A 72,089-nucleotide genomic window follows, 5' to 3' on the forward strand; every position below is an offset into this window, starting at 1 on the left:
ATTTGACATTAATAACTCGCTCGAGGGCTAATTTAACCAAATTCTTCAAGCTGAGTTCACAAAAAGTGCAGTTTCAAGAAAGGATCTTCTGTCAATGATGTGAAAGCTACTCCAGGCATAGATTTTTTTTTTTTCCAGGCATAGACATTTGAAGCATAGTCTGTACTTTTTTTCTGCTTGGGAAGAAGCTGGGACAGGAGCAAATGTCAGTGAAAAATGCCATTTCCACTTGAAATGTACCTTAGTTTTATTTTTTGAGAAAACAGAATTTCGTCAATGCCTCTGTTATACTTTGGATATGTGGTATCTCCCAAAATTTCCTGTGTTAATGCAGGAATATTCAGAGGTGAAGTGACTGGATTATGAGAGCTGTGACCTAACCAGTCCCTCCCAGCTGGAATGGACTCCTTGGATAGCATCTCTAGACATGTGGGGTGAGGCTGGATAAGGTTGGTCCTGGGGGCGTGCCTTGGAAGGGTGCATCTTCCCTGTGACCCTTTCTTCCCCCTCTGAAGAAAGGTGTGAGAGACTGATGTCAGGGCCACCTGGGGATGTAGATGAGGAACAATGGGCAGATAGCAGGGCTCTCCCACTCTTGTTCACCTAGAGCAGCTCCACTCTATTTACATATCAAACTTCCCTGTTGGGCTTATTTTCAATAAATGTTTGGGCAGCTCAATGTATATTTCAGCCCACTTACGTACACACATGCCCAATGGGAAACAACTGAGTAATGAGAGATATGTATTCTTAAGTTTTCCTAACTGGATGTAGTTTGTCTTCTGAAATTCCTTTCCACACTGCTATTAAGGAGAAGCACTTAAATAAAGCCATGTGCCACGTTCTCCAGAGCTGGAAGCAGTAATCCATATATTACCCAGAGTTCCAAAGACACACCAAACTGAGGGTATAAGTAGATGAAGAAGAACAGCATGAAGGCATGAGACTACGGGCAGGCTGAGGAGCAAAGGTGTCCTACCAGAAGCACCGAGTGCCGCCCTTCCACAGTTGATTGAACACACCTTGTGTGATCCCAAGTCTCAATGGAGAATGATCTAATTCTGGGGAGACACCTCCTTTTCTCTGGTGGGCTCCAGAGACTGAATAGGCCTGTGCACATTGCATGGGGCACTCATGGGCCATACCACCTCTCCTGCACCAGCCAGGCAGCAGGCACCTGAAGCCAGCAGTCTGGTGGACTGAGTTTCTCAAAATGAGAACACACACAAAATTTTTTTTTTTGTTTTCTGGATTTAAAACCCAATTATGAGGTCCAGAGCTTCAACATGTCGGCTTAGGACCAGACTTTCTCAACAGGACTCCCATAGCACAAGAAATAAAAGCAAGAATCAATAACTGGGATAGATTCAAACTAAAAAGCTTTCTCTCAGCAAAGGAAACTATCAGCAATGCGAAGAAAGAGCCTACAGAGTGAGAGAAAATCTTTGCCAATCATACTTCAGATAGAGCACTAATCTCCAGAATCTATAAAGAACTCAAAAAACTCTACACCAAGAATGCAAATAATTCAATCGACAAATGGGCTAAGGAAACGAATAGACACTTCACAGAAGAAGATCTACAAGCAATCAACAAACATATAGAAAAATGTTCAACATCTCTAGTAATAAGAGAAATGCAAATCAAAACCACCCTAAGATTCCATCTCACCCCAATTAGAATGGCGATTATCAAGAATACAAGCAACAACAGGTGTTGGCGAGGATGTGGGGAGAAAGGTACACTCATACATTGCTGGTGGGGTTGCAAATTAGTGCAGCCACTCTGGAAAGCACTATGGAGACTCCTTAGAAAACTTGGAATGGAACCACCATTTGACCCAGCTATCCCACTCCTTGGCCTATACCCAAAGGACTTAAAATCAGCATATTACAGAGATACAGCCACATCAATGTTCATAGCTGCTCAGTTCACAATAGCCAGATTGTGGAACCAACCTAGATGTCCTTCAATTGATGAATGGATAAAGAAAATGTGGTATATATATATACAATGGAATATTACTCTGCCATAAAGAATGATAAAATTATGGCATTTGCAGGCCAAATGGATGAAACTGGAGATATCATGCTAAGTGAGATAAGCCAATCTCAAAAAACCAAAGGAAGAATGATATCGCTAATAAGTGGATGATGACATATAATGGGGGGTGGGAGGGGTTAGTGTTAGGGTTAGAGTTAGGTTTAGGGAAGGGGGCAAGAATGGAGGAAGGAAGGGCTGTATAGAGGGAAAAGAGGGGTGGGAGGGGTGGGGGGGGAAGGGAAAAAAATAACAGAATGAATCAAACATTACCCTATGTAAATTTATGATTACACAAATGGTATGCCTTTACGCCATGTACAAACAGAGAAACAACATGTATCCCGTTTGTTTACAATAAAAAAAAATTCTCGTTTGATAACAATGCAAAACTTTTACCTAAAAAAAATAAAATAAAAAATAAAACCCAATTATGCCTCTCTATGAATTGTTGGTTTTAAAAATGATAAGACAGTAGCTGAACAAACTTCATAAAAATTTACAGCCCAGCAGAGGGCAATGCACAATAGAGTTGTTTGGTATAATGAGATAAGGCCTGCTTTAAAATTAATGTTTGCAGTGACTAGAAGATGTCTATAAGCCCTTCTCTAAGACTCAGTGATGTCTGAATTGCTTCAGACAATCCTGGAATTGTGAAAAGAAAATCATAAGGAATAAAATCATTTATCATATATAAAAAGAGGTCTGCAGTTTTAATTAGTAGAAAATAAGTTTCTAGACTTTTTTTAACTAAATAAGTGTGAAATATATATTCAAAGACTGTTTAAAATATGCAAAATTATTATTCTTCTAGGAGCACCTTCATGTCATGGTGACTTCAGGGAATCATCATACTTCAGACCCTCGGCTGTGGGAAGGATGAGACCGTGGAGCCTGGAGAACCAAGCAGGACCAGATCAGGAGGGGCCCTGTAACCAGGTTAAATCATTTGACCTCCACTTTGAGGCCAGAATCCAGGTTAAGTGACCATCATAGCTTCTGCCAGATTTGAGATTCTCCTGTTTTAGAAATGTAGTATTTATACAAAAATAAAATCAAAGACTCACTCAAAGGTCACATTGTACACCATAAAGAAAATTCCATCTTCAATCCACATTTAAAAGACAGATTAAAAAAAAAAAACTTTTAGTTACACTTTTAGTTAAATTTTATTTGAAAATCTATAAATTGTTGAACTTTAGTTCTAGTCAGAATCTTTGAACTCCATTGTTCTGTAAATATTTTCTACCAGCGATACATGCAAATTCCATTTATTAGTATTTACCCTATAGCACAAGCAAATAAACTTTGCACTTAAAGCAACATATTGCCCACATCTTAAATTTCTATTCCCAAAAATGTACTTTGTTTGCTTTAATTTGACCCATCTTTGACAACTGAATCATTTCACAGATTTCCTTTTGAGACAATTGGCCTTAGATATTCAGACAATAGTGGCAGATTTCTGCCATTTCAATATTTGTAAGAGACACCTTTAGTGAAATTAGTAGTCAAATTTTCTTTCATGTTGGTAAATACAGTCTTATTAATTCAATGCAAAGAATGTCAATGTGACCATAAATATCCAATTTATAGAAATATGTTTAGACAGTTGTTTTATTTAAAAGAGTACCTATTGTATTCTAAAGTGGAAATGAGTAATAATAAATGTTAAATTTAAAATGTCTTATTAATACAAAACATAAAAACAAAAATATTAAAGAAATTTTTAAAAACTATATTTACTATGCTCCATTTTTATAGGTAGTTTTAATATTTTTTGAGGTCTTATTTTAAAATTATTAAAATCCCTACTGAGACATGAGTTTCTAACATACAGATATTCTATTTCTCAGTGTATACTGAATTCCAGTGAGCAGTGCATATGAACTGAGGTATTGGAGGATATGTGTTCCCTTCTAGCCACTGAAGTGTTTGGTTGGTACTTAGAGAATGAAGGCAGCATCCAGAGCATGACATGCTGGTTGCCGGTCACAAACTTTTCTCTGCCTCATGCTCAGCTCTTTCTCTAGACTGGGAAGGACAAGGAGCCAGTCCTTGGATCCTCTTTGCAGATGTAGTTTATCCTTAAACTGTTTCCAGCACCAAGGATGGACCCACCAAAGGTTTTCTCTAAAAGAGACAACCTTGTGAGCCTTGACTCATTCAGACGCCTTCTAAGACCATCTGAGTTTAAAACTGAATCCAGGTAAGTCTTCTTCAGTATCAGAAACAAGTGCGATTGACCAGAGACATGCAGAAAGATGATAAGCCCAGAGAAAATTCCCTGTTGTAGAGAAGAAAAGGAGAAGGCAATGTGGCTTCCTGGTTTTTTAGCACTGAGCCATTCTTCATAGTGCCAACTCCTAAATTAGAATTCTTTTATTTGTATTGTGAAAAGTAAGCTCCCTATGCACACTGATGTGGCTGCATCACTGTAGTATGCTGATTTTAAGTCCTTTGGGTAGAGGTCAAGGAGTGGGATAGCTGGGTCAAATGGTGGGTCCATTCCAAGTTTTCTGAGGAATCTCCATACTGCTTTCCAGAGTGGCTGCACCAATTTGCAATCCCACCAGCAATGTGAGTATACCTTTTTCCCCACATCCTTGCCAACACCTGTTGTTGTTTCAAAAAACCAAAAGCTGAATGTTTTCTCTGATAAGTGGATGATATATATAACAGAACAGGGAGGGGGTTAGGGAAGAATGAAGGAAGGATGAATAGTATAGAGGGAAATGAGGGGTGGGAGGGGGCGGGGGAAGGAAAGAATGGAATGAGACAAACATCATTACCCCATGTACATGTATGATTACACAGTGAGACTCTACTTCATGTACAACCAGAGAAATGAAAGTTGTACCTCATTTGTGTACAATGAACCAAAAAATAATAATACAAAGAAAAAAAAGTAAGTTTCCCCCTGGGTTGGGTGTAAATTGCTCTAAAATACCTCCTATCCTTGTTCCTAGGCATGAAAGGGTGTTTTTGTTCTAATTTTAGTTTTCTTAGAGATACCTCTTTCAGAATTAATAATTAACCAGAAAAATAATTTATCCAGCTCTTTAAACACAATTTATTTAAAAGGAAAGTAACTTCAAACAGGTTGAGTCTATGGTTTTGTACCACCTGTAGCCATGAACCTTTTGGAAATACTTTGTTTTTTAATTTTTCTGGAGACAAGTTGGGGACAGGAACAAATGTGAGTAAAACAAATCATCTTCATTTTATAATGGATCTTAGTGGTGATGAGTGGAAAAGCAAATTCAACAGATTGTGTTGATTTGAAAACAACTTTCTTCTGAGAGCACCAAATGGATAGTCTCAGTTCTGAATGGAACTAAGTCAAGGAAGCATTTGATTTGATGAGTGACTAACAAAGTGACAGTTTTGTGAAATTGTTATTTATAAAAATTTACATAAGTGATTACTCAGATTCTACTTCAAAAAGGGAACAAAGTCAACTCACGATAATAACTTATTTGTCATTTCTTGCTTATTTGTATTTAGTGCTTAATTTGCGTTTTTCATGGACTATACAGAGTTACTTGGGGGTCATCTCTCATCCTGTGATTTGAAATTTTATTGTTGTAATTAATTATGTCTACATTTCTGAGCTGATTCTTCGCAAGACTTTTAGTGATATTGAAATTCTGTGCATTTTTAATTTTGTCCTACAAACAATGGTTTCAGATCTAGAAACAATATTTGAGTACTGAAAAGTAACTGGGTATAATCAAATGGAACCAACTCATTTCATGCATGAGGGTAAGTCCAGATAGGGCAAGTGATTGGCCAAAGGTCACACCACTAGAGAGAGACAGAGGCAGGATTTCATTCATGTCTTCTCCTTATCACTTCAGTTTTTTCCATTGTCAAAAATGTGCATATAGGGCTGGAGTTGTAGCTCAGTGGTAGAGCACTTGCCCAGCAAGTGTGAGGCACTGGGTTTGCTCCTCAGCAAAATAAATGAATAAAATAAAGGTATTATGTCCATCTATAACTAAAAAAATGTGTATATAAACATGTTAAGTGTATTGTAAATATAAATATATACTTAGGATATCATAAATTCATAGTATTTTCTCATCTCTAGTCTTGAGATTTTGTCACATGGTCACAATGACACCATTACCTTAAGTAGTTTTTATTTTCTCTTGAAAGACAAGGAATTGAAGCTCAGAGGAATTTGTATTAATTGACTTCACATTAGTGGTAAAACTGGGGCTAAAACCTGGAATCCTAAGATTCTTGTCCAAGGACATTCTGAATTCTTCCCTTCTCCATTGCATTGACCCTTACTAGGAAGCACCTCCTCACCCACTCTGAAGAAGTGAGAGTGTGCCATTTACAACATGGTAATCAGTTACTTAGAATGGTTGACTGAGCAGATATTTATTGAGCACCTACCATGTGATAGCACTGAGGGTATGGCAGATGACAAAAGACATCTTTCACAGAAGCAAATGAAGAATGAATGAACCAATGAAAGAAGGAATAAATGAGGATAGGCAGCTATTAGTATTATGAAGTGAAAAATCCAAAGAGAAAAAGTTGAGGGGCTGGGGTTGTGGCTCAGTGGTGTAATGCTCGCCTGGAACACGTGAGGCACAGGGTTTGATCCTCAGCTCCACATAAAAATAAAATAAAGGTATTGTGTCCACCAACAACTTAAAACTATATATTAAAGAAAAAGTTGATGGAGCACTATTTAAAAGTGTGGACGGGAGGGATCCCTTGAGGTGACACTTGAGCAGATATTGAAGTAAGATAGGAAGCCATGTGATCATCTGGGGAAAACATTCTAGGTAGAGGCCAAAGAAGCATTCTCACCTCTGCAAGCTCAGCAGTTGATCCTCTGCAGCTGTTGAAAGAAAATGAAAATATGAAATTCATCATATGGATAGATCATAATATCAGTACATCAATAAGGATTCCAGAGTCAATTTAAAGAACTACTAAACACTGAATAGGATGTGTGTCACTTCTACCACCACATAAACAACTTGAAACCATACTGAACTAAAAAATACAAAGTTTTTAAAAATATTAAAATTAAAATAGCCTTTAATTCCTAGATTTTTCTTTTTTCCATATTTTATTGGTACATTATAATTATACATAAGGTTGGTGTTTGATGTTATATATTCCTACATGTACACAATATAACAAAATAATTTGGTCAAGATTTTTCCCAGTATTTACTCTTTCCAACCTCCTATCTCTCTCCTTGGTCCCTTTCCTCTACTGTACTGGTCTCTGATTTTTCATGAGGTTCTCCCTTGCTGTACACCTTTTGTGTCCATTTTCCTCTCTGGCTTCCACATATGAGAGAAAACATCTGACCCTTTACTTTCTGAGTTTGCCTTATTTCACTTAAGATAATGTTCTCAAGCTCTGTCCATTTTTCTGCAAATGACATGACTTCATTCTTCTTTATTGCTGAGTAAAACTTCATTGTGTATATATATCATATCTATTCATCCATTGATGGACGCCTAGGCTGGTTCCATAGATTGGCTATTGTGAATTGTGCTGCTATAAATGTGTACATATGTATCACTGTAATATAATTTTAATTCTCTAGGATAAATACAAAAAGTTGTATAGCTGAGTCTTGTGGTGGTTCCATTCCTAGTGTTTTGAGGAAACTGCACACTGATTTCTGTAGTAGTTATACTAATTTACAATACCATCAACAGTGTATATGTGTTCCTTTTTCTCCACATGCTCTGCAGTATTTATTATAGTTTGCATTCTTGATGGTTGCCATTCTAACTGGATTAAAATGATGTCTCAGTGTAATTTTGATTTACATTTCCCTGGTTGCTAAAGATATTTGAACATTTTTTCATATATTTATTGGCCACATATATTTTTTTCTTTTGAGGAATGTCTATTTAGTTTATTTGCCCATATATTAATAGGGATATTTGCTTTTTCATGTTAAGTTTATTGAATTCTTTATACATTGTAGATATGAATCCTCTGTCAGAAGAGTAACTAACAAAGATTTTCTTCTGTTCTATAGATTCACTTTTCACATTCTTAATTGTTTCCTCTACTGTGCAAAAACTTTCTCATTTGATGTCATCCCTTTATTAATTCTTGGTATTATTTTCTGAGTTTTAGGAGTCCTATTGAAGAAGTTGTTGCCTATATATTGACCCTATATTTTCTTCTAGGAGTTATATAGTTTCTGATCTATTTCCTAGGTCTTTGATTCATTTTGAGTTGATTTTTGTGCAGGGTGAGATATAAGGGTCTGGTCTCTCTCCTCTACTTATGAATGTCCAGTTTTCCCAGCACCATTTGTTTAAAAAGCTGTCTTTTCTCCAATGTGTTTTTAGCATCTTTATCAAGGCTCAGACAACTGTATCTCTGTGGGTTTGTCTCTGTTTCTTATATTCTGTACCATTGGTCTACGTACCTACTTTTATGCCAGTACCATGCATTGAACACCTTCAAGTCTTCCCTGGTTGCTATTATTACCTTTCTAAACATAAACCAAATCCCCAGCTCTATTTCCCAGATCTTGGAAACTATGTTGAAATTATCATAGATCACAAAATAAATTTTGATTTAAAAATATCATTTTAAGTTAAAATATGCTTATTTTAAGCTGAATCTCACAAATGAGAGGAAAAAAATACATAAAGTATAAGAACACATGTTATATAAATATACCCAGACTTTTTCTCTTTCAACAGCTATGTCATTTCAGCACCAAAAGTATTTCATGTTGGAGCATCTGAAAATATTGTAATTCAAGCTTATGGATACACCGAAGCATTTGAAGCAACAGTCTCTATCAAAAGTTATCCTGATAAAAAAATTATTTACTCTTTGGGTTATGTTATTTTATACCCAGAAAATAAATTCCAAAACTCTGCAGTCTTAATGGTATGTATTTATCCTTCATTTTCTTTATATATACAGAATGTTTCTGATAAAATATGTATAAAGCTTGAATATTGATAAACATAAGATTTGACCATTGGCACCCTGCTACCACTATGTAATTATTAGGTGGTTATCAGTCACTAATGATAATATGAGTGAAACAGAAATTCTAACCTGAAGAATTGTGTCTTCAATGCAAATGAATGTTCAGATTCTCTTTTTAAAAAAATATTTTTAGTTCTAGATGGACACAATTCCTTTATTTATTTATGTGGTGCTCAAAATCTAACCCAGTGCCTCACACGTGCTAAGCAAGTGCTCTACTACTGAGCCACAACCCCAGCCCCGTTCAGATTCTTATTGGAAAGTAACATGTGTGCATTTGCTTAAACTCAAATATTCTAAAATGATAGCTTCCAAGGGTAATAAAACTATTGACTGCTAAAGTGAATAGCTCTCATCAACATTCCACAGTAAAAAGAAATATCAACCTTGACCAAATAACTTTTTCCATTAAGATATTGCATAACAGACTAGAGAATGCTCACAAGTCATTTCTTATTTAAAATTCTGATATTTAAAAAGAATCAGAAACATTAAGGAACAAAAAAGTCAGAAGAGGCTCTGGGGCTCATTTACATTATTCTTTCTCTACAGTAAGTTGAATTAAACATTACAGTAAGTAAATTAAACATTAAAATTTTATAAAGAGCTTCAAATTAAAACTATGTTGCTTTTTAAATATTTTGAACTCATTTTTAAATCTGTTTTGATTTTTTAATTATGTAAAAATCATGGGCATAAGATTATACCTACTATGAAGTTTATATTTATTAAATCATGTTTATGTTACAAATAATCAAGTGTCAATGCTGAGACTCTTTTATATATTTTATCCTTTTAAAAAGTGGTGTATAGAATTAGGCGCACTGGTGCACATCTTAATACCAGTGACTTGGGAGGATGAGTAAGGAGGATCGCAAGTTCAAAGACAGACTTAGCAATTTAGTGAGCCCCTGTCTCAAAATAAAAATTGGGCAGGGGATGTTGCTCAGTGTAGGGTGCACTAGGTTCAATCCCCAGTTCAAAAGGTGGTGCATATATTACTCATGTTTAAGAAATATTGATCTTAATAAATTCTAGCCAACATAGGGATTCTTTATGAAACTTTAGATGGCAAATACAAATACTTTCAGATTTATTAAGAATTAAAATTTGTCCCCCACAGGTGTTGTTTTCAGTAGGCACTCTCTCATTTCATAAGATGCAAGGTTGCCACTAGCCACCTGTGATGTTCACCTTTAAATTTAAATCAATAGCTGTGCTATTGAACAGTCGTTGAAAAAGGAGATAAGGCGAGGGAATCCTAAAAATCAATGTTTCTGAAGCATTTAATTTTATCTTAACAGTCTAACATATCTTTCTTTGCCAATTGTTGGATTTTGTGCCACTATCTTTTAAGGACAAGTCTACTGACCTGAGTTCAAATCTTATTTATTACAGGTTACACCTTTAATGAATCATGTGTGTTCTACAGTGTTTCTTAAGAGTGGGGAAAGAAATTAAGATGTTTGCCAAATAATCTGAGTGCAGAATTCTACAGATTTTTACTATGTGTTCAAAATTGCTACAATAATCTCAAATATGTAATTCCATAGCTCTTGATTTTAGTATTAATTTTCACCCCAGGTTTTAATTCCTGATTTTCTGAGAAACACTTTTCTTCCTGTATTACATATTTTTGTGTAAAATTTGCACATCATTGAATGCAAAGGGGATCAGCATAAGTACTTGCTCAGATTGGGAAGCATGCACGGTGGCCCCTGGAGCAGCAGTGGGTGATGGGCACAGTGTGCCCAGCATGAGCCAGGCTGCCACAGAGGCAGTGGAGAGCAGGGCTCATGCGGGGGGCTGACCAAGCAGCTTCTCACGAGTTCTGTGGCAGGGCTACCTTAAGAGTGTGCCAAACTTAGCAAGCATGGAAGCCAGAAGACTGTCAGTTCTTAAAGTTGGCGATGATAGTTGACACTGAAGGACTTTGGGCAAATTTGATGGACTCCTCTGGCTCCTGTACCACTTCACAAATGGTGAGATGCGCACGCTCATTTTCAGTTTTAATGAGAGTGCTGTGGTGTTGAGAAAGTCAACACGTCTTAGAACCCTAGAATTACTTTTCTCTTCTGCATCAACGTTTTCTTTTACAGATACAACCCAAACAGCTGCCTGGAGGACTAGACTCTGTTTCACATGTGTATTTGGAAGTTGTTTCCAAGCATTTTTCAAAATCGAAAAAAATGCCGATAAGCTATGACAACGGCTATCTCTTCATTCATACAGACAAACCTGTGTACACTCCACACCAGTCAGGTAGAGTGCAAGATGCTTCCTTCTCTGGGAAAAATGATGCTATATTATAGAACTTTTTAACACCTGAAATTAAGTGGAGACAGGTTTTCAACCTGCTCAAGAGACTGAATTCCTAATGACTTTTATACTTTCCAATAGCATTTTAATTTAGGGAGAAATTGCTAAATAGATTATGGAATAAACAAATTATCTGGTCTATCACAGTTACTTTGCTTATTAAGCTTTATAAAATATTGAGCTTATTTATTAAATATAATACTTAATTGCAAATGTAATTTTAGCGATGGGAAAATGATTTATTACAGAACCACCTACATGAAAAATTTCACTTACTCTGGAGAGAATCCCCAAACAGGAAAACAAATCCAAGCTGAGATTAGATGTTTCAGCAGAGAATACACCAGATCACAGAAATGTGTGGATGTTAATTTTCAAAGAGTCTACCTGAGAAAAAGTCTGTTAAAGACTGCTCTTCTGGTAGAGGGGAAAGGCAGAAGAGCCAGTCAAACCCTGATGGAGGAGTGCCTGGATTTAGTCTCACTGGACCAAAAGTTCAACCAGAAAGGCACCACGCTGCCCACAGGGTCACGTGTGCAAAGCCTTCCCTTCCCCACCTCTCCTCCTCTCCATCCTGCCTTTGAGCACTTCAGAGACAGGGTCATGAGATGTCTGTGGAGAAGGGGAGCCTCTGACATTTTATTAATGATAGTTTGGGGAAAGGACAGAGTAAAAGGGGCAGAACCAGCAGGTTTCATTGAAAAGTTTGGCACACCGTGTGCACTTGCTAAATGCTGGTGGGCGTGGACGCAAACAGTGAGGTGGGGTGGCCACTACCTTTTCCGCAGGGGCACCTGTTACAATCCACTCGTGTTGGAAAGGCCCAGAGAGGGTGGGGAGATTGCCATCATCTTAGACAGAATGTCCTTGCAGGAACAGAACCTTCTCCTGCCCCTTGACAATGACTTGGTCAGCAAGGCAACAGTCTCTGCCCACAAAGGTCCTTTTAAGCGGGATCACACTTAGAAAGGAGCACAACCTCGCCCTTTCTCCTTCCTGTGTCAATGATGCTCCTGACTGGGTGCTGTTCACGGCCTACCTCTTAGGGTCAGGAGTCACGTCCAGTAAGAACTTAGTCTAACGTCCAATGTCTAGGACCTTCCATGGCCACCAGTGCCTTCCTGAAGAGCTCCTCATTACTCACTTCTCTACCAGGGCTTTAACGTAAGAAGGCGAAGGAGCCTGTGTATTGTAGTCACGGAGAAAATGAGAGCACTTCCTCTAAACAGCGCCCCATTCGTGAGAGGAGCGTGTGTAGGGGTAGAAGCAGACTCTGGAGCCAGATTTCCTGGGCTCAAATCCCAGCTTGGGCTGTTATTGCCTGTATGACTGTGTGAAGAGACTCTCAGATCCCCACTTTCCTCATCTGTAAAATAAAATTAATAATACAATGTACTTCTTAGAGTTGTGGAACTAAGTGAATTCATAGGTGTAAAGCACAGTAGACACTAGTGCTTACCATTATTATCTAATCTGTGGAACAGCCCAAAGTCTTATTTGCACAGAAGAAAAAGAATTACTTTGCACATTTTTTTTTCAAATTGATTGATTTTTGTGGTTTTTTTTTTTTTTTTTTTTTTTTCGTTTTTGTTGTTGTTGTCGTTGTTCTCTTTTGTGTCAGTGCTGGGGATTGAACCACGGCCTCAGGCATTCTAGTCCAGGACTATACCACTGAGTTATATCCTCAAACTTTTTAGAAAACTTTTTATGCTGAGACAGGATATCACTAAGTTGTCCAGGCTGGCCTTGAACTTGTAATCCTCCCACCAAGTTGCTGAGATTTACAGGTGTGCCCCTCACCATTAAAACTTGATGAAGTCTTATGTTTGCAGCTCTTTCCTCCTAACACATTTAATCTGAAGATCCACAAGGGACTTTCAGTATAAGCATCCCAGGATAAAGGCTTAAGTCTCAAGGCTTTATAGGTCAAGGGACTGTAGAATAAGGGCTAAAATCCTTCAGTTCTCTGCAGCCTGTGGCCTGCGTCTTCTCCAGCTTCCTCACCTTCCCGTGCCCCTCAGCTGTGGACACGGGACAAACACAAGCCACGCTGTTCTCATTTCAGTTGCTTCCTCACTCCATTTTCTCATTCATGTCCAGGCCTGTGTAACGTGCTATTCCCTCTGCATGGTACATTCCTCCCCTTCTGGTTTCTGCTCCACCCTTTACTGTGATCACAGGACCCTCTAAAAGGCAGGCTTCCCTCACCCTCCTGAACACTTCATATCTTCCCCTTCTCTACTCTCAGGAAGCCAGGCAGGCACTGGAATTTTACATATAATTGCATTTACCCCTCTCCTCCCCATAGAAGATGTCCACATAATTTGTTTCACCTCTTATTTTACTGCCTAGAACAGTGCCTGGAACATTTGGTAATTTTAAAAAAATTAATAAAAATATCTTCAGTACAAAGATTTTATTGATCTTGCCTCTGATACACCATTGATTAATATTTGTATTAAAACACAAACTTGATTAGAAACTCAATTAATAATAATCATAGAGATAATAATAAACATTTATCAATTCTTGTTATGTGCTGGGCTATGAAAAGCGTTGTCTTTTTCAGTTCTCTCAGCAACACTAGGAAAAGATCCTGGAGTATTCCTGGTTTACAAGGAGTTAACTCAGGCTTCAAGGGGTTAAGTGCCCTCCTCCAGGCCACACTAGAAGGTGGACCCAATGTTTTGAACTCCAGGGCCGGTGCTCTAGCTTTTGCAACATGCAGCCTCTGACATTCTCCCAGTGATGCTCAGACCCAGGCTGGTGTGTCCATAGGGAGGATTTGAGGTGACAGACAGGTGTGAGGGGGAGGAGAGAGAAGAATGTGGGAGATTTACTCAGCATGTTGCTTTTATCTTGTGGTCTCAGTAAAACTGATTTTAATGTGGCTTCTTTATAGAGTTTTGTGAAACACTGACTCTCTAAATCATATTGGGCTTATGGTACCAATTCTGTTTTATTATGTGGGTACAGTTTTGGCCATGAAATGATTTGAACACCATCAAAACCTTAGAGAAATTACAACATGTCATTGGAAGGCACTTGGTCGGTGTTTATCAAGCAGCAATGAGTTGAAAGCTGAACAGAAGATATGTTTTAAAAGCAGGGATGTATTAATTGACAGAAAGAAAACTAACAGTATGATCCCTGGCATAAAAAATAACGGTAAGGATCTGACTCAATAAATATAACAAAACAGACTGGAATTGCGGCTCAGGTGCTTGCCTAGCATATGTGAGGCACTGGGTTCAATTCTCAGCACCACATATAAATAAATAAATAAAATAAAGGTCCATTGACTACTAAAAAATTTTAAAATAAATAAATAAATATAACAAAAGCATATCATTCAAAGTTGCCTTTTGCAATAAGAGTTAATTTGGGGCCTTGTTGGATTTCATAAGTAGAAAAGTACATGAGGTCTGACTCAAACTCCCAATTTTTCATTGAAATCTTTAACCCTGATCTAAAACAATGTTTTATCTTTCCATATAACCATATGGTAGATGTCACTATTTTGAGAATCTGAAATCTGTAACAAATAATGGCCTAATTATAGATGTAACTAATTTTGTACTATAGTTATGTTTAGCATGACATGTTGAATAGAGTGAACTGTGCTTTAAATTCATTGGGAAAGCCAGGTGCAGTGGTGGATGCCTATAATCCCAGCACCTCGGGAGGCTAGGGCAGGAGGATAGGAAGTTCAAGGTCAGCCTCAGCAATTTAGTGAGGCCCTAAGCAATTTACAGAGGCCCTGCCTCAAAATAAAATATAAGAAGGGCTGAAGATGTGGCTCAGTGGTTGAATATTCCTGGATTCAATCAATCCCTGGGGAAGGAAGGAAGGAAGGAAGGAAGGATGGAAGGAAGGAAGGAAGGAAGGAAGAAGGAAGGAAGGAAGGAAATTTACTGGAGAAGTAACTCTTTAAAGAAATCCCAGAGAATTCTTTTTAACATAAAGAATATTTAGGAATGTCTATGTCTACAAAGTGACATATTTTTCTTTTAAATGTGGATTATTATGTATTTATTGTTTATTAAGTTTTTTAAGTGACAATTTTTCTTTTAAAGATGATTGTTTTAAAATATTAAAATATCCTCATGTTTAGCACAGTTTTTGATTCTATTAATTTTTCTTACAGTAAAGGTTAGAGTTTATTCTCTGAATGATGACTGGAAGCCAGCCAAAAGAAAAACTATTTTAACTTTCATTGTAAGTATATGATTTATTTAAATAATGTTAACTCGAGACAAAAGTCCCATTCCATAACCCTGTTCTTACTCTACACTCAATCATTCAATATCCCATAAATGGTTATTAAACATCTACTATGAAAATAACATTGTAGACATATATGTCTATAATAAAAATACATAGAAAGCTCATAAAAATCAAATCTCGAGTTGAAGAATTTTGAACTAAACCATTTGGATACATCCTTTGTATTGATTTTATTTTTAAGAACACCTGTCAATCACTAAGAATTAACTGAGTATCTAGTATGTGTAAGATTTTTGATTTGCATAATTTAAGATGAAGAATTACAATCCATAGTTCTTACTTTTAAGGAAACTTGGAGTTTAATAACTAATATGTAACACATGTGGAAATATTTGCTGAACTATGACATGAGCAGTTACCAGTCTTTTGTCAGATATGACATACATAACAAAAGATGTGTAATGAACTTCCATGGTCTTACCTGGTTTGTAAGATTGTAATAAACTAATAATGTTACCCAGTTTAAACACACACCTAGGACACTTTTATGGGGAAATAAAATCCTGCAATTACTCCTAACTACTCACTTATTAACGGTAGGTACAGGAGTAATGATCCTTTACAATAGGCTGTGGTACTTCTTCTTCTGAAAAACAACAAAACCTTATCAGAATTCAAGTACAAAAGAGTAGATACTAGAGAGAAAAACGACAGTAGAGTTTAAACTGAACCATTATGCACCAGGAAAAATAACGTAGGAGACAGAGGCTCAGAGGAGAGCAAAATAGGGTGAGAGCGAGGGCATACATAATCCTTTTCTGGAATAACTAAAGGAAACCTTGAACTGGATCTTATTGAAAGGAACTGACTGTTTTAGTCAGCTTTTTTCGCTGCTACAACCAGAAGAACTGAGAAGAACAATTTTAGGAGTTTATTTTGGGGCTAACAGTTTCAGAGGTCTGTCTGTAGATGACCAGCTTCACTGCTCTGGGCCCAAGGTCAGACAGGATATCTTAACAGCAGTGTGGTAGAGGAAAGCAGATCAGGACATGGCCACCAAGATGGGAGGGGGGCGGGGGAGGGAGGGGGAGGAAGAGAGAGGCTCTTCCCTCATCATGGACAAAATATAAACCCCAAAGGCACACACGCAGCCCACCTCCTCCAGCCATGCCCTAGTTGTCTACAGCTACCACCCAGTTAATCCTTTCAAGTGAATCAATCCACTGATTAGATTGAAGTTCTCATAACCCAATCATTTCACTTTGAAACTTTCTTGCCTTGCCTCACACATGAGTTTTGGAGGACATCTAATATCTAAACCATAACACTGACATAGGTTCTTTTTGAAATAATACATACCATCCCCTTTAAGCAACAACATGAGTTCATCTGTGGGAGCAGGAAGAATTTTTAAAAAGTGAGAAGAGTAAATAAACTGGCAGACTGATAGAAAGTCTGAAAGAGAACTAAGCAGAAGCAACCTCAGGTCTGCTGGAGAATGCCAGGGCTGTGGACACGGGCTCTCTAGCCCAGGCCTCCACGGCTGAGCTTGGGTGAAGCAAAACCCTGGCACCACATGAAAATGGATGCCAGTGATCCCAAGTAAGAGCTTCCCCAGGGAGCTGGGGGTGAGGAACGGATCCCCTGCAGGGAGTCAGAAGGTAGGAAGTTTCCTGAAAAGAGTACTTGGAAAGATCATCTTAGGAGGATCCTGTACAACTGATGAGGAAGAACAGCAGGGAAGATACTTAGCTATAAGTGTCCTTTCTTCCTCAAAATAGACTTTTGTAATTATTATAATTTGTCATTTAAGAGGGAAAAAAAAGCTTAAAATTCCAACCATGAATTTCAGTCTGAGTAAATGGTGTAAGATTTTTAGTTAAGGTGCAACCAGATCTCCAAGTGTAGTTCCGAGACCCACAAAACCCCATCCTAATAATTTGCTAAATCAAATGCCAAATGAAGGGGAAGTTTTATAAGAATTTTCAAGTTTGTTCAGTCATTTCGAGGGTTGTAAAGGCTTAAAATGTCCATAATGCACATTTATCAACTGTCTAGCTAATAAAATTCATTTTGTAGAATATTTGCTTTGGAAAATTTTGAATGAACATACTTAAAAAATAAATTTTGGCATTTCTAAAGCCTGCTAGGCTCACATTTGGTTTATCAGAGGCATCAGGGATACTTTGCCGTTGTTGCCCACACGTTGCTGCACTTTTTTTTAATTGTAAAATAAAGAGTGGAGCCATTTCTGGATAATGAGGACAGATGAGAGAGGTTCCTAAGCCAGGAAGGAAGTGGCTTTAAATGAACTGTATGTACCTTTCATAACATTACATCGAATTTTGTTTTTCATATTTAATTTGAAAACAGGAGTATTTGTTGGCAAGTATTTCTGTGGGTCAAAGATCATACAGTTACTTGAAATTTTTAAAATGTGGTTTCTGTGCTTTGGGGGCTGCTGTGGTTGAGTATGTGCCCCAAGCCCAGGTGAGGCAGTGCTGGGAGGTGGGGTCAGGGGAGGGTTAGTTCAGAAGGCTCCGCCCTGATGAATGAATGAGGCCATTCTCAGGGGAGCTGGGCGGTTCTCTGGGAGAGGCTTTGTCTTCAGAGCAAACTCTCCCATGGGCTTCCTTGCCCCTCCCCTTGTTCACCATAGGAGGAAACAGGACCAGGGTCCCCCTAGATGCAGGCGCCATCCTCTTGAACCTCCCAGGCTCTAGAATAGTGACCCCAAATAAATCTCTGCTCTTCACCAATTGCCCAGTCTCAGATATGCTTTTATAGTTGGAAAAAATAAACTAAGACAAGAGTGTTTGTTTTTATTCAAAGGATCCCCAAGGATCAGAAGTCGACATGGTAGAAGAAAATGATTATACTGGAATTATCTCTTTTCCGGACTTCAAGATTCCATCTAATCCTATGTATGTAAAAATATTACTTGATAAAGTTTTCCCTACACAGCTCATCAGGAACGCTTGACTGTGAACTGAGAAACAGTCAAATGGAGCCACCTAGTGTTGACGAAGGGTGTCACAAATGTGGGGATGCAAAGTCTTCAGTCTTCTGAGAAGTTAGGATCAGTTCCTAGGGGGGAAAAATCCCAGTACTAGAACCCGACCAGGCAAGTTGATAGACCTTGCAGGAGGCAGAAGCAGGAGGACTGGTTAAGCCCAGGAGATTGGGGTCACAGTGGGCTAAGTAGTGACACCCAGTCTCAAAAGAAAAAATAAAATCCCAATACATCTTATTCTCTTTCCATACAGTAATAAAAATTGGGAAGAGACAAAAATAGTGCTTGGGTTTCTTTTCATCAAAACCATCCCCTCCTGCCTCTGAAGGAATCCAGTATGCTGTGGGTTCAAGAGGCTGGCGTAGTGCCATTCCTTGCCTGGGCGTTAATCGGGTCCTCTGTAGTTTGTGTGTGTGTAGACCTCCAGAAGGCAGAGTCCAAGGGCGGGCCACATTTAGAGCCCTTTGCCCATTGGTCCTCATGTGAAAGGACTTAGAATCATGTCTTCATAGGATCTGATGTAAAGCATCTTTAGTGAACACATTCCTGGCATGTGTAAATCACAATAAAGGAAGAGGTGTCCAATGGAATCCAAAAATCCACAATCCCTGGTTTGAAGCAACTTAAAATAGGGAGGATGCATAAGACAAGGGCACTTAGGGACGGCTACATTGTAGCTTTGAGGCAAATGTTTTTTGGGAAGGGGTACTGCAAGTTGAACTCAGGGGCACTCAACCATTGAACTGCATTCCCAGCCCTATTTTGTGTTTTATTTAAAGACAGGATCTCACTGAGGTGCTTAGCACCTCACTTTTGCTGAAGCTGGCTTTGAACTCTCTGTCCTTCTTCCTCAGCCTCTGGAGCCGCTAGGATTATAGGCATGCATCACCATGCCTGGCTGAGGCAAAATCTTTTTATGATCATTTCTCCTCTGCCTTCTAGAGGGGATCTAGCATTTAATTCATTGGATTATCAATTCATTTCCTAAAAATTTGGATTTATATTGGGGGATTTTGATAATTTGAATAATTTACAAATTGTGTCTGTATACTCTAGAGTACGAATTGAGCCTATTACTTCACTACTGTTATCGTGCCTCTATCTTGTCACCTTCCCCACGAGAGATAATGGACTGGCAATGGGAATCTCATAGGACCAGTAGTTTCCCAAGCCTGTAACACCTGTTTAGAGTGTGCTTCACCTTGTCCTTCACAGAGTGAGCTTCCTGTCATGTTTAAGCCTCAGAGAAAATGCTGCCTTTGCAAAAAGGCTTTTGATCTGTGGAGTCCCTCGCTTTCTTTATCACCATACTTGTGTATTTTCTTCATGATACCTCAACATGGTGATTATTTATTAATTGGTTTGGCTTTTATTCCCCACTAGATTGTAAACTCCTTGAGGGAGGGGCTTTATCCATATAGCTCACTGCTGTATCTCAGCACTTCAACATAATAGGTACTTGGTAAATACTCATTGAGTTATGATGATGCTAATAATCATAGTCATAATGTTAACATTAACTGACATTAATATTAACATAACCATCTGAAGGTAGGTGTTCTTTTTCATTTCACAAATAAGGTTAAGTAACATGTGCAAGTTAAACCTGCTAGTGTAAATAGAAAAGTGACAGTTTGAACTCACATGGCCTGTTAGCTCCATAAAGACCAGGGCTCTTCTATTTTATTCTTTTCTTGGGGAGAGGGGTACCAGGGATTGAATCCAGGGACACTTAACCACTGAGTCACATCCCCAGCTCTTTTTATTTTTATTATGAGACAGGGTCTTGCTACATTGCTTAGGGCCTCACTAAATTACTGAGACTGGCTGTGAACTTGTAATCCTCCTGCCTTAGCTTCCTGAGCTGCTGAGATTACACTTGCATGCCATCATACCCAGCTATTTTGTTCATTTTTAAATTTCTAGTACATGATCTAGTGCTCAGTAAAATTTTTGAATGAAGGTTGTTGGTTAAGTAGGTCCTCGTCTTTCTTAAAGAAATCATAATTTGTCTCCAACCAGAATTTCATTTATAAGAGGCATGAATATTGTTATCCATATTGGCTTGACCTATAGTGTATGTTTCCAAATATATTATTATGAATTTGCTACTCTATTGTGGATTTTAGTGTTATGCTAACATAGTTAAGCTCCAGGATTAAATAAAATTTCAAGTTGTCATCAGTTCTTCAAATCAAAGCTATTGAATCTATATTAAGTTAAAATAGGTGGGTATGATGTACACCTGTAATCCCAGTGACTCCAGAGGCTAAAATGGGAGGATCACAAGTTTGAGGTCACCTTGGTAACTTAGATAGACCCTGTCTTGAAAGGTGAGGAAAGGGAAGGGGAGGGGAGGGGAGGAAAAAGGAAAAGGAAAGAAAAAAAAGGCTGGGGATACAGCTCAGAAGTAGGGAACCCCTGTGTTCAATCCCAATACCACAAAGAAAAAGAAACAAACAACAACAACAAAAAAAAACCTGGAAAAATAAGCCAATATATGAAAAACTAATTACTAAAAATTTCTATAATCCTGAAAATGCTCACTTACTTGTTTATTGCTTAAAAATCTCACATAAACAAAACATTTACTTAGAAGATATATATAAACATGTATGTTCATTGTAACATATATTCATTGTAACTTCTTTAAAATAGGAACTTATTCAGATTCCTCTGAGTGAATTAAAAATATTTTATCACATCTATAATATTAAACATTTTGCTTCCGCAGATTTGGTGTGTGGACAATCAAAGCTAAATATAAAGAGGACTTCTCAACAGCTGAAGCCACATACTTTGAAATTAAAGAATATGGTAATTTCTGACAATTAAAAACCTACCTACTAAAAATTGGGGTCTTTGCAGTAATCAGATGAAGAGAGTGCCTCCTGCAGGTACTCATTGAATGCCCAAGTTCTGACTCCAGTGTTGCCCTTGTTAACCTTGAGCAAGTGACCACCTTCTCTGCACTTGGGTTCCTCTTCATAAAGTTGGAAGAGCCTAGTCCCCTAAAGAGCTGGACTTGTTAAGTCCTTTGGAGAATTATGATTTTAGGAGAAATAAACAGATGAGGAGAGAAGAACCCAGGAAGTCGAGTAAATGAATCACTCAAGTCTCGGTCACAAAGTGACAGAGGAAAGACAATCGAGTTTCCTTATAGCTAGTCCAGTGCTAGTTTCCTTCCAGCTCACAAATTTCTACCATATTAATTTGGAAATTTAAGGTAGTCTTATTTGAAATCAATAATATTAATGGACTAATAATTAACATGTAAATAGCTTAATCTCTGCAGTTCTTGTAGATTACTGGAATATCCATAAGCTCTGCTATCAAATTTAACTTTCCACTGCTTGAAGTCATGTTTCATTCTCTCAGGAGACTCATAATGCTAAGGGAGAAGAATAAATACACAGAATTTAACAACAAGGAAAAGAGTGACAAAAGTTTTATACTGACACAGAAACTGAAAGATTACAGGCTGCCAGGGACACGGTGTTAGAACTGATCTCATTTCCTCCACATGCTCTGCTGCTGCCTGCGTGTGTGTAGAATTCACCCACTTTCTGTAGCCACCCTGGTCACGTCATCACTAGGCTTCTCCATGACTGCAAAAGCCTCTCCATCGGCTGTCTGCTTCCAAGTCTTATTATTAGCCAAAAACAAAAACAAAAACAAAAAAACACTTATTTCTCTGATGATGAAAATCAAAATCCTTATTGGGAACTGGCCCCAGCTCCTCCGCATCCTCACTTCAGTTCACTCCTGGGCTCCCTGACCTGCAGCAGAGGGGGCTTTACACCGATGTTCTCTCTGCCTCCAACACTTTTCCCCTCCCTCCTGGGCCAGCCAGCTCCTGCTCATGGCTCATGTCCAAGTTGAAATCCCTGTGGACCGGAAGCTTTCCTTGAACTCCATTCCCTGGGTGGGATCCCTGTATTCACATCCGTGCTCGTCACAGTAGCTTGGATGTGGATCTGTGTAATTAGCTCCCTGTCCTATCTTTGCTGCTTGTTCGTGTCTGTGCTGGTCATCCGGGTGTACCTGCTGATAGGCGTGTGCTGCTGCACGGCAAGCAGGTGTCTGCTGGAAGGCTGAAATCGTCCCCTGCCCTCCTATCCTGCACACAGCACGCCCACCTTGGTCTCTGATGAACACACTGCTTCATTCTGTTTCTCCCCTTCCTGTCTGGCAGACCTGTGAGCCACAGCCGCACCAGCTCACCCCCTCTGTGCACAATATCCACTTCCCTCAGTCACCTGGTTGGTTTTCTGTTAACTGTAGTGCAGGTCACCAGAATCACCCTCCGATGTGGTCTGAGTTAGCGTAAAGAGAAGACAGCCATTTCAGCAGACTGAATTGTTTTCTCTTGGGCAATCAAGATACCAAAGAGATAAAAGAGAAAAATTAAACCCCTGCCTCCTTTTGGTCTTATTTTTAAATTTGACATTGATGTTCATTCTTCTATATAATTGTGAGTTCTCTCCTTACGAAAGCCAGAGTTGTATGCTGGCACTTGCAGACTGGATGCATTTTTTTCTGCTAGATGAAAATGGGAGATGCTAAATAAACCAAAGTTTTCCATTTCTATTTCCAATTTAATAAAGTACTATATTAGTAATTACATTACATTACATTACTATTAGTATATACATACTATATTAAAGATTTGGGAGAAGGGTGAAGGAAGATAAAGAAAAATGGGGGATGGTCTTTCATTTGTTTGAAGGAGCCCATACCCAGTGGAGGGAATACCCTGTTGCCTGTAATAAATTCTGCAACCAAAATGGAAAAAAATGTTTCTGGTGGGGAGGCTGGACTGACTGGGCCGGGAAGGCTCCCCAGGAGCATTGCTGCTGATGGTGGTGGTGACGCCAAGGCAGATGTGGTGCTGATGGTGCCGCCTGCCCAACTGTGCCAGCAAGGAGAGCCCTGTGCTGTGTTTTCAAGGCCTCGCTCATTCATACGGTAATATTCCTCCTTTTCTCTATTTTCAGCCTCGCCACACCTTTCTATATCAATAGAACCAGAAGGTAATTTCATTGGATACAAGAACTTTAAGAATTTTGAAATTACTGTAAAAGCAAGGTAAGAAAGTTTTGTGGTTTGTTTTTGTTTTTGTTTTTTTTGGATTACCCAGCTAAATTAGGAAACTTCGTGCTCATAGTTTATTTGCTTTTTCTGATTTTAGCTGAATCCGATTTTAGGTTTGTTGATTATTCATCAGTGGGAGGGAAAAGAAGAAAGAAAAAAGAAAAGGTCCTAAAGATTTAAACTCTGTGTGTATGTTTGGAAACCAGGATGACTGAGCTTATCTGGGTTGAAATATGAATCCTTCACTTCTTGTCATTTTTAATGGCTTAATCAGCCAGCAAAAGCTCCATAACCATTTCAAGACCCATGCCTCGATGTCACCCCTGTTTCCTAGTCAGTGGGCAGTTCTGCTGATCTGGGCCAGGCTGATGTCAGCTGGGCTCACCCACATGTCTACACTCAGTAGACAGGTCATTTGGGGGGTGGGGGTGCTGGTCCAGGAAAGTCTTATTCATCACATGTCTGTCAACAGCTGGCAGGGAGGGGCACTCCCGGTGCCTGGACCACGCATGGATCCTCCCCAGCAGGCTAGCCTTTAGCCGCAGCAGTGCTCTGACAGAAATGCCAGCAGGAAAGTTCCCTGGAGGCCCACGCTTGGTCCTGGCACACCATGACTTCCCCGTGTCCTTTTGTCCAAATCAAGGTACAGGGCCAGCCCAGAGGAAGTGGGCTCCTCCACACCTTCTGCAGGCCAGGACTGCAAATGTCGTGGATCCAGGGAGAGGGAGAGAATTGGGGTCAGCGTTGCAGCAAGTATGGCAAGAGCCAAGGTCATTTAGAAATGTCAGTATAATGTAGTTGTTAAAAGCCAATTTATACAGCACATGTGTCTGCACAGCACTTCTGCATAGCACAAGTGAAAAAACTGAGGTAGATAAATGCTAGATAAGTTACTGAAGATCACACAGCTAGTAAGTTGCACAGCTTGTTGGCTCTGGAGCCCTCGCCCTCAAACGCTGCCCCATATGGCTTCTTTTGTAGCATTTACTCATACATAAAATAGTGTCATTTAGTCTACATCCATGTAAATGGCACACTTGAGAGAAAATTATAGAAACTAACCTCTTGTAATGCAGTTTGTTCAAACCGTGAATAAGGAAAGTTAGCTCTTGCTATAGTATTATTTGCTATGCAGAAAATTCACTTTATTCTTACTTTAATTCTAAACTGGAAAGGAAATATGCTGATTTTTTTTCAAAAGAAATTTTCACTAACAGTAAGATCAGGCACGGTGCTTTTAAAGACACACACACAAAACAAGGAGTCGTTTTCCACTGATGTCAAGATCATCCAGAAAATAATGTGGGCTGGAGGAAGGGTCCTGGAGCTAGGCGTCTCCTTCTCCCCAAGATCAGCTCCTTCTTTTCTCTCATAGTAGTAAAAGTCCATACTCCAGCTTTCTTAGTGTGGCTTTATGAAGTGTAATAGTAGATGAAGTGTATCAAGGGCTTTATGTGATTTCAGATCATTACAGTTTATCTGATTGCCATTGTAACCATGTTGGCAACACAATTTTATGGTATCGTTTGACAGATATTTTTACAACAAAGTAGTCACTGAGGCTGAAGTTTATGTCACTTTTGGAATAAGAGAAGATGTAGAAGATGATCGAAAAGAAATGATGCCAAAAGCAATGCAAAACACCAGGGTGAGTTGCTAAGACGCGTTCGCTCATAAGGATGGCGTGAGCGCTGCAAGGTTAATTCAGAACCCTCTGGTCCAATCCCTTGTTCTGCCTAGGTGCAGAAGCTGAGGCTTAACATCCTCCAGTGGCTTCCAGTTGCCCCTGGGATAAAGGCCAGGGCATCAACCAGCTGATCTCGAGCCATTTTTCCCTCCCCACAGTCACCACAACAAAGATTATTCTTTCCAAAATGTCAGCAATGTCAAGGGGAAATAATCCTTCCTTTTTGTAATGGCTTATTTACTTATCTATCATTTTTGACATTAAACTCTTTGCAGGTCCAAATCATTCTCACCATATGGTCAGAGACAGCATATCTCCTTGCAAAGAATGAGTGCCCTGTAAATATTTGGGAGGCTATTTGTTCATGGTTAGGGGCCAGTGATTGCTGATACTGAGATTAGAGCCCTGGTGCCCTGTCCTCTCATTCAGTGTTCTTTACGTTTTACCATGGGTGATAAGAGTTTATGTCATTTTTCCTTACTTTTGCATATTCACCTATTTTACATCATGAATTATTTATCTACTTCTTTTTTAAAAAGCCTTATATATTCAAAATATAAGTGTAATGTCTTTAAAATGCAAGATTCTGCCCTTGATGCTGATATATAAAGCTAAATCAAGGCACGGATATAGCTCAGTCATCGAGTAAGTTCTGAGTATGTGTGAGGCATTCGGTTCAACTTTTAGCACCAAGAAAAAAAAAGACAAAATAAATAAAGCTAAACCATATAAAAATGCCCAGTTTTAAGACAAAGACTTTTAGAATACAAAATAAGGCAAAGTAATGAATATGATATGGCCTCACCTGATACTCCTTTATTTTGTGGTATGTTTTAAAGTTAGAGTTTAAAGTTATCAACAGCCAAGTAAAAATTAAATATAAAATCCAACAAACTCTCAGCTAATGGCAGAAGCAGCATGAAAGGCCTCTGAAGGTGGATGAGGACTCAGGGGTTGGGAGACGCATCTGTGTCTCTAGTACCCAAAAGGCCTGTTGTTCCCTGTCATGATCCAGCTCCTCCATGTTTGTAGCTCCACGGAGGAAGCAGGAAGCGACGTGCTGGCCTAACTGTGGCTTCAGTCGTCCACTTTACTGACAATGCAAGACAGTCATCCAACATTTGCCTTCAATTTAAGGCTAGTTAATGCAGATTGTTAAATTTTCCTTGTAAGTTCTGTAAAATAACTTCTATTTTTCCTTCTTAAAAAGTTGGTAAATGGAACTGCTCACATCACATTTGATTCTGAAACAGCAGTTAAAGAGCTGTCATATCACAGTCTGGAAGATTTAAACAACAAATACCTTTATATTGCTGTCACAGTCAAAGAGTCTAGAGGTAAGTGTGTGTGTGTGTGTGTGTGTGTGTGTGTGTAACTTTCTTTTTAGGAAGTATTTAGAGAGCATAAATGTGGAGCAAATGATTTCTAGGGTTCCTTTACATTTTATTATCATTCATAGTTAAATTTTACTTATCACCTTTTATTTCACTGAGGACTGGATCAGAGAAGAGCTCTGCCACTCTGTAGTCACTGGCAAGCCACTTGGACTCTATGATTTCAATAACAGAAATAGGATAATCCTGCCCAGCTGATATCCAAAGTGGCTCTGCAGGCCATCTAGCTTGAATGTCTGGTACCCCAGTGTTTTCTCCTGGTGAGAATCAAAATCAACCTGAGATTATGTATGTAAAACTGTTGGATGCAGTGCCTATGATGAGAGTTATTCGTGTTATCATGGTTCTGGTCTCCTTATCTGTACAGTGAGGAGGTTAAACCTAATGCTTCCCAACACCCTTTAGATGCTGACTCTGCAGGAAGGGAGTGAGAGAAAGAGTAAGTGTCTGGAGTCCTAGGGACGACGCAGATATCCATACAGATCATTAGACTTCAAATATGCTGACACCACTCTTGTCATTTCCTTAGGTGGATTTTTTGAAAAGGCAGAAGTACCTGGCATCAAATATGTTCTCTCTCCCTACAAACTGAACTTGGTTGCTACTCCTCTTTTCTTGAAGCCTGGGATTCCATATTCTATCAAGGTAGGTGGGGCTGGGGAAAAATCTGCTGAATATGCTTGTCTTTTTCTGTGTATAGAGGTGAAACAGAAGGACACTGGTGAGGCCAATCACAGAGGGACTCCTTGGGTGAGGCTGACCCTTCCTGTGGATACAGACAGGTGTGGCACACTGCAGGCCAGCTGTGGCCTTGTGGGTGATTGACATCTTTAGGGCAATGCCATTATTCAGTAAGCCAGCCTTGCATTACGCATCTCCTCAACAAGCACTGCATTACATTAGTGTAGATAAAACCCTGTAAGTCCAAAATTCAAAACCACTAACATTTATACAACTACAATGAACCAGTGAAAAAATGGAAAAAATACTAACATTTAAATGTATTTGGTGGCAAGTTTTTAAAAAGCCTTAAGCTAAAGAGGTCATTCCTTGAACATAGACCCCTTTCTCTCATCATTTTGCTCCGGCTGTGTCTGAGTGTGCCTTTCTGTAGGCTTCATTTTCTCTCTCTGCCCTCTCTGTGCACAACCCTGTTTGGTCTCTTCTCTCTCTGTTTCTCTCTCTACCCTTCCCATTTTGATCCTTTCTGTCTCTGACTCTTCTGTATTTTTTGCTCTCTTCTTTCTCTCTAATTGTTCTCTTCTTCTTCTACTTTTCCTTTTTGAAATGCTGATAGGATAGAGTCAATACATCCTTTTAATTTTTATTATATTTATTAGGATAAATAGCATATTAAAAATAATGTTACATATTATATTTATTAAATGGAAATTTTTATTCTGTCTTTAATTTAGAAAGCCTAGAGCATGATGTTTTATTTTTTTCTTTGAAAATATTTTTCTTTAAATAAAATTCTTAGGTATCCAGTCAGTCCTCTATATCCATGGTGTCTGTGTGTGTGGCTTCAACAAGCTGCAGATTGAACATGTGCAGGCTTTTCTCCTTATCATTATTCCCTACATGATTCAGCATAACAATTTCTGTGAGGTTTCTATCATTGTTATGTATTATAAGGAATCTAGAGATGACCTCATGTATAAGTCTCCAATGCCAGAGTTTTATAGGAGCCTTGAGCATCGTCCTGGAACCAATACCCCATGGATACAGAGGAATGACTTAATTAAAATGCATAACTTGCTAGTTACTTATGGAGGTCTACTGGCTTTTAAGAGAGCAAGATTTGCCAAACTTAAAGAAAGCATTGGATGTGCTTATAAATTCTTACATACATATGCAATATAATATGTTATCACATAATAAACAGTGATATGTAATCTAATATATAAAAATATGTGAAATGCTATATGGGATTTAAGATATATTTATATCACATGTAAAAATAAAACAAAAGATATCCTTATGGAAATTATGTATATCATATATAATCATAGATATATGTGTGAGAATTAGAAGAAAGAAATGTATCCATTTATTGTTTCTCATACACAAAAGAATCATTCCCAGAAGTCATTGCTTCATTTTCTCTATTCAGTCCTAACGTACTTAAAGAAATGCAGAAGTTGGGTCACGGTAGATCTTGTCACATCTTGTGGGTTTGCATAAGGAATGATATTTATGTTCTGAGTCTGACTGATATATGGGGGAATTCACTCAAAATGATTAAACTGAACACAATTGAACATTTCTATATGTCACGAACACACTTCTTACTCAATTCACTGTACTGAATTCATGCCTTGGTGGAAAGGAAGGAAAATGATCAGAGTTGTTGGACTTCAAAGGACATGATGAGCTGTTGACATGGATGGAATTGTTCTGACAAACAGGTGCAGGTCAAGGATTCTCTGGACCAGTTGGTGGGAGGGGTCCCTGTGACCCTGAATGCACAAAGTGTGGATGAAAACCAAGAGACGGCGGACTTGGAATTGCAGAAAAGCGTCACACGTCTGGATGATGGAGTAGCCTCGTTTGTAGTTAATCTCCCATCTGGAGTGAAGGCACTGGAGTTTCATGTGAGCTGAATCTCTGGTTATATTTTCTAGGACAAAGTGCACTTTTGACTGCATGTTTTGGCAAGTGTAGAGAACAGATGTGGCAGATTTTATAAGTGAGTCCGGTGAACAGTTCTACAATTTGAAAACAAACCAAATGACTACAAAAGACAATCTTCTAACTCACTGAATGATCCTTGAGGAAGATCCATATTCACCTGTATTTTGTTTAGGAATTAATTATTTTTTCTTACACCAATAAACTATATTAGAATCCAGAAGTTTCAGAACAGGAATAGCAGTGGACACCAGTGGTAGGAACTCCCCCTGCTACACACACACCCATTCTTCATCTCTTTTCAGGGCCACATAAGGGTCAAATGTGGAAGCCTCCTTTTTTCTACTGCACAAATCACTTTACTTTCGGGCTCAATCTGATTTCCTCACAAATAATGTTTGGGTTCCCAGTCTCAACTGAGGTATAAGTTAACTACCCAGGTCAACGACTGCAGCACGCATAGACTCACTACCATCTACCCATCCCTTACTGAATACTTGCACATTGTGCTAAGAGATTCCTGAGGAACACACTTCATAACTATTTATCAGCAGTAAGAGTTGGAAAATGTTATCTTTGCCATTTTGTGGTCAGAGGAAAGGAGACTTTGATTCCTGTTTTGACCAAATAGCTTGTCTAGAATTTATAAGTGGCAGCACCAGGATGCAAACCAATGTGCATCTGACCCCAGATCACAAGCTAGTAACCTTTCTGCTGCCTGAAGACAGATACTCCTGCCATGATACCACAGATGGTGTGTGTGATGTTCATTCCTAACTTCTGCCCCCAGTGCTTGAGTTGGTGCTACCTCCCACTCCCTCCCCTCTCCTCCCTTAGTCCCTGTCCTCCCATGTCCAGAAAGAGTCCAGCTTACTCAGTATTTCAGGAAGGGAGCCAGTGTTTCTCTCTTCCTTTTACCAGACTTTTCCACCATGGCCCATAATCCCATCGTTATTCTTCAGTCTTTATGAAATTAGTGGATATCTCAGCTATACAACACTGGAGTACTAGAGGGCTTATTTTTTCCCTTTAGCATTTGTAATTGTGAAATTTAGAAATGGAAAGAGTAAAGAATTTTAAAAGTATGTTTTACAACAAGCACAACTCACAGTCCAAGCATGTTTTTGAATTTTTCCTTTTCAGGTCAAAACTGATGTCCCAGATCTTCCAGAAGAAAATCAGGCCAGCAGAGATTACCAAGCAACAGCATACTCATCTCTCAGTCAAAGTTACCTTTATATCGATTGGACTGGAAACTATAAGCCTCTGCTAGTGGGAGAATATCTGAATATTACTGTTACTTCCAAAAGCCCATATATTGACAAAATAACTCAATATAATTACTTGGTAAGTACAATAATGATAGACTTCCATCTAATTTTCCCACCCTGAACATTTTCTTCTCTGACTTATAGAGAAACATTGGAATGTTTCTTTGCATTTATCAATACAAAGCACTTTCGTGAACACCATCTAATTTGATTAATAGCTTTCAAAAACCTTTGAAATAGGGCATGATTTTCATGACCATTCACAGACAAGGAAACTGAGGAGAGAGGTTACATGAATCACCATGGTCACTTAGTTCAGAAGAGAAAGATTTTGATTTGAACAGAGGCCTCCGTTTCTTGATCTAATAACTCTTCATCAAACAGAGCCTGATTAAATTACATCACCTCTGCTCTATTTCATGGCCCCAAATTATATTCCCACACCTAGTTCAAATATGTGCATTTCATTTGCACAAAAGGGGTGACCCCACTCCAGCTCTGAAGGATTGAGTCTTACTGTCCCCATTCTAGTTCTGCCGTCAGCAGTGTCCCTACTGCACCAGGCACATTTAACAGGAGGTGCAGCAGTTAGGCCTGTTGGTGAAACCTAGAAAAGGGTGTGCAAAAAATGTCAAGGGCTTCCTGATAGTTGCCAAAGATATAGAATGATTTGTTCCAACAGCAGATCAAGCTGGTGATGATGGAATTTTCAACATTTTTGAGAAAAAAAATTGAAAAAAATATATGAAGAACAGAAAAATATTGACAAAGAATTAGGAAATTGCTTATGGATTACATACCAAAACCATGTATGCAGTCTTGTTCTCTAAGGACAATTAAAGGGATCTTTGAAGACATTTTGGCTTTATGTGATTTTTTTTTAACCCTAACCTCCTTACCATCTAATCTATATTTAAAAACCTGAATCCCCAAATAAGGTACACTCCATTTATTCATCAGGTTTCTTGTTTGTTTTTTGTTGGTATTGGGGATTGAACCCAGGGCCCACACATGCTAAGCAAGTACACTACCACTGAACTACATCCCTAGCTTCTTTTAACATATTTATTTTGAGAGAGGATATTGCTAAATTGCTGACCTCATATTTGTGATCCTCCTGCCTCAGCCCCTTGAGTAGCTGAAATTAGAGGCATTCACAATCAGGCCCAGTGCATCTAATGCTTTTCATCTTTTATCCTGGTGCTAGAGATTGAACCCAGAGCACTCCACCCCGAGCTACATCCTCAAGTACTTTTTATTTTTTTATTTGGAGATAGGAACTCACCGAATTGCTCTCTAATTTCTGGTTCTGACACTTTGAACTAAAAACAGTATGACTTTCAGATTTCCTGAGCCTCAGATTCTCCAGTGGGGGCACCATGCCGACCCCACTGCTGTACCGTAAGAATTAAAGGAGTTAAATAAGTGTTAAAGTTCCTGGCGCATAGTAGGAATATACACACACATCAACTTTGTTCTCCAAGCTCCACCCTGACGCACAGGTTTTGTTTCTGTAATTTTTTTCACGGCTACTCTTTATGTTTAGATTTTATCCAGGGGCAAAATTGTACACTTTGGCACAAGAGAGAAGGTTCTAGATTCATCTAATCAAAGTATAAACATTCCAGTGACTCAGAACATGGTTCCTTCAGCTCGACTCCTGGTCTATTACATCGTCACAGGAGAGCAGACTGCAGAGTTGGTGTCTGACTCAGTCTGCCTAAATATTGAAGAGAAATGTGACAACCAGCTCCAGGTGAGACACAAATACATGTCACAACTGGATTTTCTTCTGAATGAAGGAGGCTGCCTCTGTCAAAGTAGTTGCTTCTGAACAATTCTATCTCATACAAATATATTTTCTTTTTCACATGACCTTCTAGGTTCATCTGTCTCCAGATGCAGATGCATATTCTCCAGGTCAAACTGTATGTCTTAACTTGGCCACTGAGTCAGAGTCCTGGGTGGCAGTGGCAGCGGTGGACAGTGCTGTGTATGGAGTCCCAGGAGCCAGAAAGCCCATGGAAAGGGTTAAGTAGTGCTGTTCTGGGGTCTCTGTGGGGGGTGGGGCTCAGTGCAGCCTTCACCCAGTGTGACCACCAGCACAGGTGAGGGCAGAGTTAAGGCAACACAGCCTGATTTTCCACAATGTCCTCAGCACCGTGGGTCTCAGGAAGGTGAGCCACGCTCAGCCAACGTCCAAAGCACAGGTCAGTGCTTTTTTGTTTTCCAAATACAGATCCAAGCACTTTAAAAACACACCATCATGATAGCAATTGCATCCATGGAGCAAAAGTGCCCTCAACTAAGAGAGTTGGAGGATTTGGGAGCATGAGGTGGTGGTTACAGAAGAGGCACAAGAGAAGCCTGGACACAAAACCCTTGGGTTTGTTTAACTCATTAAAATCTGTGGTGCAGAAGAATTTGAAAATCACTCCATTCCTAAGTTCCCATTTATTTCCACGACACTCAGCGAGTATCGTCTTGGCTTGGGTGTCTTTGAACAAGGGAAGAACAATGTAAGAAATTGCAAAGTTAAAACTATTTGGAGAGGAGAGAACATTTGAAGTCAAAATCAAAACTGAAATAAGCCCCCAGAGCAGTCCTTCCCACTTAGAACCCAGAGCTCTCTCCTGAAAACATAAGAGGGTATGTCCTTTTTTGATTTAGCAACTTGAAATTAATTTGTTGATTCACCCCTTGTGCTTTCACTTACTCATTCATCTGGTTTAGACATTGATTGCAGCAGGTATTCTATGTGCAAAACACCCTGGGTGAGTTTCTAAGAATCTCTGTTCTCAGTTGAATTTTGAATAGGCATGTATTTGTAAATATAAAACCACAAACTAAAGGAATGGAGATGGGAGATGGTCCTGGTTCTTGGATAAACCAGTGCCCTGTGCATCTCACAGGTTGGGCTAACCATCCAATGGCCAGTACCCTCAGTTCTTCACACACCTGAAGATGCTCACCGTTCCACCTTTCTGGACAGGTGTTCCAAGCTCTAGAGAAGAGTGACCTGGGCTGTGGGGCAGGTGGTGGCCGAAACAATGCAGATGTGTTCCATCTGGCTGGACTCACCTTCCTCACCAATGCGAATGCAGAGGACTCCCAAGACAATGGTAAAGCCAGCATTTATACTGAGATTGACTTTGATCACTTGCCTCCCAGATCTCTCCTTATTGTCCCTCTTCCAGAATATTCCCCACAATGATCTTAGAATGCCGTGACTGCGTAACTCCCCTGTATAGAGTGTGTCAGTGGCCTTCAAGATGAAGAGCAGATTCTTTAGCATAGCACTCAGCGCCTCCTGTGATCTTCTCCCTGGTCTTTCCATCCTTTCCCGCCCTGCTCTTCCTGTCTGTCTACACCGCACCAGGCGTAGCTCTGGTCTGCTGCTGAGCTATTCACACCTCTGGGCCTTTCCTCATGGGGATGGCTTCCCCCCTATGAGCCTGGAGAAGCAAGTAGAAGAATCCTCTCCTCTAGGAGGCCTCTTCCCCACCCAGAATGGATCACTCCCTCCTGCTTCAATAGGAGGGTATGGTAGGGACAGACCGCTTTATAACAAGACAGCACTGGGTCACTGCATATCCTCACACTTAATTATAGGTCACGTCCCACCCACAGCAATGAGGGCTCTTCAAGGGCAGCGACCACATCTTAATCACCTTTCTGTGGTTTTAAAATGGTTCATAATTATTCTTGGTACTCTAATATTTTATTTGCATTTGTAATAATATAACTCAAAGAACAGATAAGAAAATAGATTAGTCAACAAAAACTTGGTTCACTCTAAATGCTTAGATAGTTCTTTATAATATATGGGTCAAAAAGTTTGCAGGATTCCAAACCAAATTCAGATTTAAAAAAAAATCAAACTATAGGTCCTGAGGTCCACTATGCTGAAACAAGTCCTACTAAGATGTATAGTTGCCAGTGCTTATTCTGAAGCAGGCTTTCAACACAGATTTCTAGAATGAATCACTTGTGAAGGTTTTAAATATTTAGTTTCATGCAACACTTTTAAAAATAGATTTTAACTTATCCCCCCTTTTCTTTGTCTCTCTTTTTTTTGTATATATATAAATAGATGAACCTGGTAAAGAAATTCTTAGGACACTAAAAAGTCTGCAACGGCAAATACAGGAACCAGGTACTCTAAAAATTTCATGTGATTGTAAAAAGGTTATGATCATATTGGAGATGAATGAATGACATGAATGTTTTAAATAGTCCATGAAACTTTTTTATTTTAGATTTTTATCAACCCCCCATTTTCTTTGTCTCTATCTTTTGTTTGTGTTAGATGAACCTGGCAAAGAAATTAAGCCAATTTCAGCAGGAAACCTGCAACAGATAATAGAGGAACAAGGTACTCTTAAGATTTTCATGTAATTGTACAAAGTTTATGATGATATCATTCAAAAGCTGGAGAAAATGAAATATTATGTAATTTCCCTTAACTCAAATAGAATGGGTGAAAAGAAAGATATGTATGTATGTTTAGCTCACCTCCCTCAGAAAGATTAATCCAAAGAAATCTAGTGTTCATTTTCCATAACCTTAATATGAAGAGAACAGACCTTTATCAGTTCTTTCTCTAAAATGTGAATTATTACCTTCAATTTGTCACAAACATTTTCTCTCTACAGGTTTCATCTAACAATAAAAATATTTTTCCATTTTATTCTGACAAAATCCATGATTTGATTAATTTTGAAATATATGTAGAAATCTATTTCTTCTATTTCATATATTTAATAGCTAATAACTTTCTGGATCATTATTTGGAAATAAGTCCAATGGGAATTATTTAAATGGTGATATGATAATCGGTCATGTTACAGTAAAAAGAACATCAATCTGGAGTCCATAGCCTGAGTTCAGCTAGTTGTCATTCTTAGAGTAATATGACTTCTTCCATTTGTATATGAGTTTCGTAATTCTCTTTGTGTGTGGTGGGGAATTGCTGGGGTATTGAACTCAGGGACACTTTACCACTGAGCCATCTTCCCTATATTTTTAAAAATTTTGAGACAGAGTTAAGTTGCTGAGACTGGCCTTGAAATTTCCGTCTTCCTGCCTCAGCCTCCTGGGTCACTGGGACTACAGGCTTGTGTTAGTTACTGTAAATCTAGCTTTCCTTCTCTGTTCTAATGATATGATATTAGAGGTTGATTAATCTAAGCACTTACAATGAAGGAAGATGGCACTAGTGGAGGCCTACAAACCATATCATATAAGGAATGTTTGGAAAAAGAAGACTAGTTAGCTTATGGAAGATAATTCTTACATAATAATAATAGCCATTTTCAAATATTTAAAGGCTTCTTGGATATTTAACTTACACTCAAATGCTGATGAACCCAAAGTTCCAGTTTCAAAAGTTTGTACCTAGCTTGGTTTCAGGAAGCCCTTTGACCATTTAGTGTGAGTTGGAAAGGACCACCTGGTGGGGTCACATTCTCTCTAATCTTACTGGAGTTCCAAGGACACACTGGTCAATCAGCTAGCTATAGCTCCTGTGGGTAAATGGAGCATTTGGTAGTAGAAAACGAGTATTTCTTGAGATTCCTTCTAAACTTGAGATGCTGACTCAGCCTGATCAAGGGCACTTACATTATTACCCTTTCAGTTACTAAATACAAATATGAAGTGCCAAAGAAGTGTTGCCGTGATGGAGCCCATCGTAACGATGATGAAACCTGTGAGCAGCGCGCTGCACGGGTCACCAGAAGCACATACTGTGTTAAAGCTTTCAAGGAATGTTGCATCATCGCAAACCAGTACCGAGATAATGAATCACATAAAGGGCCCCTTCTGCTTGGGAGGAGTAAGTATGGCATTTCTATCAGAATTCTGTCTAATGTGGGGAATTTTGTGTAATAGTATGCTGCTAAGAAAGGCAATTTTCATGCTGTAATTGAAAGTAGAAATAGCAACTTGTAAATACCCATAAAAATCTGTTATCATTTTTGGGAATTTGAAGAGATATAGTACAGAGCAGAGTATACTAGGCCAGAACCAAGACCCAGTGAATGACAATTTATCCTCCCCAAGCCCCCAGCAAGAAGCTTGGACCAGATATCTCAGTATGCCTCTGAGTTCTAACATTCTATGATGCTATGGCATTACAACCATTGAAAATTCTGTTTATACCTACACTGCCCAAATGTAGCATAAAGCTCTAAATCTAGCACAAGATGAAGTGTGTTTCTAAAAGTTGAAATCTTATTTCAATTTCATCCACAATATACATTTTCAGAACACTCAGTAGAACATTCAATGTGTTTTCAGAATTTTTAGGACTTTCCTTTGTTTTCCTATCATTTTATTTATGAGGTCTTGATTTGATCTCATGGGGCCTTAGTATACAACTCTAATTCCTCTTCCATGAAACAGTCCTTTGAATATTTGAGAGGCTTTATTAAAACTCACTGAGTTTCCTCTTCTCCAGCCTGAATACCACTGTCACTTTGGTCATCCCTCCTGTAACTTTGTCCCAAGACCTTGGAAGCCTCTCCATAAGCTTCTTTCTCAAATTGCGCCATTTAGATTGTCTAAATCTTTCAGTTTCAATCTTTTTTCTCAGTTTCAACCATAAAGTCAATTTGTGTAAACTTTAGTTATTACAGTTATGTATAAAGGTCAATTTAAAAACATTCAATAATTTCCCTCAGACACAATTACTGTTAAGAGTCTGGTTTGTATTCTGCCATCCCTCACCACCCCAAATATCCTTATGCTATTGAGCATTTATATATATAGGATCATACTTAAATTACTGTTTTGCACCTTGCTTTTTTTCATATAATAAAATGTGTCCAACATCCTTCCAAGTCAGGATACATAACTGACCTCATTTTATTAACAGCAATATGTTGTGTCACAGCACCAAATCCACTCAGGGGTATTTTAGTCATTTGAAATTTTTGCTCATATGACGAGTGGTGTAGTGAGTATCTCTGTTGATCTGTGTGTTTTATATATATGTACGTATTTACATATGTACATGTACATATACACATACAAACACACATATATGATCTTTACATATTCTTGCTAGCATTTCTATAGAATACATCATTAGATATGAAATCTCTCAGACATAGGGACTCCCTGTTTAAAATTTGGATATTTTTGCCAAGTTGCCTCCTAAACCTTTTTGCCCACGTATACCCCCAATAACAATGTTACTGCTTTACAAAATACACGAACATCAGGATACCTCCCTCACGTAATGCAGCCCTGGTCTTTCTGGCAGTCAAATCAGACAGTGCACAGTCAAGTGCATTCTGTAAAGCCTTTTGCACATATTTCTATTAAACCACATCTTCCCTCTTCTATCATTGGGAAGTTGATTTTTTTAGATCCAAAGGTAAAGAATTCTTTACCTTAAGAAAACTGACAAAGCAATGTAAAATACAGACTTACCAATTCATTTTTTGCTGTGTGTAGATCAATTTCTAGATCCTCAAGGATTGTATAACGATATCCTCTCTTAATGGTTTAATTTATTTTGATTTTGAATTTCCTCAAAGAATTGTTTGCTCTAAACTCTTCAGTTTATAGCATCTTCTTTTCCAGGTCTCTTTCTGACTCTTCTGTCAATAAAAGTGTAATTATTCATTTATCATTTTATTTCCTCCTTTTAAAAGGATAAAGAACATTTCTAAAATGAAACAATGCAAAAGAAGTATAGGAAGAGCAAAATTCCACTTTTTAAAATTATATACCATGACTTTGGGAGAAAAGACCATGTTGAGCTGGTCTATTTTAAGAGGCAAGAAAGCATTATTATTTGTATTTGGATGACATTTTTAAAGGATAATACTTTATTTCCAAGTATTTAATTTTTTTATTGTATTCATAAATGCGATTTTCCTCCAGCCCCCTTTAAAATGCAATGTCTTATTTGATGTAAGTTATTACATTTACTAGAATACTGCAAGCATGTTTGCAAAATAGTACATTATCTTAAAATCCTTCAAAGGCTTTCTGTTACTCTTAGGAGAAGATACAAAAAGTTTTCATGAAGGACTGGGGATGTAACTAAGTGACAGAGTACTTGCCTAGCATAAATGAGGTTCTGAGTTTTTTTCTAGCAATGCAAAACAAATAAAGAAAATCAGAGCCTTCAGAGGCTCTTCCTGATTTGGTCCCAATCTAACCTCTTGAGCCTCATCTTCAAGCATACCTCTGCAGGTATGCTGAATCACCCTTCTTCACACTGCCAATGCCTCTTCACCCCACAGGCTTATTCACACCCTCTGCTTGGACCTGTCTTCCTCCATTTCCTATGGGTCTGTTCTGCATCCTCTAGGTCTTCAGCTTTACAAACCATTTGAAAATCCAGTCCTTACCCTCTGCTCTCCCCAGGTTAGATACTTGTCAGGGAGACACCCGTGCTACCCTGAACTTATGCTCTGATCCTTGTCACACAGGGAGTTGAAACATGTACTCTACTATCCTGTCTGCCTGCCTTCCCCACTAAAGCTTCAGGAGAGCAGAAACTCCATCCACCTGGTCTCCACTGGGTCCTAAGAGCTCAACACATAAAAGGCTCCTAATTACCATCTGAAGTCATGAATGAGCCTTAAGTGGTTGAAACCTTTCCTCCAACAGTACATTTATATGATGACTTTGTCTTATTTAGATGTTTAATGATTCCAAAACAAACTTCTTTCAGGGGAAAAAAAAGGTAGAGTTGGGGGGGTCCTAAACTAATAAAAAATTTACCGTGTTTCCGAAGTATTGGATATGAATATGAACATATGAAGTTGCTGTTTTTGTAGGTTGAAAGTGAACTAACATCAATTCCAAGTGGTTGAATATACCAGCTCATTACCCAATACTGTACAATGGCAATTTCATATCTTCCTGTTTTTCCTCAAACCTCCTGTACTTCTTTGAGTCTCTTTCTCAGCTGATGACCTCACATTTTATTGAGAAAACAGACCCCATCAGTGGGAACTCCCTTTTTTTCCCACCACCAAAGCAACAAAACTACCCATGACCTGCACTGCTTCTCTCCTTTCTAATGGAAAAAGTGTTCCTTCTGACGAGGGATGATCTCTCCTCTTTCTCTAATCCCACCCTCTGATATTTTCAAGGATAAAACAATTGAGGCATGATTTGTCTCTGCACTCTGCTCTTGCTTATTTCATTTCTTAATTTCTTTGACTACTGGTTTTGAGGTTAACTACATTTTGTTTCTGCCCATTTCATAGTCTGAAAACTACTGGTGAATTTTTAGATTTTTAAAAAAATTCCAGTGGAATTAAGTGACATTTTTATGCAGATGTCTGTCAAATTTATTCAGGTTGAGTCTCACTTATCAAAAATTCTTGAAACCAGAAGTATTTCAGATTTTGGATTTTTTTTCAGACTTGGGAGTATTTGCAATTATATAATGAGATAGCTTGGACATTGGACTCAATTCTAAACCCAAAATTATAGTTTATATACATGTTATATACACAATAACCTGAAAATTTTAATGTGTCTGTTTTGATGATAACCCACCACATGTGGTCAGATATGGAATTTTCTAATTGTGGTATTGTCATGCTCAAAGTTTCAGATTTTAGAGCTAAACATTTTAGATTTTCAGACTAGATATTCAAATACACCCCCTTTCTCTTCGTCTCTGTGTTTTGTTTTTGTTTTAAATGGATGAACTTCAGACTCCAGACTCATGTTTATAACTCTGTACTTAGTTGTCTAACAGATAATTCAAACTCAACATGTCCTAAAGAAAGCTGAATTCTCCCAGTTTTATAAATGGTATCACCGCCTAGTCACTTAAGCCAGAAGTCTGGGAATGATCCACTCCCTTAGAAAACTGATCCATCTATCTTTCATTTCCACATCAATCGCTTAAGCACAGGCCCCCCAACTTCTAGCCTGCATTACCGTCATGGCCTCCTCACACGTCCCTCCATCTCCACTTTGCCCCATTATATAAAGTCAGAAATAATAAATATTAATCTAGGCTACTTCTTAGTTCTCAGGACTGTTACTACCTAAGGATCAACTACTTTGCTGTATCTTTATGACAAATTTAGATTCATGGCTTCCTCTTCCTGTTATTCCATAAGGTCCAGAACTCCAAGTTGATACTGTACTATATGGTGTGGGGCTTGGCTCTGAGGTTCATGCACTGTCAGAGTGAAATGGTAAGAGAGTTGCATTACCAGATCTTTATGAAGATGAAATAAAGAAGCATAGATAGTTAATAAAACAGCATTAAAGAAATGTTGCTCATTGTTGGCCTCTACAGATGAAGGTTTAAGGAACACAGCCTTAGTTATTTAGTATTTTTAAAATAGTTTTAGTTTTTAAAGCATTTCACAGATAAATTTCCTCTAAGCCCTATAATACTCCTGTAAAAGAAGCAGTACATAGATTATTTTCTCCAATCTACACAGTGAATTTTAGAGGGATTAAGGAGTTCTCTAAGGTCACATGAGGAAAGTCTAGGCTGATACTTGAAGTCACTGCTTTCACTTTCTATTTTATGACTGATGTTCTTTAAATTCTAGCATGACTTTTCCAATTTTAAAAAGAACTTAAATAATCTTTTAACTTAGAAAATACTTATTGAACATCTTACTATAAATAAATACCTGAAGAAAATTGTAAATTGTACTCCAGAGGAAATATATGTCATTATCCAATTATGTGAACCAGGATAACAAAGTTGCTTTACTATATAAAGCTAGTGAACTTCCTCTAACACCTAATGCCATAATCAAGATTAACTCCTATGTGTCACATGTTTACTATAAGGTTATGTTGTCAGAACAAAAGAACTCTTGTAGGCATTCAATAATCTGGATTCTGGTGCAAGCCGTGACTGTGGATAAGGAACGTAACCTCTTTGAGGGTTTACTTATAAAATGGGAATAAAATGAAATGATAAATGGGAAAATGCTAAGAGATGAACTCTTAGTTACTATGAAGCCTATGCAAAATGTGAACTTCCTGTATTTAATTACTCTAGAGCATTCTACATTCTATTTGAATTTGGTATTTGGTCAATGGAAAAAGGAGAAATACCATTCTTAAAATCTTAGGTTTTTAAATCTTTTTTTTCCAATGAACCTTAAAATTTGAAAAAAAAATTTCACTACTTTGAATAGTTTACTGATCATATCTTGTTGCCTTTCAGATTGAGGACTCGCAAAGATTTCAACCTCTTCCTAGCCATACTGGAATATGCTCAATTTCACTTCCTGTGAGGCTTAGTTTTTGTACATTGCACATATTTTCTATGCCTTCCATTTTTCTGGAAACCAAAGGAGAAAATCAGACTTAAATAGAAAATGATAAAGTTCCTTCCTTGTACTTTTGGAATAAGTACCCTTGGTTCCATATGAGGTTTCTTTTCATAATTATGATTTATCAACCTTTGTGATAAATGAGAAAAAAGTGACTAAAAACAAATTTACCAAAGCAGCTAAACTGCCACCTATGCTTGGTAATTATACTCATCTGACTATCAGACCTCAAGACCTGTAACAGAGGACAGAGGAGTGTGTCTATTGCCAGTCCCACTGACTACTGTGAGGAGAACAAGCAACCAGCCAGGGAAGAGCTGGAAAACTCCACAGTGCACACCATGCTACATTCTGCAGTCTAGCCCAAGAGATGACCACAGTTATTACACTGGGCTACTGCCGAATATTAACTGTACAGAAGGATATCAGGCCCCTAAAATGATGCTGTGCTTATGAACATAAATACTTTTATCAGAATATGTAGCTTAATAAAACATTTATCACCCATATTGGTAAATTTTCATTGAAGAAATTTTCTCCAATTATCTGCAACATAATTGTCAATTTAACTCCATAATCAATTTTCTACACTGGGCAAATATTTTTATACTTCTCTATTTTCATTTTTATTTTTCCAAAATTATTTTCATCAGGATTGATTTCTTTTTATACAATTTTTATACTAAGACTTTAGGGTTTCTTTTTTCCATTTTAGTTTTGTCTTTCAGGAATTTCTGCAACTGTTAGTTGTTTTGCTTTGATTTGATATTTACCAAATACAACTTGGGGACCAAGTATATATATATCTGTATATATCTGTGTATATGTATGTCTGTGTGTTTATACATGCACATTCACACACAAACACACACATATAAATACATACATATATATATAAATACAAATATATATATACGTATATATATATATATATATGATTTGACGAGGTATAGCTAAGTGGTAGGACGCATGCTTAGTATGTGTGAGGTCCTGCGTTCAATCCTTAACCCTAAAAAGACAATACAAAACAAAACAAAAAAAGATTTTTCAAGATTTGTTTCTTGTGTCATTTTGTTCATACAAATTTCAAATGTAGTTTTACCTTTTGATAGTTTTATCCTTTATTTCTTCCTAATATTTATTATTAATTGGAAATAAGATTGAGAGTATATTTTTGTAGCAATGAATGAAGTACATAAGAATAAATATATAGGATCAAATGGGTTGAAATATATTTGGGATCAAAATGTCAGGGCTAAAACACTGTGCTTCATGTTGACATTCTTTTTGCAACAAAATAGTGAACAATAGACAACATCTGGGGAAACTTCCTGCACAAAATGGAATTAAGATAAAAATCTGGTATTGAAAAAATGTATCTGCTTCTTTGATAATGCTAAATAAGATATTTTTCTGGACTTAATGCCAAAAGATAAAGACAGTTGTCATATGTCAATCAAACAATACTTGGCATGTAAAATAACCACACAATAACTATTTATTAATTTGACATTTTATATTTAAAATAGCACCATGTTTTCTTTTGTAACTTTAAATTACATAAGATCTGAATATTCTAGAAAAAAATATTAAGTAAAATATAGAAACCTCTGTTAATTAAGCCCCCAAATGTTCTTCCCCCAAAATAACATTGTTTCAAAGTTGTCTTAGTCAGCTTTTCATTGCTGTGATCAAAACACCTGACAAGAGTAACTTAGAGAAAAAAGTTTTATTTCGGTTCATGGTTTCAGAGGTCTCAGTTCATGATCAGCTGACTCCATTGCTCTGGGCCTGAGGTGAAGCAGAGCACCTATGGTGGAGGAAAGCTGCTCATCTTGTGGCAGTAAGGAAACAGAGAAAGGACGAGGGACAGATATAGTCCCTAAAGTCACATCTTCAGTGAACTACTTCCTTCAGCCACCCAATAGTCCCTTCAAATTATTAATCCACTGATGAGTTTATATCCCTCATGACCCAATCAGCTCTTAAAAGCCCTGCTTCTGACATTGCTGTACCCACTAACACATGAGCTTTGCGGCACATTTCAGATCCAAACCGTAACAAAAGTTAGCAATAGTTAAAAGGGTATGTATGCATCCAGATCTTTTTATTCATGTCCATCCATATAGTCATGCAGAAAACTAGAATTTTTTTTTTTCGCGGTGCTGGGGATCGAACGCAGGGCCTTGGGCTTGCAAGGCAAGCACTCTACCGACTGAACTATCTCCCCAGCCCAGAAAACTAGAATTTTAAAAATTATTTTGTGACAACCAAATAAAATGCTTTAGAATATTTTAATGGAAATTACTTTGGACATTTTTTCATGTTAAAACACAGAGATCTAAATCACTTTTTTAAAAAAAGTCATAGTATTTAATGGTATATGTACCATAATTTATTTAAACCAGCCCCTATTGACAGATCTTTAGTAATTTCTAATATATATTTATATAATGTTTAATAAAAATTACAATATTGCCATTTCCGTATACATGCACAAATAACATCAGTAGAATAGACATCAGGGAGTGGAGTAAGTATAACCCCTAAGTACAAACTCAATTACTGGATGGAAGAATAAGTACATGTGAAATTTTGATAAATGTTACCAAGCCACCTTTCTTTAGGAAGGCCACAGTTCAAAAATCTATTTAAAATTCCCTACCTCTAATGGACATATATAGAATAAACCATCCAACAAAGAACAAAAAACACTTTCTTCTCAGCAGCACATGGATCCTTCTCTAAAATAGACCATATTTTATGCCACAAAGCTACTGTTAACAAATACAAGAATATAAAGATACTACCTTGTATGCTATCAGATCATAATGGATTGAAATTAGAAATAAATAACAGAATAAACAGAAACTTCTCCAATACCTGGAGATTAAATAATATGCTATTATATGATATGAATGGATAACAGAAGACATCAGGAGGGAAATAAAAAAATTCTTAGAAGTAAATGAGAACAAAGACACATCATATCAAAATCTCTGGGACACTATGAAAGCAGTACTTAGAGGAAGATTTATTTCATGCAGCGCATTCAACAAAAGAAGAAAAAATCAACAAATAAACAACTTAACACTACAGCTCAAAGCCCTACAAAAAGAAGAGCAGACCAATACCAAAAGTAGTAGAAGACAGGAAATAGTTAAAATCAGAGCTGAAATCAACGAAATTGAAACAAAAGAAACAATTGAAAAAATTAACAAAATAAAGAGTTGGTTCTTTGAAAAAATAAACAAAATTGATAAACCCTTAGCCACACTAACAAAGAGAGAGAAAACTCAAATTACTAAAATTCGGAATGAACAAGGAAATATCACAACAGACACGAGTGAAATACAAAACATAATTAGAAGCTATTTTGAAAATCTATACTCCAACAAAACAGAAAAAGACATCAACAAGTTTCTAGAGACATATGAATTACCTAAACTGAACCAGGAGGACATAGACAACTTAAATCAATGTCAAGCAATGAAATAGAAGAAGTCATCAAAAGCCTACCAACAAACAAAAGTCCGGGACCAGATGGGTTCTCAGCCGAGTTCTACAAAACCTTTAAAGAAGAGCTCATTCCAATACTCCTCAAAGTATTCCATGAAATAGAAGAGGAGGGAACCCTCCCAAACTCATTCTATGAAGCCAATATCACCCTGATACCTAAACCAGACAGAGACACATCGAGGAAAGAAAATTTCAGACCAGTATCCTTAATGAACATCGACGCAAAAATTCTCAACAAAATTTTAGCAAATCGCATACAAATATATATTAAAAAGATAGTGCACCACAATCAAGTGGGTTTTATCCCAGGGATGCAAGGTTGGTTCAACATCTGGAAATCAATAAATGTTATTCACCATATCAACAGACTTAAAGTTAAGAATCACATGATTATTTCAATAGATGCAGAAAAAGCATTTGATAAAATACAGCATCCCTTCATGCTCAAAACACTAGAAAAAATAGAGATAGTGGGAACATTCCTTAACATTGTAAAGGCCATCTATGCTAAGCCCCTGGCCAATATCATTCTAAATGGTGAAAAACTGAAAGCATTCCCCCTAAAAACTAGAAAAGGCAGGGATGCCTTCTTTCACCACTTCTATTCAACATCGTCCTTGAAACTCTAGCCAGAGCACTTAGACAAACCAAAGAAATTAAAGGGATACAAATAGGAAAAGAAGAACTCCAACTATCCCTGTTCGCTGATGACATGATTATATATTTAGAGGAATCTGGAAATTCCACCAGAAAACTTTTAGAACTCATAAGTGAATTCAGTAAAGCAGCAGGTTACAAGATCAATGCTCATAAATCCAATGCATTTTTATACATAAGTGATGAATCTTCAAAAAGAGAAGTTAGGAAAACTACCCCATTCACAATAGCCACGAAAAAAATAAAATACTTGGGAATCAATCTAACAAAAGAGGTGAAAGACCTCTACAATGGGAACTACAGAACACTAAAGAAAGAAATTAAAGAAAATCTTAGAAAATGGAAAGATCTCCCATGTTCTTGGATAGGCAGAATTAATATTGTCAAAATGGCCATACTACCAAAAGTGTTATACAGATTCAATGCAATTTCAATTAAAATCCCAGTGATGTACCTTACAGAAATAGAGCAAGCAATTATGAAATTCTTCTGGAAGAATAAGAAACCCAGAATAACTAAAGCAATCCTTAGCAGAAAGAGCGAAACAGGGGGTATTGCAATACCAGAACTTCAACTATACTACAAAGCAATAGTAACAAAAACGGCATGATATTGGTACCAAAATAGACAGGTAGATCAATGGTACAGAATAGAGGACACGGACACAAACCCAAATAAATACAATTTTCTCATACTACACAAAGGGGCCAAAAATATGCAATGGAGAAAAAATAGCCTCTTCAACAAATGGTGCTGGGAAAACTGGAAATCCATATGCAGCAGAATGAAATTTAACCCCTATCTCTCACCCTGCACAAAACTCAACTCAAAATGGATCAAGGACCTCAGAATCAGACCAGAGACCCTTCATCTTATAGAAGAAAAAGTAGGTCCAAATCTTCAACATGTCGGCTTAGGATCAGGCTTCCTTAACAGGACTCCCATAGCACAAGAAATAAAAGCAAGAATCAACAACTGGGATAGATTCAAACTAAATAGCTTTCTCTCAGCAAAGGAAACTATCAGTAATGTGAAGAGAGAGCCTACAGAGTGGGAGAAAATCTTTGCCACTCATACTTCAGATAGAGCACTAATTTTCAGAATATATAAAGAACTCAAAAAACTCTACACCAAGAATGCAAATAATCCAATCAACAATGGGCTAAGGAAATGAACAGACACTTCACAGAAGAAGATCTACAAGCAATCAACAGATGTATGAAAAAATGTTCAACATCTCTAGTAATAAGAGAAATGCAAATCAAAACTACACTAAGATTCCATCTCACCCCAATTAGAATGGCGATTATCAAGAATACAAGCAACAATAGGTGTTGGAGAGGATGTGGGGGAAAAGGTACACTCATACATTGCTGGTGGGGCTGCAAATTAGTGCAGCCACTCTGGAAAGCAGTATGGAGATTCCTCAGAAAGCTTGGAATGGAACCACCATTTGACCCAGCTATCACACTCTTTGGCCTATACCTAAAGGACTTAAAATCAGCATACTACAGGGATACAGCCACATCAATGTTCATAGCTGCTCAATTCACCATAGCCAGATTGTGGAACCAACCTAGAGGTCCTTCAATTGATGAATGGATAAAGAAACTGTGGTGTTTGTATATATATTTACATATATATATACATATATATATATATATATATATATATATACACAATGGAATATTACTCAGTCATAAAGAATGATAAAATTATGGCATTTGCAGGCAAATGGATGAAATTGGAGAATATCATGCTAAGTGAGATAAGCCAATCTCAAAAAATCAAAGGAAGAATGATCTCGCTGATAAGCGGATGATGACACATAATGCAGGTGGGAGGGGTTAGTGTTAGTTTTAGGGTTAGGGTTAGGGAGGGGGGCAAGAATGGAGGAAGGAAGGACTGTACAGAGGGAAAAGAGGGGTGGGAGGGGTGGGGGGTAAGGAAAAATAACAGAATGAATCAACCAACATTACCCTATGTAAATTTATGATTACACAAATGGTATGCCTTTACTCCATGTACAAACATTTGTAAACATTTGTTTACAATAAAAAAAATTCCCTACCTCTGCTTTCTATTCCTTTTAAAATTTTTAATTTGTGCTTGGAACTATACATAATAGTGGGATTGTAGCATATTAATACATGTGTGTAGCAATTTGCTCCATTTCATTCCCTAGTGCTACCTCTTTCCCACCCCTCTTTTCACCCACAGACCTTCTTCTTCTAATACACGGATGCAGGCATCAATTTCCTCAATAAGACGCCTAAAGCTCAAGAAATAAAACCAAGAATCAATAAATGGGACCGCATCCAACTAAAATGCTTCTGTACTGCAAAGGCAACAACTGTAATGTGAAAAGAGAAGTTACAGAATGGGAGAACATCTTGGTCCATTAGTCTTTTGACAGAGGAATAATATTCAGAATATATAAACAACTAAAAAACACCAAAAAAATTCAAGAAATGGGTGAATGAACTAAACCAACATGTCTCAAAAGAAGTACAAATGACCAACAAATGTGTGAAAAAAGTTTGAACATATTCAGCAATTAGGAAAATGCAAATTAAAATTACATGGAGATTTCATTTGTTTCCAGTTAGAATGGCAGCCATCAAAACTACAAATAACAATAAATGCCGGGGAAGATGAAGGGGGAAAGGAACTCTTACAGGCTTTTGATAGAAAACTAATACAACCACTATGGAAATCCATATGGAGGTTTCTTGAAAGACTAGGAGTGGAACCAACATATGATCCTGCTATACCATTCTTCAGTATTTATCCAAAAGAATTAATATTAGTCCTTCAACAGATGAATGGAAAAGAAAATGTGGTGTGTATATATATATAATAGAATATTACCCAGCTTTAAAGAAGAATGAAATTATGACATTTGCTAGTAAATGGATGGAGTTGGAGAATATCATGGTAAGTGAGATAAGCCAAACCCCCCAAAAACAAAGATTGAATGTTTGCTCTGATATTCGAATGCTAATTCACAATAAGGCACAGGGTGGCAGGCGGGGTGGGGAGGCCTAGGGAAGAATAGAGTTATTTTGTTATTTTAGATTAGGTAGAGGGGAGTGAAGGGAAGAGGTATGGGGGTAGGAAGGATAGTAGAGTGAAACAGACATGATTACCTCATGTACATCTGCAACTGCATGACCAATGTCATCCTTCAACATGTATAATCAGAAAAATGAGAAATTATACTCCATTTAAGTATGGTTTATCAAAATGCATAAATGAACTCTACTGTCATGTATAACTAATTAGAACAATTAACAAAATTAAAAATTAAAAAAATTAGCATAGTCTAGAGATACATATATACCTATGTTTATAGCAGCATGATTTACAATAGCCATGTTAAGAACCAGCCTCGATGTCCATCAGTGGATAAATGGATAAAGAAAATGTGATATATATGCACAATGGAGTTTTACTCAGCCATAAAGAGGAATGGAATTATGTTATTTATACACATCATATGAAGTGAAAATAAGACAGATTCAGAAAGTCAAGGGTCAGATGCTTTCTCTTTACATAGAAGGTAGAAAGAGAAAAAGGAAAAAAGAGGTCTTATGAAAACAGAAAGTAAAATAGAGGAAGAGGGTTGTGGGAGGGAGGAAGAGAGGGACAAGAGACGTAGTGGGAAATGAAATTGATAAAGTTGTGTTATGTGCCTGTATGAATCCCACAATGAATCCCACTATTATGTACAATTATTATGTACCAACAAAAAATTTTTTAAAAACTTAGTTTTATTGATTTCCCTCCATTTTTCTATTCTCTTTGATTTATTTCTGTTTGATCTTTATTACTTCCTTCATCCTGATAATGTTGGGCATAGTTTGTTTTTCCTCTTTCTACAGTCTTGAAGCATAACATTTCACTTAGCATGATATTCTCCACTTCCAACCATTTACCAGCAAGTGCCGTTATTTCATTCTTCTGTATGGGCCAGTAATAGTCCATTGTGTATATATACCACATTTTCTTTATCCATTCATCTGTTGAAGCATAGCTAGGTTGGTTCCATAGCTTGGCAATTGTGAGTTGAACAGCTCCAAACATTGATGTGACTGTGTCACTGTAGTATGCTGCATTTAAGTCCTTTGGGTATAAACTGAGGAGTGGGATAATTGGGTCAAAGGTGTTTCCATTCCAAGATTTCCAAGGAATCTCCATACTACTTTCCAGAGTGGTTCCATCAATTTGCAATCCCACCAACAATGTATGAGAGTACTTTTCTCCCCATATCCTCGCCAACATTTATTGTTACTTGTATTCTTTATAATTGCCATTCTGACTGGAGTAAGATGGAATCTCAGTGCAGTTTTTAAAAAAATTATTTCTTAGTTGTAGGTGGACACAATATCTTTATTTTATTTTTTTATGTGGTGTTGGGGATCAAACCCAGGGTCTCACGAATCCTAGGTGAACTCTCTGCCACTGAGCCACAAACCCGGCCCCTCAGCACAGTTTAATTTGCATTTTTCGAACTGCTAGAGATGTTGAACATTTTTTCATATATTTTTTGCCTATTCATACTTTTTCTGTGAAGTGTTTGTTCAGTTCCCTTACCCATTTATTAATTGGGTTATTTATTTTTCTGGTATTAAGTTTTTTGAGTTCTTTGTATATCCTGGGACTGGAGTGAAATGAAATCTCAATGTGGTTCTGATATGCATTTCCCTGATTGTTAATGATGTTGAACATTTTTCATGTGTTTTTTTGGTAACTTTTATTTCTACTTTTTAGAAGTACCTGTTTAGTTCTTCTGACCACTTATTAACTGGGTTATTTTTTTTTTCTTGTTAAGTTTTATGTGTTCTTTACATGTCCAGGAGATCAATGCCCTATCTGAGGAGCAGGTGGCAAAAATCTTCTCCCATTCTATAAGCTCTCTCTTCCTGATCTTAATCTTTTCCTTTGCTGTGCAGAAGTTTTTTAATTTGATGCCATCCTACTTATTAATTTTTTGTTTTATTTCTTATACTTTAGGAGTCTTGTTAAGGAAGTCTCTGCCTGTGCCAATATGTAGGAGTATTTGGCTTACATTTTCTTCTAGCAGTTGCAGTGTTTCTGGTCTAATTCCTAGGCCTTTGATCCACATTGAGTCAACTTTTGTGCAGGGTAGAGATGAGTCAAGTTTCATTCTTCCTCATATGGATATCCAGTTTTCCCAGCAACATTTATTAAAAATGTTCTCTTTTCTTCAATGTATGTTTTTGGTAAGTCTGTCTAGGATCAGACGACTGTATCTATGTGGATTTGTCTCTTTGTCTTCTATCCTATTGGTCTTCATGCCTGTTTTGGTGCCAGTACCATGCTGTTTTTATTACTATAGCTCTATAGCATAATTTGAGGTCCAGTATCATGATGTCTCCAATGTTGCTTTTTTTGTTCAAGATTGCTTTGACTCTTCTAGACCTCTTATTTTTCCAAATGAATTGTTTGTCTTTTTTTTTGAAGAGTTACTCCATTTAATCTTCCAACTTCAAAATTTATGCTGTCTTGTTTTTAATATTCAAAGAGCACATTTTGTTCTAAAACTGTTCCTTTTTTATGATATCTGGGTAAGTACTTCCCATCTACCTTTAAATTCTAAACCAAGCATATAGCAACTCAATGATTTTTCAACCAGGAAGCAGTTTGCCCCACCCCCAGCTGGGAATATTTGCTAACGTCAGGAATATTTTATTGTCATGACCCAGAAGGTTCTAGTAACTTCAGGCTTATTTCTAGGCAGGCTTCCATGAACAGGACAGCTGCCCACAGGAAAGAATCATTCCATACAAAATGTTAATCATGCTGTGATTGAGAAACATTAAGATATTCTTACCTATGTTACTTTTTGCCTCCCATTTTTGACAAGGTTGGGAGAAACAACACTGAAAGTTAGAATATTTGAGGATCTTCAATGTTTGTGGCCCGTGTTACACAACTACTAATCATAGCGTGAAATTTGACCAGAATTCTTTGGCTGCAAATCTTTGTCACTGTGTTTGCTCTCTCTTGTTGACAATGTGAGTCCTTGTCTGGGGATGAGTACAAAGCAAGAAACAAAAATTGTCTTTCAGTGGACAAAATTTTGAGACTTGTGTAAGAAGTGCTGATCCAATATGAGCTATGCCTTTGAAATAAAGTTTTGTTTTGTTTTTTCTTTCATTTACGAGAAAAGTAACCAAAATTTAAAGCCCAGCTACAATCATTTTCATCAGCAATGACTGTCACTGTTTATTTGAAAATGTTCTGAACTGGATTAAGGCTAGATTTATCTGTTGTACCAATTGATCTATAGGTCCTTTTTCATTATATCTTCTTGTTCAGTGCATTGTAGAGCAGTGATTTTCCTATTACTGTCTCTGAAATAACCTGCTGTTTGATTTGGTTCAAAACTCAAAAAGTGGTTTAAATATTAGCCCAGTTCAGAAGATGTGCATAAATGTGCACGACATCACTTGCATGAGGATGTTCATTCACTACTCATACAATCCCATTAGTCTAGCTTTGTAGTTGTGAGACTCCTAATTAACCCAACATCAATATCTACTGCTGTCATGATAAATCATTTAAAAAGTTACTGTTATGAGTGAATGTTTGACATCCCAGGTTTTCATTCATCTCTGCTTGCGTTTTATCTTGGAGAACAATTTCATTATTACTTTTCATAGCATGTACTAGCTGTTTATCCTTTTGCTGGATTAAAAACACAAATAGATCTTGGTGACATCTTCAGGATCTGAGAAGCAAGGTCAAAATTCCCCTCTTAGTTTTCCATTACATACAGAATAAATTCCAAATTTCTTAGCATGAAATTCAAGACAATATAAAATTGACTCTCAGCCTAACTTTCAACGTCATCTCTGGCCCATTTGTCATTCATTTATTCATTATGCAACAATTAGACAAGGACCTACAAGTCTTTTACGGCACTGCCATAAGTCTGGGGCATGTCCCCACTGTATATGTTAGACCTATGCCTGTTCTCATGGAACTTATAGTCTGGGGCAGTGGGGATAAAGATACAAGTGAAGAAACAGTGACAAAACCCATCATTCTAACCTGAACCCATGCCAGCTGTTCCTGGGAACGTCTCAGCATTTGGCAGTTTGCTTTGGGATGTCAAATTTACTCTAAAGAGGGTCACAGTACAGGCCTCTCAGTACCTAGTTCAATCAGGATTCATTCCAGAGAAGCCTCACGAACATCGCCAGTCATGAGACATTCTCCATGGAGTCCAGGACGACAGTCCTTCACCCTGTTCCTTAAATTTATAGTGTTTCCTGAGAAGCAGAACCTGAGATGGGGACATTTTCATGAAGTGACTTATATGAAGACTGCTCTCACTGAGTCAGTGAGGAAAGCACAAGAGAGCAAAGATTGAGAGGTCTGACCTCAGCCTGATCCCATGGAGGCTCTGGAGCACAATTGCTACCACAAGTTTGTCCCACCTGAGCCCAGGGAGCTAGTCTGTTGTGCTGCAAGCTATTGACTGTGAACACTCCCAGGCAAAGGATGGAACTTCTAAGACACTTCTGGGCAAGCTGTCTTCCAAGACCGAGCTTAGTTAGTTGGAGAAGTGCAGGGTAAGGGAACTTCAGCAGCCAACACTTGGCACCTGAAGGATGGGTATAATAGCCCGGTAAAGGAGATCTAGTCAGGGGGTCAACGGCCTCTTCTACACCCAGAAAATGTGCATGACCAGAGCAGCCTCCAGATAGTTTATGTCTGTGTCCAGCTTTGAAACATTTTCCTAGAGACTAGCATTTGAGTACCTTTTCTATTTTACAAATCAAAATTGAGGCTTCTCCTCTGAATTCCAGAATTACCTGGGGTACATTAAAAGGTTGTCATTTGAATTTGGAGATTTTGCTTTCTGTGATTCCACTATTTGACATTAATAATTAACCTGAGGCCCAATTTAACCAAATTCTTTGAACTGAGTTCACAGAAGGAGTGCAATTTCAAGAGAGCTTGTGTCGATAACCTACTGCTACCCCAGGCATGGACGTTTTAAGCATGCTCTTTTTTTTCTGCTTGGGAAAAAGCTGGGGACAGGAGCAAATGTAAGTGAAGGATGCCATTTTCATTTGAAATATATTTTGGTTGTATTTTTACAGAAAGCAGAATTCAATCAGTGCTATGTAAAATTAACCTTCGACTTCTGAGAACTCCAAGTGAGTTTCTTCTCTCGTGTTCAATGCTGCTACTCCATGTTTTAACATAAGTAGTTTGTGAGCTGGGCATGACTTGTATTCTCATGCTTTGTCTTTTGCCCAGGCTGTTTCCTCTGTCCCACTAGAAGAGTAACTTCCTGACTGGTATTTTGTTTGAAAATGGATTCTTCAAAAGACAGAGCTGTGATCTTTATTTACACCTCTTTCAGGGGACCTATAAACCTTCCCCCGGATGCAACTGATCAAAATCTCTTCTTCCTGTCTTCCTGAAATCTCATTCTTAGGATGCTTTATGGAAGCTATCCTGGCTTTACCATAGCTAAAGACATTTTGAGAAATAAAAGATATACTCCTAAGTTTAAGAAATATTGACAATTTATGTGGATTCTCCTAAGTAAAATGCATTAAAAATCAACTTTTATCAATAGATTGCATAATTTCATTATTTCAACAGATATGTCATCTCTGCACCTAAAGTATTCTGTGTCAGAGCCTCTGAAAATATAGTAATTCGGGTTTATGGATACAGAGAATCATTTGATGTGACTATTGCTATTAAAAGTTTTCCTGACAAAAATTTTATGTATTCTTTTGGCCAAATAAAATTTTCTCCAGAAAATAAATTCCAAAATTCTGCAAACTTAATTGTAGTTATTCATCTCTTGCTTTCTTTTATATGTAAAGTGTTCATTTGTAAAATATAACAGAGAGATGGTACATTTTTCCATTTTATATATGTGGGTAAAAATGTGATGTCATGCTCTATTGATGTGAAATAAGTGTCATTACCTTTGTACTTATATGTAATGAGACATGTTAAATGGAGATTATTTCTAATTTGGGATCAATGTAAGAATATGTAAAACTCAGTGAAGTCAAGGTTATTAAGGTGAAAATATTTGATGACAGGAGTGAAAACTAAATCAATCAACATATATACCTGTTTCAAAATTATCAGATAAATGCTAAGAAGAGATAATTTAGATATTTAAGTTTTATGTTATATTAAAAGAATATAATACAATACACATACCTACACATACACATGCATGAGATTTGGTCTTGTTTTTAAATTTTTAGAGGAATGAATGAAGATCATTTTGAGCATTTGTTTTCCAAAAATATGAACATTTTAATTCCATGTTTATCTAAACGGTAATTTTTTTCCTAAAATATGTATCTATGATAGACTTTTTGTACTCTCTCATTGTATATGGACCAAACAAATTTCACCTCAAAGAAATTTGTGAACAGTGTTTAAGGAAAATTAGAGATGTATTTATTATGGTAAAATATACTGAGCAAATGTGATATATTTGAAGAGGGTCAGATATCAATTATATAATGACCAGTAGACACAAAAAATTTCAAAAAAGATTCAGAGTTTCAGTTTAAATCCAAATATAATTAAAAATATGAAGAAAACTTTATTCATTTCCACCGCCACGTGACAAGTCTTTTAGTCCACTGCCTACCTGACATGTGAATCCTCCATTCTCCTCTGCCTCCATTGCAGATAAGCTTTTGAACTTCTGATATTTTCTTAATGACTTTTGGATATTTCATCTATTAAAAATTGAATTTTTTTTCAGTGACTGTAATTTTTAATAAACATTAAATTGGATCAGTTTTTAAAAGTAGCTGTTTCCAACTAAATGTTATAAGAAACTAATATACAAAAGTGTTCCTGTAGAAAAATAAATGTACTGTTTTAGTTTACAAAATTTTTGTTTGTAGGATATAAACAATGATTCATATTATTAGTATAGATACCTAAAGAACAATGCATTTATTATTTTAGGGTGTTTATATAATATTCTTCCATTACTTTTTTTTTTTAAAACAGATAAAACCCGAAGGTTATCTGGAGGGTCAAATGCAGTTTCACATACATATTTAGAAGTTGTATCTGCCCATTTTTCAAAAGCATCAAAAATTCCACTGCACTATGACACTGGGTTTCTTCTCATTCAGACAAATCTGTTTACATTTCTGATGAGCAAGGTATAACAGAGAGGGAATTTTAATCCATGGGGGAAGAGTGGGATGATCTGATGAGTGTTTGAGAACAACTGGCTTATATTTTGGGGAAAAAGAAGATAATATCATAATTTATACCATACACAAAATTAAACAGTTGATAAAATAAAGATTAAATTGCAAATTATAAAACCAAAGAACAAACAAATATGAGTATATTTTTTATAGTGGAATTAAGAAACATTTTTTAGAATGATGCCCGTTTCTTCCAAAACATTTTTTTTAAAACCTGACATTTCTTTTGCACAGAGCAGGTAAGAAGATTCATATTTTGCAAAGTATGTTGCATTTATTATAACTGACTTCTAAGTTGAAGAATTTTATAAAATAGGACATAGAATAGAGATAGTGATGATGCCAATTAGGTGAGATAAGATGGAGATCACTTCCATGATTTTAGCACAAGGACAGGGTACTGCCAGCACACAGTCTGAGGCAGGCTTTGAACTGTCTCCTGGAAGCTAAGGCAGAGGATGTCTACGTGTCTAAGGAGTGAGCTCAGGACTCAGGCTTTCACCCTTCTCAGTACACAAATATATAGTCAAACATTGAGAAATTTAGATTTTCACTTACATCTTGCAAGTTAGACAAAATGCTCTATTGATGGATTCTGTCAACAGAACTTACTGCCTCAATTTTTTTCTCTTCTAAAAATTTCCGATAGCAGTGAGCTGCAGTCTTTCTTATCTAGCAGTGGTTTAAAAACACCAAAGTTGAGTGGTAGGCACAGTGGCACAAACCTGTGATCCTAGTTACTCAAGAAGCTGAGGTAGGAGGATTCCAAGTTTGAAGCTAGCCTGGGTAACTTCTCAAGACCCTTTCTTAAAATTTAAAAATCATTAAAGAAGTTCTCGGGATATAGCTCAGTGGTGAAATGCCCTTGGGTTCAATCCCCAATTTTTTAAAGATGCAAAAGTTGAGTAAAATAGTTCTTAATATGTCGATTAACATTTTAAATGCATAAAGAGAAATATTTAAATAATCCTGTCAGTACTTTTTTGTGAAAAGACTATTTTTCCAACTTCATTATAAAGTTAGAGTTCATCTTTGTTCATCTTATCCATCTTTCCTTTGAAGCTTGGATTTTATGCTTTGGGCTTTCCAAATTTTATTTTAAATTCCATGAACCTTGTGGAGAGTGTCAATGATATTGTCAGATCATTTAGAGTTGAATGAAGTTTCTAACAATGACAATTTTTCTTACAGTAAAAATTAGAGTTTATTCATTGGATGAAAACCTAAAGCCATCTCGAAGAGACATTATCTTGACTTTTGTAGTAAGTATACCATTAGTTTAAAACAAAATTTAACCCTGGGATTTCCATGATATGAATAAAGAATTTTTATTCTTACAAAAACTTGTCATAAATGGCATTAATTTGTTCACTATTAAATGGCAGCAAGCATTTATTCAGCAGTGACTGTGGCTAGAACTTGGCAATTTAATAATTATCTCATCTTCATTGATAATTTAAAATTTTTGGTTGAAATATACTTTGATGTCTACATTAAAGAACACCTTTTGGTGTGAGATATATATATATATACATATATATATATATATAGATATAGATATAGATATAGATATAGATATAGATATCATATGCTATTACTCAGTTTGAAAGAAGAATGAAATTCTGGCATTTGCTGGTAAATGGATGGAGTTAGAGAATATCATGCTAAATGAAATAAGCCAAACCCAAAAAACCAAAGGCCAAATATTTTCTCTGATATGGGGATGCTAATTCAGAAAAAGGGGGGTGGATAGGGAAGAATAAAGTTACTTTATGTTAGGTAGAGGGGAATGAAGGGAGGGGAAGGGAGATGGGGAAAGGAATGATAGTAGAGGGAAACAGACATTATTACCTCATGTACATACATGACTACATGACCCATGTGATCCTACAATATGTATAATCAGAAAAATGAGAGAATACACTCCATTTATGTATGATCTATCAAAATGTATAAATGCATTCTGCTGTCATGTACAACTAATTAGAACAAATTTTAAAAATCTAAAAAATTTAAACATTAAAAAAGGGTCAGTATAATTATCCCCACTTTATAGATGAGTAGGTTAAGGGTTAGGGAAATCAGATAACTTTGACAACCCACAGATAATAATTGGCTGAGCCAGGATTCAAGCCCAAGTCTGCCTGTCTCCAGAGACCCAGTACTTAGCCCCTCTCCACTTGTTTGGGGGACTAGGGAGTATGACCCTCGGTGAGCAATTGAGCTTGGAAGGCCAACGTAGCACACTTAATTCGGTGAGCCACGTAAGGGAGGATGCAGGACCAAAGGCAGAACAGCTCCAAGGGAGGCAGTGTGGAGATGAGTACCTCTCTCTAGGGAGAGTTACTAAGGACAAGGATGAGTCCTGAGCTGGGTCTTAAACGAAACCAAGGAGGGGCTTTGACAGAAGCTGGATGATGTCTCTGGTGGAATGTAGCAGGAGTAGAGGTCTGGAGCCAGGAGGAAGCAAGACATGGGGGGATGGCTATGACAGAGGCTTACCCCAGTTGACTGGCCTGCAAGCGCTTTAGGAAGAGATGCCAGTGGCTTTGGTGAATTGCTGTATTTTATGTTTGGGGCACTGTGGTGGGACAGACAGGTTCCAGAGAAGAGGTGACATCTGGCCTCACAGGGACAGCAGACATTGAACAGGCCAGAGGCAATGGCTGTGACATGTCAGAAACCAAAGACAACAGGGAGTCAAGGGAGCTTCTGGGTCATGCCAGAGACAGAATGGAAGCAGTGTTGGAGGAAGGTTATTCTAGAAGTTCTCTTCAGAAAGGAGAGTGAGGGGGCAGAGAACTTCTGGTAATTTATTTAGTATTATCTTAAACATTGGCTGTACTATTTATGCCTATTTAAAATATGCCTTTTGTCTTAGAAGGTAGTCTTCTGCCAACAAGTCCAACCGGTGTCTGTCTTGGACTGAGGTGTTGCCTCAGTGCATGGCCAACTGTGCACATGCTTGGTTCCACCAATGTTTCTTAGAACAGATTAGTGGGTATTTTAAATAAGAACTTATCAATCACATATTATGTTTATGTGTGGCTTCTGTGTTTTCAAGTTGTTAAAAAAAAAAAAACAACATTAAACTTGTATTTTTGTTTTTCTTTTCACTCAAAGGCTCCAGAAGGGTCAGAAGTTGCCATGGTAGAAGAAAGAAATGATACTGGAATTATCACTTTTCCTGACTTCAAGATCCCATCTCATCCTAAGTATTGTTAGATTATTTGTTGGTTAACTCTCTTTTGAAAGCAATGGAGATATTTGGGGCTATTGAACAGTCCATGGAATCATTTACATGTCACTGAAAAATGCTGATGGAAAGAAATTCTGGTTTGGGCTCTTCTTTTAGGTGTAGTGAGTGTCCTAACCCAAGGGAAGGTGGAGTCTGCTGGGTTCTCCTGCTTCAAGGGGGCCCGACAGTGTGTTTCCCTATAAGAACCAAGCTGGTCTGCTCTATTCACAGAGCACCTTTCACAGCAAAGTCTAGACAGTGGACACTGTGGGAATAATGTGCCCACTCCCAAATGCTGAGAGGACAATAGGAAAAAAAGCAGGGGGCGGGTACGAATAGAAGATGTCCATCTTCATATCTTTAGCTTCACTTAGAGATCATTTCTTTGACATTTTAGTTCATATTCCTAGTATTCGGAAAATATTTTGAAGTATGATTTGGAACTCTTATATTGCATAATGCCTAGAAAATAGAACACTTCAATAAGGCCAGGGAACTGACATAGTGGATCTCCTACTGTGTGCCAAGCACTCTGCTAGGACTTTCATCTTCCAATTTTCAAGATAAGCAAAGTAAAGTTCAGAGATGTTTATAGTCATATGACTAAATGGTGGGACAGAAATGGGAACCAGATCTCTTGGAGGGCAAGACTCATCCTGTTCTTTGCTTCTACCCTATCACTGGCCTTGAGCTGTAAACTTTCTGAAACTCTGTATTTGTATCATTTAGATAGGTTTCACATGATCACTTGGTTCTGAAAACCTAGTCCTGATTTTCTGGCAAACTATATAGTATATTATATTTATGGATATGATTCAGCTTCAGGGTTGGTTCATCAATTGAATAATCAATATTTTTCAATGAAAATATTTTCTAGTTATAGATATACTATGATCTATTAGAAAAAGAGTCAGTAATGCGGAAGTAAATTTCAGGTGTTTGTAACAATTTTTCTTAAAAGGCATATTTTTAAAATAATTTTAATAGTTCTCTCAAATATAATACATTGATTAGGTGTGCAGAACTCTGTAGCTGCTTTGAGTGTCATCTAAGAATGGAATTGTGTTTGAGGGTTTTGGAGCAAGAATGACCAAGTTTGAGTCCCAGCTCCACCACCGACTAGTTGTGTGTCCTTGGGCAAATTACCTCACCTCTCTGGGACTTAAGTTTCTTATGATAACATAGATATCATAATATAACCTATTCCACAGTATTTTTATGAAGATTAAAATATTTAACATATGTGAAGCTTTAGTGCATGGGCCATACTAAGTGTTCCTTTGAATATTAGCTGCAATCAATGAGTGAATTAAAGGTATATTATCTGATGTTACCTACAATTTTAAATGTGATGCCTTCACAGATACAGTTTGTGGACAATTAAAGTTAACTACAAAGAGGACTTTACAACAGTAGGAACTGCAGATTTTGAAATTAAAAGCCATGGTAATTTCTTATAAATTACTGAGATTTCCAACGTGTGTGTGTGTGTGTTTTAATAGTTCTCAATAATTTTGCAGAACAAAAATTCAGTAAAGAATGAAGAGGGTGGCGAGGTGTGATGGACAGAGGTGGACTGGAGTCAGAGTACTGTCCATCTGGTTCACTGCACTGTATTCCTTGAACTCTCTGTGCCTGGTTTCCTCATCACGATTGTGCAGCTGGTCAGATCAATGGGAGGAAGAGACTTAGCCAAGTCCTAGAAGATCCATGGTTCTCTAACATTGTAGAGATTGTCTACTCCAGTCCCCTGGTCCAGGTTCTTACAACAACTTTGTTTGGTCAGAGAATCAGAATGCTGCCTTTGAACCCTTCAGCTCAAAAAACCGATGGTGTGTTTGGAAAATGACGATGTTTTGGGGAAAAAAAATAACATTTATTCTGGAAATAGTCATATTGATTATACTAATAATTAACTTATAAATGACTCCTTCCATTCATTTCTCATAAGAATTTCCCAGAACACTAATTTGTATGTAAAGTTGCTGTTTAAGCTTTATAAACTGTGCTTTCTGCCCACCAGGTTGATGAGAGGAAGAGAGGTATTTATATTTGAGGGATAAGAGCAAGTACACATAAAAATTGAAAACGTTTAACGTGCTAAAGCCACAGCAACAAAATACCCTCAGAAACACCCAAAGTCGGCTTATTAACTCTCTTGGATGCTGTTCACAGTTACAGTCCTTACTCTGGTTTTGCCTCTGCCCTCCAGGGCAATTTCCTGTCCCAGAGAGCAGCAACCTGAGCAGGTGGACTCTGACTTTGTTCTTCTGTAGCCCGCCCCTCACCCTCTGCCACTGCTCCTGTTGGGCAGCCTCCTCCTAAGGGTTAAGCAGACTGCAGAAAGAGCATGTGGATAGGACTGGGTGGTGTAACAGCAATTCTCAGTGGACACAGGGAAAAGATGAGAATTTGAGATTGATATTCATATTTTAGATCCAGAATGGAAGGGAATTGCTAAACCCCAAATAATTTCCAATTTAATGAATATTTATCAAAACCTTACCATATGAAAGGTTTGGGGGGAAGGCTGACACAGAAAGAAGACCAGGTCTGTGACCTTGCTGAGCCCATGCAGGGTTTCTGGGGCAGAAAGCTGCCAATCACTGAGGGGAAGATCATGACGATTCCCAGGGATATTGATGATGATCACGACAGGGAAGAACACTGATGCTGGTGTTTTTCATCTATCCATTGTAACAAGACATTTCTTGCTTGAGGTATATTTATAGTTTCAACCATCTTGCTTTTTGGGTTTTCGTTTGTTTATTTTTGTTTGGTTTTTGCTTAGGTGTATCTTTACTTCTCTATCTTAGTACAACCAGAAAATTGCCACACCAGCCACAAAAACTTTCATAATTTCAAGATCACCACAAAAGCTAGGTAAAAACACTTTTAAAATTTTCAGATTCTTGTAGTTCCACCATGGAAAACAGGTTTCATTTCAAGTCAAAAGGACTTGTCTGAGACCCTGTGTTGAGAAAGATTCTGAGGCTCGGTGTGAAAAAGAAAACCCTTATGATTAACGTGATAGTTGTGGAAAGTGGGTTCAAGAGGGTTGACTGAAGTATTTTTGCTGATTCCACTCTTGCTCTTATTCTTAGTCTCTTCAGCACATAGTCCTGAAGTTAAATATCATGGTCAGGTATCAAAACTGCATGAAAATATTCACATCTTTGTTACTCATGGCCTAGTTAATATTAATTGATCATATAACTTAATTATCAAAATCATCTATAGAATTGATTTGAACTAGCCCAAAAATTCCAGTTGGCAGATGTGCCATGGAAAATTGTCTTTGGGGATACTGGCTTGTCTTTTTTATATTTAAAGATGGAAAATTCATGTTTTCCTTGAACTTAAAAGGCAAAAATGGGCTAAACTAAAAATAACTTGCCTCAAAAGCATGATGTTGTCCCCTTGGTGAAAAGGAGCATCAGGGAGTGGGTCCCTATTTTTGCCACTCTGTGTTATAGTCATGGCAGCAGTGTGGTCCCTTATAAAAGACCTGGATGCTGGTTCAGTTCTTCACTAACTCATTATTAGCATAACAACTAGGGAAGTTAGCAAGTTTTTCCATCTCCTGGGACTCCATTCTCTCTCATGCCCATGGGAATAATACTTGCTCTGGTTCTACCACTACAAGAGTGCAAGAAAATGTAAAACTTGATATGAGCACTGTTTCAAGAATAAAAAGCTAATTAGAACAATTTTTTTAAATTAAAAAAAAAGAGTAAAAGGCAAATTTCACATGGCTGTGTTTTATCCGTATCTCATTACACCAATGATTTTATCCAAAGAGGTTAATTATATTCTCTTTGATAGATATTCTCATAATCAGAATGTAGCTGAAGCTTAGGTTTCTGTCATTTTTGCAATAAGAAGTGATTTGGAAAAGAAAAGAAAAGAAAAGAAAAGAAAAGAAAAGAAAAGAAAAGAAAAGAAAAGAAAAAAGTGATGAAAGAAGCAACCCAAAAGACACAGGTAAGAGAATTCATTCACAGAAATGGAAAACTGGGAGCAATTTACCAGAGTAGAGAGGTATAAAGTGGGTTTTCTCCCCTAATTGTTCACAGAACTAAAAGACTTAAAACTTTGGTCTTTAGGAGCTTCCACTGTTGGAAATAGGTAGGTTACAGTGACATTTGTTTTCAGTTTGGAAACCTGAGTAGGTAAAACCTAGTTTTCATAAGCAATTTATGTCATTTGGACATGAAATCTTCAACTCTGGATAAGGTTCCATCAGGTAGAAAGTGGTACCCAAATTAGAGACTCAGATTCTGAACATTATACATCATTTCGAATCAAAGATTTTAAGCCAGGGGTCTTTCTGACTGTTCTAGAAACTTCTAGCAGGATTGACAATTCCTTGAGGGCATTAGTCTCTGTTCTGCTTATCTGAAGAAAAAAGTGGGAAACTGGATCTGATAAATTCTCTGGAACAGGACACAATATTTCACATTGTGAATCTTACCAACCTCCTAAAAACCACTTTATTAGGTCACGAAAGTGGCCAGGCTTCTCCAGAGTAGCCACAGCAAAAAATTCCAACTTAGGTTAATAATTATGTTTGAAGTGACCAATGATGAATGAATTTCTTATCCTTATCCAAGTAAAGAGATACATAGGAACAGAATGGGGACCCACATAGATCACAATACTGTACAGTACTTGTGAAATTCTCAAAGCAATGCACATTATTCCATTAGGTAGATTCTTCAGAGAAATCTAAGTAACTGATGTCAGATATGTCCTCTCTCCCTACACCCTGCATTTGGTTGCAACTCCTTTGTCTCTGAAGCCTGGGATCCCATATTTCATCAAGGTTAGTTGGTTAGAATAGCTAATATGGCTGTATTTCCTTATTTATTTTTAGGTTGTTTTGTCTATGCAAGGACAGAGGGGGAAAAAATCTCAGATTTTGTTCCTGTGTGACCTCAGTGTAGACATTGGAATGGAGAAAAGAATGATGGTGGGGTGCAGGGTGAGGAATTAGGCAAGACAGTCAGGAAAACAAGAGCTGAGATTCAGGCCTGGTAGTAAGTTCACCAATGGCTTAAGTACCACCACATAGGAAGTGCACTGCTCTTATCAAACATTAAGTAAATGTGCACTGAATTGAGTTAAATGTAATTCATATCATATGTGCCCAGAGGGGTGAGAATGCACTAAGACAAACTCATTTGACTCTTGAGTTAAATCTTATAAAGTCTGTGCTTGGGAACAAAGGAGGGAATTGTGTCATGATGCAAAAATAATGAATGTTAACTCTTAGAAATGATTTGGTTTCACCAGGTACAGGTGAAGGATGTCTTTGGCCAGGTTGTAGGAGGGAATACAGTAATCTTGAAAGCACAAATAGTGAATGCAACTAAGGAAAAGACAGTATGGATCCAAGGAGAAGAACAACAAATCATCAGGGAGTTGCTTCATTTATGGTTGACATTTCCATTGGTGTGACAGCCCTGGAGTTTCATGTGAGCAGAATTCTCATGTGTTGCCATTTCTACTATTAGTCTGTGTGGCAGCTATTACATAGGAAAGATGGCGAAAATTTTATGTGTAAGTCCTATGAGCTGCTTTAAAACATTTGACTTGTATGCACAGAAGATATATAGATATCAGTCTCAATAAAGGGTAACAATCCATTGATTTTGTTTTTAGGAATTTTTTCTTATGTTAAACACAATATCCAAATCTGGAAATAAGAACCCACAAGTGGAATGCAAGAATATTAGTAGAATCTTCTCTTACCTGTTATTTTCAGCTATGATCAATCATCTCTCCCCAGTCTCACATGGAAACTCCATCAAGAATCACCTACATTTCCTTTCTCCCTTCCAGGTCCCCACCACTCCTCTGAAACTGCCCTTGCATAGATTATCCATGAGCTACTTGCTAAAATCACTGAATAATGTTTGGCCCTTCGCTTCCTCCTAGATATTTGGTGCAACAAACTAATATGCTTTTCTTTAAACAACCTCTGTCACTCCAAGTTTTCTTGCTTTTCATTTTTCTTCTTTATTCTTTATAGCCTCCATTATGGACCAATGAATGCTTGCTTGCCCTCTAACCTCAGGTATCTGGTCTGACACTCCTCTCTTTTCAAGTGACACATCTTATTTGATAGATTTCCTTAGTGATCCCATCTACTCCCATCCCTTATGGTGAAGACGCATCTCAGACACTCAAGAGCCTTATGCACTTTGCCTTCCCCATATCTTTTTGTTGTTGTTGTTCTCCTTAGTTGTACAAGACAGTAGAATGCATTTTGACACATTGTACATAAATGGAGTATAACTTCTCATTCTTCCAATGGTATCTTTTTATTGAATGGTTCAAGAAGCATAAACACTACTTTGTTCAAAACTAAGGAATGCCTGCCAACCTCACACCTCACACACTCCAGGTGCCCTAGTTCAGGGGATAGTCCCAGTGGCCACCCAGTTCCTCACTCTCCTCCCTGTCCCACCCCTCACTGTGGCAGGGAGATAGGGCGATCATCCCGAGCACACATCTGATCTTGATTAACCTTGTCCCTCTGTCCTCTCCAAACACTGCTCACCACTCTTCCCGGCACACCCCAAGCTCTGGCATGCTGGATGGTTTGAGGTGACTTATGACTTGAGTAGAACAGCACAAAGAATTAAGTGAGTTATCCCTTTAAGTTATCCTTTTAGATATATAAAGAATAAGTACCCATGGAATTTACTTTCCAATTTATTTTGTTCAGTGAGAACACACTTTGGGAATATCCTCAATGAAACTCTGAAATTCAAACTTCTCCAGGAATAAACTAAAATAAAATATAATTAAATCCATGTCCAGCAACAAACCTTCAAAGCGACCCATTCCAAGCTGCCTCCCTTTTAGTGACTGACAGCAGCGCCTTGCTTACTAAGCTGTGATTTGGAATAAGTGATAATTTACTGTCTGTGAGAGAGGGGATTTTTTAAGCTAAGGCATAAAAGTGCATTATTTGCCCTTTCCAGGGAAGGGATGTGACTGGCAATGCTGGGGTTGTGGTGACTTGAGTGTCCCAAATCCACTAGAGGAATAGCGGAGAGGTCAGGAGAAACCAGGCATGGTGCGAGAGACGATCCAGCTGCATAAGAGAAAGCAATGGCAGCCGTCCATAGCTATTTCCTCTCCATCAGCCTCTTCCCCAGACACACACTCCCTCCCGCCACCCACTCCAGTCACCAAGGAGCACTTTTATGCTTCACATGGGCCATGGTCACAACTTTGCAAGGACCAAACCCTCCCCACCAAAATTAATTCATTGAGTATTTCCCTGTTTGTGCGCTGCTTCATTTTGGATGGAGCAATGGTACAGAGGGTCCCGTCCTTCCCACAGCTTAGAAAGGGACCCTGAGGGGTAGTGAGTGCTTCCTCTCCTTATTCTTTGATTCAAAGGATATTTTATTAGTTCATTCAGAGTACAGAACTTTAAGAAGGAAGAGTAAGAATCATTTTCTAAGAACTTCCCCATCAGAGTTATATCCTCGAATTTATCTCCTGGGTGAATTTTGACTAGTGTATAATGTAAACCCATAAGGTGAAAACGAGGGAAAGAAGAAAGGCGTGGGAACATTCGAGAATTAGGTTTTAATCTATCAGTAAGGGAGTGACTTGCAATTATCATTCTCCACGAATCAGGTGCTCCCTGAAACAGTTTCTGAATGTTGTATTTTTAAGGGAGTGACTTTCTTTCTAACAGGTTCTTGGAGCTTTAGATAAAAGTGGCCAGGGCTGTGGAGCAAGTGGTGGCAGAGGCAATGCCGAGGTATTCACTCAGCAGGACTCCTGCTCCTCACCAACGTGGACACACACCACTCCTACCAAGTGGTACTCATCCCGTTCCCAGTCAAGCCACGTGAGTGTTCTTACCCTAAAAACCCACTGCTTTTCCTGGCCCTTCTTCCTCCAAATCCTGTTTCCAGTCAAACACAATAAAGCAAAACAAAATAATTTAAAAATTATTTTAATATGGCAAGAAAACTTAACATAAGATCTACCCTCCTAACAAATTTTTGTGCGATACATGACCATTGATGATAGGTAACATGTTGGACATAGATCTGTGGACTTATTCATCTTGCTTAACTGAAAATTCATACCCATTGACTAATAACTCCCAATTCTCCCTCCCCTGCCAGCCCCTGGCAACCACCGTTCCATTCTTAAATTCATTTCTCATCCCTCATATAAGTAGTGTTGTGTACAATTTGTCTTAACTTGAGTGTCTTATTCCACTTAGGCAATGTCCTCAAGGTTCAACTATGCCTTTGCATATTGCAGAATTTTCCTTTTTTTCTAGGGCTGGGTTGTATTCCAGCGTATTCCAATGAATTCCTTTTCCTCTTGGATTCATTTGTGAATGGACATTTAGGTTGTTTTCACTTCTTGACTGTTGTCAATAGTACTGCAATGAACACGGAATGATAATATCTCTTTGAGATTCTGATTCCAATTCTTCTGCATAAATACGCAGGAGTGGGGTGGTTGGATCATCTAGTAGTTAATATTTGGTTTTTTTCAGGAGCCTCCAGAGCAGTATTACTTTACGTTTCCACCAACACTGTGCATGTGGGTTCCAATATCTTCACATGGTCACCAACCCTTGCTCTCCTTTTTAAAAATAATTGACATCTTGATCGATAAGAGGTGATATCTCATTTTGGATTTTATTTTGCATTCTAAGACATGCAGTGATATTGAGCATTTTGTTTATATAGCTATTGACCATTTTTATTCTTTCATGAAAAATGTCTATTTGAGCTCTTAGCCCATTTTTAAATTGGGTGATTCATTTTTTAGCTATTATGTTATAAGAACTCCTTATATATTTTGGAGATTAACCCCTTATCAGATGTATAGTTTGCAAATATTTTTTCCCATTCCATAGGTTGCCTTTTCACTCTATTGTTTGTTTACTTTGCTGTGCGGAAACTTTAAGTTGGTGCAATGCTGCTTATTTATTTTTGTTTTTGTTGTCCAGGCTATTGGTATTATATTTATGAAATCATTGCCAAGAACAATGTAGTGAAGATTTTAAGATTTTTAAATTATTATTATTATTAAGATTGAATCAATTTCCATACTAATTATTGGTCAATTAAGAATTTATTTCTTCATGATTGAATCTTGGTAGTGCTAAAAGAAAAACTCTTGGCAAATCCAGCAGAATATTGAGCAAAAAGCAATTCACAAATTGAACAGCCAGCAGAACTAGGAGAGGTTCAGAGAGCTCTAACTGAAGTGTGAGCCAGGAGTATCCACATTTACCTGCTGAAAACAGAAGAGAGGAAGAGAAATAACTTCAGTGTTTGCCTTGTTTGGATATGGTGTGATAAGTTGACAACTTTTGGCAAACTTAGCTAATTATTACCAAAAAATATGCTCTTGTTAATCTTTCAATTTGTTTCTGTACTTAAATTAGCTTGCAGTCTATTACCTATGAGCTCACTGTATAGAGGCAGCCTCAGGCCAAATTTAGTTTTAACAGTGGGTTCTGTGCTCCAAGATATTCATCCATTTCTTCCAGGTTATCCAGTTTGTTAGCATATAATTGTTCATAGCAGTCTTTTATGATCCTTTTTATTTCTGTAGCATCGGTTTTAATGTTTCTTCTTTCATTGCTGATTTTATGTATGTAAGCTCTCTCTTTTTAATTAGTCTGTTTATTTTTTTTTTCTTTTCAAAAAATCAACTCTCAGTTTTATTGTTTTTCTACTTTCTTTTTTTTAAATTTATCCTCTAATCTTTGTCATTTCTTTCCTTAAGTTTGGGCAAAGTCAATTCTTTTTCTTGAGGAGTAAATTAGGTTGAGATTTTTATTCTTTTCTAATGTAGGCATTTATTGCTATGAATGTTCCTTTTAATATTGCTTTTGATGCATCCCATGAGTTTTGGTATGACTTGTTTTCATCTTCATTTGTCTTGGTGTATCTTCTGTGTGTATGCATGTGTGTGTGTGTGTGTGTGCGCGCGCGCGTGTGTGCATGCAAACTGGGGAACAAACCAAGGGTCTCACACGTGCTAGGCAAGCGCTCTGTTGCTGAGCTACACCCCCAGCCCATCTCAATGTATTTTCTAATTCCTTTTTTTTATTCTTCTATGACTTAGTTCAGGAGCATGTTGTTAATTTCTTCATATTTGTGCATTTCCCAGTTTTATTTCTTCTATTGATTTCTAGTTTCATTCTGTTGTGGTCTAAAAAAACTACTTGGTATGATTTCAATTTTCTTTAATTTGTTGAGACTTATTCATGACCTATCTTGTCATCTGTCTGGAGAAAGATTCATGTGCATCTGAGAAGAATGTGCATCCTGCTGCTGTTGCTTGCTGTATTCAGTTTATGCCTGTTGGGTCCCTTTTGTTCACAGTGCTTGCTTGACTCCTCTGTTTCCTTACTGATCTTCTGTACAGATGTCATTTCCATTATTGAAAGTGGGTGTTGAAGCCTCACACTCTTACATATTGCTCTGTTCCTTCCTTCAGTTTTGTCATTGTTGACTTTATATGTTTAGGTGTTCTGATGTTAGGTGCATTATATTTATCATTGTTAGACTGACTGTCCTAGTAGACTAACCCTTTTATCATCATAAAACATTCCTCTTTGTCTCTTTTGACAGTCTCTGATTTAAAGTCTATTTTGTCTTATAGCTTTTTTTAGGTTACCATTTGCATAGAATATCTTTTCATTCCTTCACTTCCACAGCACAATTCAAACAGCTTTGTCAGCGTTCCACATCAAATTCTTCACCAGATTCCAATCAGCTCTACAAGTCCAAATCTATTTTGAGTGGGAATAAACTCCTCCAAGATCTTCTCCTCGCTTTCCAGCTGGCTTCATCTTTCATCCTTCTGTTCCACATTTTCCTTTCAAAGGCCTTGTGCTCGAATCTCACTCACTTCCTTAAGGTGCGTGAGAGGGGTCCTAGTTCTGTCATGCCTCTGCCGGGAGGCCCTTTCCTTTCTAATATGCCACAAAAGCTCAAGCTTCACCTTCTTCTCTGACCCCTGCTCCCAAGCAGGCCTGGAAGAGCTGACCTCTTTTAGCTGGGTTTACTAGGGCTGCTATAACGGAGCCCCACAGACTGATTGGCCTAAGCAACCAGGAAATTTGTTTTCTCACAGTTCTGGAGGCTGGAAGTTCAAGGTCGAGGTGTTGTGAGGTTGGTTTCTTCCAAGACCTCTCCCCTTGCCTTATGGATGACCACCTTCTCATTTGTCCTCACATGGCCATTCCGCAGTGTGCATCAGTGGTCTCATCTCCTCTTAAAAAGGCTCAGTCATATTGGATTAGCTTCCACCCTAATGACCTCATATGATCTTAATGATCTCTTCAAAGGCCCTGTCTCCAAATACATTCGGTTCCGAGATCATGGAAGTTGGGACTTCATCATATTAATTGTGGGGAACACAATTCAGTCCATGGTTACCACCTTGTACTCAGGAGGGTGCTACACCATCCACAGAATGGACTCATTTCATTCTTGAGGACAGGGACAAGATTTTGCTGAAATTTATGTTCCTTGCCTGAAAGAAAGGAGCTTTCACTAAATGTGTTTTAAAGAGATGGACAAACCACCTTTAAAAATATGTGTATTTGTTGCTTTAAAAAATCCTGTTTGAGCATCTTGAGACAATACATTTGCAAAGGGTATATAACGTCACTGCTACCAAGAAATGTGTTTAATCATGTCCTTTACTAATGGTATGGATCAGAATTGCTGTGGAAAATAGAACCTGATATCTGATAAAATGGGTTCTGTTAGAGTCTGAAAATGCTTTGAGTGTTTAGATAGTTTGATTGAAGCATTTATTCTAAGGGATGTTCTCTCTGTGTGTGTGTGTTTTTTTTAACAGATGAGTCATGTGAGAAAATTCTCAGATCAAGAGAGTCCTTGAAAGAAGAAATAGGAAATCTATTGCTCCAAAGTTTCATTTCCCCCGCACCCAGAAGTTATGATGGAATAACCCAGGATCTGCAACATTTTGTCATGCTAGCCAGTTGGTGTAGAACAGACGAAAAGGTCTATAGTCACTTCTGGTTTTTACTTTCAGAGAGGTGAAATAACCTGGTAAAACTAACCCACATTCATTTAGCATGGTCTTACCCTAAAGGAGATATAGATATTCTTCATGTCCATTATCTATAGGGACAGAGTCCTTAGCTAACTCACTGAATCTCCCCCAAGCCTCAGTTTCTTTCTAAAGTGCTTTCTTGGTAATGTCACACTCAAACTTAGACTAGACAGAAATCTGATCAGTATTTCACCATACCAAAGTGAGTTACTGAAAATTCAAGTATCTTGCTAAGTTAAAATAACTGGGAGAAAAACAGACCTTCTTTACAGTGGTCCAATGTTTTATCTCATGGTATTGCCTCTTGGTCCCTGCCCCAGCACTGCCCCTTAGCAGGTGTAACCACTTCATACCTTTGTCATCTCT

At 37.7% G+C, this 72,089-nt stretch overlaps 1 protein-coding gene and 1 long non-coding RNA gene across 4 annotated transcripts in view; both read left to right on the forward strand.

Moving 5' to 3' along the window:
• The first annotated feature begins 5,106 nt into the window (after positions 1–5,106).
• On the forward strand, positions 5,107–42,473 carry LOC124963942 (complement C5-like). Of its 3 annotated transcripts, XM_047523667.1 has the most exons (20): positions 5,107–5,239; positions 8,748–8,940; positions 11,145–11,307; positions 15,512–15,582; positions 18,424–18,515; positions 21,339–21,421; positions 23,602–23,692; positions 25,232–25,346; positions 26,596–26,722; positions 27,309–27,424; positions 29,188–29,373; positions 30,554–30,757; positions 32,228–32,437; positions 32,565–32,711; positions 33,674–33,803; positions 34,775–34,837; positions 34,991–35,056; positions 36,320–36,517; positions 40,785–40,862; positions 41,858–42,473. In XM_047523667.1, exons 1-19 carry the CDS (start codon positions 5,175–5,177, stop codon positions 40,856–40,858), a joined length of 2,394 nt encoding a protein of 797 aa, XP_047379623.1. In that variant the 5' UTR covers positions 5,107–5,174; the 3' UTR covers positions 40,859–40,862; positions 41,858–42,473. The 3 variants fall into 3 exon arrangements, with proteins under 3 accessions (XP_047379623.1, XP_047379625.1, XP_047379624.1); XM_047523669.1 differs by lacking the exon at positions 40,785–40,862; XM_047523668.1 differs by lacking the exon at positions 34,991–35,056.
• Positions 42,474–54,116: 11,643 nt separating this feature from the next.
• The window catches only part of LOC124964958 (uncharacterized), a 23,244-nt gene continuing 5,271 nt past the window's right edge, over positions 54,117–72,089 (forward strand). The window contains exons 1-5 of the long non-coding RNA XR_007105048.1: positions 54,117–54,226; positions 57,584–57,654; positions 59,516–59,607; positions 67,351–67,506; positions 71,505–72,089. The exon at positions 71,505–72,089 is cut by the window's right edge and continues 5,271 nt beyond it. This is a non-coding gene — a long non-coding RNA (uncharacterized LOC124964958). The remainder of the gene's footprint in view (positions 54,227–57,583; positions 57,655–59,515; positions 59,608–67,350; positions 67,507–71,504) is intronic.

Source organism: Sciurus carolinensis, chromosome 14, assembly GCF_902686445.1.
Source record: "Sciurus carolinensis chromosome 14, mSciCar1.2, whole genome shotgun sequence".
NCBI classification, from domain to species: Eukaryota; Metazoa; Chordata; class Mammalia; order Rodentia; family Sciuridae; genus Sciurus; species Sciurus carolinensis.

Excerpts from the sequence above, each read along its gene's own strand:
- LOC124963942 (XM_047523667.1), top strand. The coding sequence starts at position 5,175 with ATGAACCTTTTGGAAATACTTTGTTTTTTAATTTTTCTGGAGACAAGT. Across the intron at positions 32,438-32,564 it reads AATGTGACAACCAGCTCCAG|GTTCATCTGTCTCCAGATGC; the intron begins GTGAGACACAAA and ends ATGACCTTCTAG. Across the intron at positions 32,712-33,673 it reads CCAGAAAGCCCATGGAAAGG|GTGTTCCAAGCTCTAGAGAA; the intron begins GTTAAGTAGTGC and ends CTTTCTGGACAG.